This window comes from Pholcus phalangioides, unplaced genomic scaffold (assembly GCF_987345545.1).
Source record: "Pholcus phalangioides strain wild (caught in Gottingen) unplaced genomic scaffold, Ppha-v1.0 ptg000017l_1, whole genome shotgun sequence".
Classification (NCBI taxonomy): Eukaryota; Metazoa; Arthropoda; class Arachnida; order Araneae; family Pholcidae; genus Pholcus; species Pholcus phalangioides.
In genome coordinates, this window is record NW_028301610.1 from 26,580,389 (window position 1) to 26,639,991 (window position 59,603).

The 59,603-nt window shown below is 36.1% G+C and overlaps 1 protein-coding gene across 1 annotated transcript; it reads right to left on the minus strand.

The window, feature by feature from the left end:
• Positions 1 to 213: 213 nt before the first annotated feature.
• On the minus strand, positions 214 to 28,434 carry LOC149072619 (uncharacterized). Its single transcript, XM_089246696.1, has 2 exons — positions 28,126 to 28,434; positions 214 to 5,098 (listed from the first exon to the last, which is right to left on the minus strand). Exons 1-2 carry the CDS (start codon positions 28,205 to 28,207, stop codon positions 3,711 to 3,713), a joined length of 1,470 nt encoding a protein of 489 aa, XP_089102822.1. The 5' UTR covers positions 28,208 to 28,434; the 3' UTR covers positions 214 to 3,710.
• Between the last annotated feature and the right edge of the window lie 31,169 nt (positions 28,435 to 59,603).

Genomic DNA, 59,603 nt, shown 5'->3' on the forward strand with positions numbered 1-59,603 from the left:
TGTTAACTGAAGAAAACTTCAGTCAAAGCAACAACTCATTTTTTAAAATAGCATTAATTGCATTGATACTTCTCATTCTCGCGTTATTTTGTTAAAATTAATGTAGCTGATATGATGCATAAATGAATTTTTTTAATAGAGCATTTTCTATCAGTGTTAGGTCGTAAAAACCCTAGCCATAGATATTATTTACCAGAACGAGACGCTTTGAAATGTTTTTTCCGTGTATCTTTATTTTGCATTGGATGGTAGCATACATATGTACTTGACAAACAAACATGGATTGTAATGAAAAGCAAAAATAAATAGTCATTCGTTTTACATGCACATAAACAAATACTTTTTCACCAATAAAATGCTAAACACAGGTTTTGTGTACGCTAGACAAGTAAACACGATAGGATTTGATCTCATAGAACTACATTCCTGTATGTCTTCATCTTTGTATAGTGACTTTTTAGTACAGTATGCACTTCATTTTCGATTAGTTTCAATGTGCGAGGATTACAAACTCTGTGCGTGTTGTTAATTAACCATATTAAGTACTTTGCTTTTTCTTTTGCTATAAATTAATTTACTGAAATTTGAAAATGCGTATGCGTGATAAATAGAGCACAAAACCGTTGTACAGAAATATTAAAGCACTGTCTGGAAACAAATTACAATAATTTGTAAAATTTAGCACCAAAAAAGAAAATCGTATATACAGGGTGTTCCATGAATTTATACGAGTTTAAAAAATAAAAAAAATCTGTAAATTGACGTAGGCTACCGGGTTGCGGTTTGCACCTTGAGGGTGCGATTATAGTGCACGCGGGTTTCCAGAATCGGAAACACGAGTGCACTATAATCACACCGTTAGACTTGTCGAAGAGTCAGATTTTTTTCGACGCAAGAAAATAATTAGTTTACATTCTTGCCGATAGGTGGCTCTATTTGGCATCACATTAACAAAAATACATATGAAACCTTAAGATTACCTATACAGCAGGCATTTTGTTTTCACTTAAGAATGTTCACCAAATGTGCTTTGCTTCCAGTGTCAACATCACAGTCACTCAAAGAGACATAGTAATGCAACAAAGCCGTGATTCAATTCGTATTCATTATTACATAGGAAGAATTTGTCCATAAGCTAATTGTTGATTCCCATCGTCTTTTAAACGGATTGAATTTGCTTATTATCAGGAAACAAAACTATGCAGCAATACCTATCGGTAGGAATTTATACAAACTTTCTTCTTGTGTCAGAAAAAATTCGACCCTTTGACAAGTCTAAGGGCTCAAACTGCAACGCTGTATGTCAATTTGTTGATTTTTTAAAATCCATCCAAATTTATATGACACCCTGTATATAAAAACATACCAGCTTCTATGGTGTTTCGTCTAAAGACTCCACGGAATCATTTCAGAATTTTGGCACGACATGGAAAAATACCACATTATTACATTAAAAGAGAGGTCATGGAATAACAATTTGCCATTGTAATATATACATAATCAGAAAAGAACATGGACGTTCGATACGAATTGATAAGAAACCAAGAATTCTAGCTTAATTCAGCAAGAATCTCCACACAAAATTATTATTATTTTATTTTGTCCCGTAATTATCTAAATTATGAAGCTGAATATTTACTTTGATGATCATGTTCATTATTATTACTCATAAAAAAAGGGAAGAAAAGGAATTTGCTGATTGTGTGGGATCACAGCCGATTCTGAGATTAATTAGACTAATTGAATTTGTTAGTGGATGCGGGGTGATTTATTTTTTTCAGGGAGGGTTATTACATTGTTGAGTCAAATTGGTAATTGAATATTTTACATTCCCCTTTAAATTACAAATGGATGTTAGAAAATTGAATTTTTTAACTCACAAATTTGTGATCCTTCAACGGAATAAGACTAAAATGGATGCCAAGAGGTGATTCAATTCTAGAGAGAAGATCTCTCTCAAGATTTTTATTCTAATCTTTCAAATAAAATCGGTGGGTTCTTTTGAAATTTTTTAAACAGATGCATGACTTCACAGTCTAAATAAATAAATCTATTTGTACATTCCGATATTCTCAACATAACATTCGATATATATCGAACGATGATATGCTTTTTTGTACTCAAGTCCTGATGTCTGTAAGTTTTCTTGCTGATGTACAGGGTGTTTGTAGTTAAACCGATAGTACTCAGTGCCATCCGTAGCTCGATCTATCAATCGGAATAACACCAAACTTCATAAGGGGTGGACTAATGACGATGTGGGATGATAGTGTATTCTGAGAAAAGAAATTAATTCCAAATGTCACTGATAGGAGAAAAATGTGGTACTATTGTAGTGTGAAAAGAAGTTTCAAAAAACAGACGGATGAATAACAAAGTCGAAATTGCAGGAAATATCACGTTTTTTATTCATCACATTCACTTTCCCGGCGAGGACATCTACCAACTTCTATGCGACCGCCGTTCTCGTGGATCACATATTGCATCCTCTGCACTAAACTCTCTACGGCCAAACAAAACATGTCACAAGGAATGTTCATCACTGTCTATGATATGCTGCACTTCAAGGTAGTCACGTTTGGAATACCCATACATTAGACTTGATATATCCAGGGCTGTCTTAACGCATGGGCCCACCCGGCCACTTCAAGAGAAGAGCGGTCTCAGAAAAACGAGAACTAGTTAAATTTTTTGAGAATTTTCCAGGTAGGGCCTCAGAAAAATCACTTGGCCCGGGAGCCCATGATGTTCTTAAGACGACCCTGGATAGCCAAAAGCCACATGAAGGTAGATCCGGAGAACGAGTCGGCCACTCAACCGGAAATTTGCAACAAATGACCCTATCGTTTGTTCAGACTGTGAAAAACATTTCTTGTGACATGTTTCGTTTGTGTGTATGGTCAAATAGAATGTTGTACAGAGGATGCGAAGTGTTGTCCACAAGAACGGTGATCACATTGAAGATGGTCGATGTTCTCGCCGGGAAAGTGAATGTTAATAATAAAGCGTTATGTTCTATTGCAATTTCGTCTTTCTTATTCATTTATCTGTTCTTTGTAACTCCTTTTTATATTGCACAATGGCACATTTTTCCTTAAAGGAGACATTTGGAACTAAAATTTTTTCGGAGAACAATTTTTTCCATGTCGTGATAAGTATCCCCACGATGTTTCGTGTCATTCCGGTTGTTAGTTCGAGCTAAAGTTGGCTCTTAGTACTGTCAGTTTAGTTACGAACACCCTGTATTGTATAGTCACGTGGATTCCTATAAACACGGTCTCGTAAAAAATTCTCAAATGATATTCAGCCATTTCACCAATGTTAGAGGGCAAGAAAGAGTATTAGCATGAATGATGATTATAGGAAGTACTGTAATTGTTTTTGTATGGGGGAGAAAAAGAAATATCTTATATTTGAGAGAAAAATCTACCATTCTAATGGAAGGTACATTCGTTTTGGTATCAGTATACATCCAAGATGCGAATTTTTAACCGTGATAATCATGGAAGTGCGATATGGTATACAACTGCTCGGTATATGGGATAAGTGTTGTGAAAGAGCAGTTTATGTTGGTTTCTGGTTATATTATCAACAACGACGTGGAAGTTAAGGAAAGAAGTTTTTTTTTAAATCCCAGTGTGTCATTACATATCAAATATTGGTCGTTCATTTCGCACGAGGTTTGAACAGTAGGATACAATTACATGTCTTTAAGCAATAGAGTCAGGGATCACGGTGTAAGCTGTGGCAGGATGGCTCCGAGCGTCGAAAGGTACATTATCGGGAATGGCGGTGTACCGAACAGAAGGTGGATCTCGAAGGAGTAAAGCTTCTTTGGGGAAATAGACACATTTTCTCATGCACCAGATACTGCCAACCAAGCCGAATATAGACAAGGATGTTCCGAAGAATATGACCGAGCCAAAAACACTCGTGTGCTGATGCCATGGATTGTGCTTTGCTGGTATCGCGGCGGTGATAGGCATTTCTTCATCTACTTCAGGGTGATCGAGTTCTGATTGTAGTGCTGATAATAAGGAATGTTTATTTATAACTGTGTGAGCTGCTATGAAGATGGCTCTAGGAGTTGATCCAGTTGTGGAACTGCTTTGTGGAGGAGGGATATTGGTACCTGCGGCGGTTGTGTTATTCACGGACGTAGGTGTAGTTATTGGTGCTATTAACGATGGCGAAGGAGTTGAGAAACTTAGCTTCATGTCTTGATTCGAAATACACTTACTCGTACTTGAACTGTATTGAGCAGTACATTTTTCAGTTCTAACCAAGAAGCAGATCTTTTCTTCTTCGACCCACGTTGTAAGGATGTCTCTTATATCGGGGAAGATGGAGTTTCTTGTAGAGTTTTTATAACATTTCCAACGTTGTTCTGTGAAATTGAAATTCCAGACGTGCTCAGAATTTTTATCACTTACACTCCATAGCCATAAATCATCAGCTTCAGCCCACGTTATGAGCTGGTGTTGTAGGTTCGGCCATGAATCTCCTTTATCTCTCTTGTTAAGCAGATTCCAACCCCCTCCAGATAAATTCGCAATTAGCATGTGACTGCAATTACCATGCTGCTCAGCGAGTACAAATCGACCATCTTGTAGAAGCCATGATTTTTTAGTTCCGTTGTGCACCTCATTTAGCACAGAATCGTTCTGTAAAGATAGAGAGTCGTGAAGCTTCGCCCAACGTGCTTCTTCGTGGTCTAGTTTATATACACTACTCTTTGCCGAATCTGTACCGTAAAGCACTCCAGATACACACCATGTAGAATCTGTATTAACAGAATCGGCCTCGACATCATCAGTGTCGACCTGTTGCCAGTGTTGCCAAGGCAAGTGCAGAATCAATGTCTTAGTAATTCCTTGTAAAGACACATAACGTCGTGGATCTCCACAGGTTACTTTCCATGGCTCGGAGCTACAGGTTCCGTTTGGCAACGGAAGCAGTGACCATGATAGATTAGTAGAATTGAACCACCAAATGTTCCCATCACCAATGCCCCAAAGGTTCTTCTGTACATCCATATAAGCAGACAAAGATCGAAGCTCACACGGAGTTTCTGAGAACAGATCTTCTGTGGATGGCTCTAGAAGAAAAAAAAAAGAAAAAAAATTCTATTACACTAAAACGAATAAGTCATCAAATAACCTGTACTTTACGTAATTCATAGTCATTAGCCAGTTGTCTTAAAAATCTCGTATGTAGGGCACTAGGAATGTTTTGAGACTCAATATAAAACAGCTAGACCGAAAACGACAGCTTTTATTAAAGAAACGTTAGTTGTCTATAATCAAGAACATCAGGTGAGAGATTCCTTGTAGCTGTGAGCAGTCGTTCTTCGCCGATAAAGTGAAGTATCGTATTATGAGATTTTGTGCTGTGACTTTTCATGTGGACTGAGCGCAGATGATTGTTAAGCAGAAATTCCCCCATCTCAGAAAATAATTGTCCACGTTTAGTTATCATTCTCAGACGATATACAAGTAATTTGAGAAAATATATTTTTCGACTGAAAATTATTTTCACTCGGTTAAGCCCTCTCTCACCAGTCACTAAAACTGACATTGTTACTGTCGGAATGTACTATAAGGCACAAAAGGTGTTTGACATACAGGCAGATATATTTTTTGACATTCCTCCCACCAGCTCTGCCTGTAGGCATACTACAACACCAATAGTATGTGAAAACGTTTATGCAGAGTATGGGTGTCTTATTTCCTTTTAGAGCAGCAGAAGGCACGCAGAGTCAAATTTCATCAAAAATTCTGAAGATGTTTGAAAATGGAATTATCTAAAATATTAAAAGTGTTGAAACAAGGAATGAAACGTCTCCTCTTCATTTCGGCATTTTCACAAATGACTCAAAGTGCGGGTGTTTGAAGATAAAGCAATGAAAGTCACTGCTAGAAAATCTAGGTATGTAAAGAAAAGAATTTCTGTTTTTTTTCGTATTATTTGCGCTAAACCAGCGGTTCTTAACCTTTTTTTGGAGCCCTTTTCAGTATATAATTTCTATGGCGGAGCCCTGTTTGACTCGAGGAGCCCTTTTTTGTACTTAATTTTTATGGCAGAACCTTGTAGGCATCTCTTATTTACTTATCTATCAAATTTACTGATTCATTTTATTTTCCTCGAGCCACCGCGGAGCCCCTGGGAGGTGGAACACGGAGTACCGGTTGAGAACCGCTGCGCTAAACAGTATTGTGAAGCGGGTTGCAATGGAAAAACAAAAGACAGCGACAGCAAAGTGGTTTATCAATTATTGTTCACCTATCATGCTTAAAGCATAGGCGGAGATAGACGTCAAAGGTCTGAGGGTGGCGGCAGGATGATGAAGATGTCAATTCATATACATGCATATACATTAGATCAGTCGGCTCATACATTGACGCTGGGGGGGGGGGAAGCAATGCTTCCCCATGCCCCCTCCCCATCCGCATCTCCGCCCATGGATTAGAGCACTCAAAAAATTTTGGTCAAATCAGCACATTGCAATGCCTCTTCTCGCAGAACAAAAGAGCATATGAGAAATCAAAGCTTAGGATATTTGATAATCCTTCCCATGAAATGAGGGGTTCACAACCATAACAGACCAAGAGCATTTTTTACAAAAAAAAAGTGATAATTAGCTCAGGAGACCAGCAACGTCTGTTCTGTTCACTGCCATAGTGAGCTAAGTTCGTAGTTCACCTACTTTCTCAGGGGTGGCGTTTATTTTCACAGCTGGTGAAGTAATACATAAAACTTTCACAGTCATACTGAACCAAGTCCATTCTGGATCAGAATTTTGATTGCCTCGTTGCTATTTTTCATTATATTACAGTAGAACCTCCCTTAACGGACACTCCCCGTTAACGGACACTTTTCGAATCCCCGGTCCCGTGGAAAAGGGATAGCAGACAGTAAAATTAGACAAACTAATTTTTTTTCCAAACTCTAATTTGTGAATTTTTGTTCATAAATTGAGAATTTATCGTACTCAATGGTGATTATTTATAATCGCAAGCTCGTATTGGTAAATATGATAATCCGTCAATTAATTATTTGATTAACTGAACATAACTATGGTCCAGGATGCTGATTCCGAATGGTAATGTTGGTTTTGTTTGCACATCAACATGTGCTTGTGAAGAAAGCCAACATAACCGATAATGTTGTTATGAACGTTCATTTCTTCTTCTTCACACTTATTTTAATTCAATTTTTATTGAAAAATATGAGTAATGCACGTACCCTGCACGTAGAAAAATAATTAATGGGTTTAATGAAGAGAAGAAAGGTTATAAATTTTTCCATAATTATCAGACTTTATTTGGGAATCATGCATAATCACCGGCAAAAGTGATAAATGTAGTGAGATTTAATGAAACTTTCTTTATATATCGAGATGGTTGATGGTTATGCATAACCACCAGTGTATCACTTTTACACGCAGTTAGAAATTAGGAACCGATTCGACCGAAGCCAAGCAGCGTATAAATGTGAAAGTCGTATAAACGAGGTTCTACCGTTTATTGTACCTCCCCAATCGCGGACACTCCCCGTTAGCGGACAAAAGTTTTGGTCCCATGGGTGTCGGTTATAGAGAGGTTCTACTGCAATAATTTTCAAGCCAAAATGAGTTGTGATTTTGAGTCTTCTGGAGAGGAATATGTTCCTGATTCATCATATGAATCATCGGATGATAATATCGCCAACGGTAGGTACCTAATATTGCCACTTAGCTGGGGACGTGTTTATAGATGTCTGAATAAGGACTGCATCACATCAGCCACTTCAGACTCTACAAGTAGACATACTCCTGGACACAAAATTGACATTACAGACATTATTGATCACATAAAGTCATTTCCAGTCTATCAAAGCCACTATATTCCAGGAAAGATAATCCTAATAGAAAGTACCCTGATCTTTCGATTCGGAAGATATATGACATTTATGTAGAGGAATGTGTGTAGCAAAGAATAAGATATCCGTGAAAGGGAAATTCTATTACAAAATCTTCAGCACGAAATTTAATTGGCACTTTAAATCAGCAAGTACAGATACATGTAAATTATGCGATGGCATATCCATATAGCTTTTAACAGAGAATGAGAAATCACTAGAAAAAGTCTTGAAACTAAACGAGAGCTCCACTTGCGGAAAGCACAACGGGCTAGAGAAAAAATGAAAACGGATAAGGATAAAGAGGATAAAACCTCGAGTGATACTTACTGCTGTACATTCGACCAAAAAGCACTTTCTTTTCCTAAAGCTTTCAACATCCGTAGCTTATTATAAGCGCAATCTATATGTTTATAACTTTGGGGTACATTCCTTCAATGATAATGTTGGATACATGTACGTTTGGGATGCAATGGAAAGGGCGAAGCGGTTCTGAAGACATTTCTAGCATTGTTGTGAGACACCTGAGAGAGAAAGCCTCTAAATATAAGGAACTAATTCTATATTCCGATGCATGTGGTGGCCAAAACCGGAACATCAAAATATTTCTTACACTGTTGAAACTAGTCAATAGTACAGACATAGAGCAGCACAGTCAATTGAGCTCAAATTCCTGGTGATTGGAAGGGAATAATTAAGAATGCAAAGAGGAGATGTCCAAAAGTGGATCAATGCATTTAGGTAGACGCACCGATCCTGAATATTACCAACTAGGTAATGAAACGTTACAGCAATTGGATACATGCGTGGATTTAGGTATTGCAATGAGCCGCATTCTGGATTTCACTGATCATTATCATGGCATAGTCTGCAAAACTAATAGAATTTCATATATGTTATGTATGGCATACCGTAAGTGTGATGCGCATACGTTGTCATATGCTTTCTGTGTTTACGTTCGCCCGACTCTGGAGTTCTGTTTGCAAGTATGGAGCCCTTACAAAATCAAGGACATAAAGCTCCTCCAAAAGCCACAGAGGTCGTTTACTAAACGAATACCTGGCATGAGCGGTCTATCTTATTGCCAGAGACTTCAATTTCTGGGTTTACACTCGCTGGAATGGCGTAGAATCGCTGCAGATCTGAAGATGTGCTACAAACTAGTCCACCAAATTGTTTATCTACCATCGAGAGAACCTTTCTTTGAGATCATAGACAGGCGAGTTAACCTACGTAGGCATCGCTTCCAAATAAGAATACCAACGGCTAGAAGGGATTGTTTTTTCCACGGATATAGATGCCGTGTGGCGAGAATATGGAACAGTCTTCCATCGGAACTTGCATGTGCCTCCTACGCAAGATTTGCTTCCGCTATTGAGGATTTCGACCTGACTCCGTCTGCGAAGTGCTTCCCGTTCTGACTATTATTATTATTTTTTTTTCTTCCAGTATTAGTGCATTTCATGCCTTCTGGGGGTTATTGTAAATAAATAAATAAAAAAAAATTTTGATTTACAGAAGTTAAAAATTATGGCTTTGTTTCTACCACAGCTTTGAAAGAAGCTGTCACTAACAGAAAGAAGGACACTTTCTGTTGGTTGACTTCAGTTGGTTCAATATCAGATGGCTACGAGTTGTGAGAGGTTGTCCCTTCATGTGAGTTCAAAGAAACACTCAATGAAAGGATCTACCTTTTCGAAAAATAAATTTGGAAGGTAAGCAGGTTCTGGACGAAAGTTGCTTTCTTTGTCTCATGTAAGTCAAAATGCATTGTACGCGGACCATAGTAAGATCACATTGGCCAAAAAGAAAGATATCATGGATCTTCTTCCATACATTCCACCTATACATCATGTACATTTCAGAATCTTCCAGTGGAGGCAAATACTAGGCTCCAAGCTACTTCGTTTAGAATTGACGAAGATGATAATATTTTGTACAGTGATTGATTTACGACAAATGGTAGAATTTTTTATTCATTGTAATTGATTTGTAGTTTAAATATACCTAAAGAAAATATTTCAAAATCAAGAATTTTTCATAATATAATATAATTTTTCATAATAAAATGTCCTTCACTTATACATTGTAGCATCATATTTTTTCACGTAGAAGCTTCAATCCCCAACCATAGTGGACCAAGTCCTCATTATTAAAGAAAGACAATAAACTTACAACAAAAATACTGATTTGTAAAAGCAGGGCATTAAAAAATATTTTAAACTAAACTTTGACATATTTAATTCCTTTACATCACTTGAACTGAATTAATTATCTATCAAAAACTTTAAGGCGTTATCATTCATAATAAAGATAAATGGACTTGGTCTACTTATGGCTGTGAACCCCTCAAATATCCTTTCTGAAATTGCTTGTACAATCTAAAAATGATGACTTGATGTGAACAATAACTTTCTAAGCCAAGAGACATTTCTACCAAAAAAATCATCTCCGCCCAAACAACGTGAGATGATCTTTTGTAGCGCAAAATATCACGACACTCCCTTCCACCCCGACACCTTGTTTTTTGAATTTTACTGACGAAGAATGACTACTTAATCATACATGCATTTCGTACACATTCCTCGAAGAACAATGACAGCTCCCAGCTGCAAACCACCTGGTGTTTGTGATCGTAGAAAACTCAAGTTCTCACCAAAATAACGACTATCATCTCAGTCTAGCTGTCCATATAAATCCATCCCGACTTCGACCTGTATAAATTCTTCAAGGCACTATCACAATAACGTAAAATTTCAAGTCTGTAGACTCTTCAAAAGTGACTTTTTCAAGATTCAATAATCAGCCAACTGTGCATTTTGAAAAAAATTCAAATGTCTTTTTAGAGTTAACGACTGCCGTATAACTATCACAATACATTATTTTAAAAACGAAATTTAAAAAAAAAATCCCTTCAGAATGATACATCTTTCGACAAAATTAATTTTCAAAAGAATTTCTGAAGTTGAAAATTTATGTTTTTTTTGAAAAATGTCTCATCTTCTCCACTGGGACAAAGACAAGTAGACAGAGACAAAGAGAGAGAGAGAGAGGAAAAGAAAGGCAAAATGGGTTTAATCGATTTTTAGGTTCGAAACAACAGTAACAATCTCTCAACATGTTTTCCCTTTTAAGGAGAGAAGTAAACATGTCTTCCAACTGGAACTTCTTTCCCATGTACTTCACGAACAAACGATCTCCCTGTTCTGGTTCTTTCGGGATTTGGATCCATACTGAATAATTTATTCAGACAAGTTACTGAACTTGAAGTTTTTCCAATGTACGGTAATTAGTAGTGGTTACAACAAAGGGAACATAAGATGACACTTGTCTGGTACGCTTGGGAATTCACGTATCGCAAACGAGAATTCATTCCTTTTTCTTCTATCCCGGACATTTTTAGCCATTTGTCAATATTTTGAAGAACGCTCGGCAGCGCAAAGTCATTGAAATTTTGTCACCGTCGTTGTTGGATTCGATACTTGCCAAAAGCCACCAAAAAAGAGAAGATGCAATGCATAACTGCGAAGCTTAAACTTTTGATGATTTAGAATTCATTATCTTCAAAAAAAAAAAAAAAACTATAGGACAAGATATAGAAATTCTTCTCTGTCAAGCTATACTATCATAATCGTTTCTCCCGATCTTCAAACTCGGTTGGTTATGGATAGGGTGGAATAATAGCCTGTGTTTCACAGCTCGAATAAACGTTATACTTAGGGAATATACGAGACTATCAAATATTTGTTAAAAAAAATCAAATTCATCCATGCACTGGATTCTTAAAATGATCTCTAAAGTAGGTTCCTTTCCTTTTTTTAAGAGCTAATGCATTTCGAAGGTATTAGCTCTACTCAAAGACCGTTTGCTTTTAGTATTTGGCATATTTTCTTTTTATGGCTCCTAAAAATCCCTTTCCATCATTTTTAACAACTTCCATTTCCTTGGAGTGTGTGTAATGGAAATATTTCTTTATATATATATTCCATCACTTTCATTTCTTTTCTCTCTTTCTGTGCATTTCTAGGTAAAAAAAAGAGAAATAAAATCCACTCCTCGTAAATCCATCAGCTCGAAAAACACCGTAGAAACACTTCTCAAAACTTTAAATCGAAATTTGACTTGGCGCAGAATTTGGCGGCTATTTCCCTCTCTTTGAGGGGAAAAAAAAAATTGATACAGTATCTCTATAACGTATCTTTCAAAAGGGAACGTCGACTAGTTTCAAAGACAATTTAATGGCATCAAATCTGCGCAGAAATTGAAGTATACGAACGATTCTTGCTGATTTCTTGTACAATCAGAGCAGCCCTTAGGGACATGTGACAAGTGCGGTCTTCTACTACTGTGAGTGAGGCGAATCCCGTTATAACGAACGCCAAGAGATCGGAGAAATCACTTCGTTAAAACGAAATTTCGTTATAAAGGAATTCCAGGTTACCTAGTATTGTTCCTATGTAAATTTATTTGGGGGATTAGAAAAGTGTTCGTTAAAACGAGATTTTCGCTACAACGGTATTCGTTAAAACTGGATTCGACTGTGCACATTTTTTTGTAGAAAACAAGGTGTCTGATTTCTTCAACTGATTTCATTCTGGAATTTTCATCAATTCTGGAAATTATTTCTCTCATAAATTCTGAATTTCAATCCATTCTGAAATCACCTCTCTTTATTTCTGCATTTTCATCGATTTTGGAATTTTCCTCTCTCATTAATTATGTATTTTCATTAATTCTGAGATTTTTTTCTCATTAATTCTGAATTTTGATCAATTCTCGGATATTTTCTTTGATTAAACCTGAATTTTCATTGGTGCTAGAATTATTTATATATCTTTCAATATTTCTCATTTTCAATTCATCAATTTTAAAACATCGTTATGCCCTAATTAGTTTTGAAACATAATTTCTTTCATCAATTTGAAATTTTCTTCCGTTCTCAATTTTCATTGATTCAAAATTTGCTTAATTTACATTTACATGTGTCTTTTTTTTTTTTTTTTGAGTGGATATTTTCCGGCATTCCTGAATATTCTGTGATAACGCGTCAGTCTATGGATGCCGATTCCCCTCCCCCACACAAAATATATGAAATTGGTTTTTAGGGCCCCCCCTCGAAATTATTGACGCGTGCGTCTGATAAAGGCGGCCCTGTGTACAATGTTAGTATCAATGATTTTTTTTCGTCTTCTTATGAAACATGCGAATCATGAATTCTAACAAACATCACGTGAACATCAAACTGCATGATATTCACCATGTCCAGCGATCAATGGAGAAAAACGTGAGGATGTGATATTCCCTATATAAAAATATACTAAATCAGAATAAAATTTATATATTTCTATGGAATTTCGACCAGATTCCAATACTTTACGTGATTCTTGCTATTTGCGATGTAATAAAATTCGAAAATGGAGATCAGGAAAACGTTGGCAAAACTCCATATTGAAATATTCATGACTCTCTCTCCATATATATATAGACGTTATTCACTTGGAATAACTGATAGTTATTGAAATGGAACTAGAGAGTGCTCAATAGACGATGGATGGGTGGACGATGGTCAGTTTCATTTTTTTCCTTTCTTACGTGATACTCTTTTCTACTGTAGGAATTTGAAGGCTCTCCATCTTTTCCAGACACAAAAGCTTCGAGAGAGGCCCTATGAGCGGGCAAAATGCCAGAAATGCAAATTAACCACGAGCGAGATAAATTGTTGCTTTCTTTCCTGATCGAACCAAACGCCAATATATTTAGAGAAGAAGGAAGAGGAATAGGAGAAGCATTTTGTGTAAGAACACAATCCCAATATTTTATCCTAGAATGTCGAATCATTTTTCTTTAACGTTCTTCCTACTTTTGAACACGTTGTCCCAAAATCAATTTTTCCTCTCTTTCTCTCATGGCAGGACATTATATCCTTAAGATACTGCAACGTATATTACGTGGAATTTTTTTTGCTTTCTATATTTTTCAATCTAGCATCAAAATTTCAATCGAATGATCATAACCTATTCTTGGATAGGATGAGAAAAACCTTACTTCCCCGAAAATTGTTTTCATTTTCCCCATAGAAAATTGCGTTATGATCTGTAACCTCGGAAGGAAAAGATTGCCCGACTGTCGTTTGTTTTGAAATTCATTTGCCGTGTGTCGAAAAATCCATAACTGCCTGAGATATTGTAGAGAATTAGAAACGTGTTTTTCATATCAAAATTTCTTATTTTGGTTTCTTTATTACTTTGAGATGTGAGAATAATGATGTTCATTGACCTAGGTTGTTTCAAGCATGTTTGTATTAACTCTTGATATTATTGGCGATTCCAAATTTATTCTTTTCGAGACCATGAAGCATTTGCTGCTGATGGACCAAGAACAGATTTAGTGCTAGCATTTTTTTAATTCTGCTCAGGAAAATATAAATTTTTTGGGGGGGGGGAATCACTCCTGATAGAGCCCTGAAATCTCAGAAAATAGTGGAAACGCTCTTAAAGAAATATACAAACATCCCCCATGGGCTTTACTCGAGGATTGTTCAATAGATTCGATAAATAGCTGTGATTTCCTTCACGTTGTGAAGGCTTTATGATGTCGCGAACATTTCATTTCCAATCCATCAGAAAGTCTTTCTGAAAATTCAATAGAAATCTACAAAATGGAAAATCAAACTCAAAGGAAATTCTCGAAGGAAGGAAAAAAATAAGGTAAATTTGTATCGATTTTTAGGGGTTACGTGAAGAATGCTTTAGAAAATATCTTCAAATTTGGTTCCTCGGCAATATCATATTTGATACCTTTAATGTATCTGCAGTTACAGAATCGATATCCGGCTCCGTTCTTTCTTCCTATGTATTTATAAATATTATACTTCTTTTAAACCTTGAACAAGTTAGTCAATACCAGAAGCTTTTGATTTAAATCAATTGTATGCTGATTGAATAGTGACGTAGTACTGTATTTATTTAGGGTAGAATTATGAATATTACATCGACATTTTTTGGTGAACGCTCCAAAACGTTAAAAAATAAATACGTTAACATTACTTATTAAGTTTTCCACCATGTGCAAAATATCAATGGAAGCACAAATTCGTTTCGTTCTCAGAAAACTTGAATCGAAGGAACTCTGTAAATTAACCCTTTTAATTTTCCATCTCACTTTATCAAATTTTAATCAACGTCAACATTCTTTTGTGACGTTGATGTAGACATCAAAACTTAACTAGACGTATCGGTAGCAACTGCGGCAGACATTATCTATGAAAATATTTATCAGAGGGGAATTTTCTTCTTTCGCCAATTCAAATGTTATACGCATCCTAATATTCGGAATGATTTTCTCTGGCATCATTCGAGTAACAAGGTGCACCAATTTGATTCCCAGAAGAAGCTATATAAAAAGAAAGTTTGCTTGTATATAACACTAGCGGCTGCTGTCACCTTGAAGGTGACACCTTTACGAATCAATATACCTTACTCGGTGACTGTGCCGCTACCAGAAACTCGTTTTCCGAAACACTGTGCGGTACATTTCACACGGATTTGAGAATGAGAAATATTTCCACGAGGATGGGTCTTGGTAAAAAAAAGAGAGCGTTGTTCTTAGATCTCATTGATCTTTTGAAGACTGTAGAGGTGTTTGATAGTGTTATTGCCGATAATAGAAACATAGCGTTTTTAGCGTAATCTTAAAACAAATTATACCAGAATCAGAGGCGGATTTGTTTCTTTGCAAACTGTGGGATATTCAAATTTTGATGCCTTTTCCAGTTATATTTTTATGTTCTTGTCCACCATTTTCTAAAATTTGTTGCCCTGGGCTATAGCACGCTTAGCTTCCTTTGTAAATATGTTTGACCACAGTAGAATACTCTATAAATAATTCACCTCGCCCGATGAAAGCACGCATATCTCATTTTTAGTTGGAAACCATCAGTATGGTATGTTTCTTTTATTAATATAAGCTTATAAAACATGTTAAAACATTTGGAGAACACTGCTGCCCACAAATTTCGAAGAGGTTTTTGAAATTTGTTTAGAAGACAAATTACGAGCTTTTTCCGTGGGTTATAAAAAATAAGGGGATTTTTTATCGTGAAAATATCTCTGCACTTGATACTTTTCTAGCTCACGTCGTCCTGGAACAGAAATAGTGCAATTTATCGATCACTCTATTTCTTTTCTAAACACTATGTGATCTTTGGCTGTTCATAATGTTAAAAATTCATTAAAAGAAGATGGTTTGATGATATTCAGGGTACAAGCACACTGCGGAAGAGGTTCCGCACAACATTTCGGAAAACGAGTTCCACGAATTTTTCTGGCAGTAGCACAATCATATGACAAATTATGTCACTTGAGAAAGAAATCACTATGACGGCCATAGGAGCCATATGAGTTGGAGTACAAACATAATTTTTTTTAGTCCAATGGTGAGAATTAACTTTTCGCACCCATCTCCGTGAATGATAGCGTACCCAAAGATGATAATTTGCATCAGTTGCCACTAAACGTCTGGTTACGTTTCAACTTCTACACCACGGCGTAAAAAACAAATGAATGCTGTACTGTCGTCACGAAATGAGCCGTGAAAGTTCGCTTACTTCATTACCAGACTAATTATCCGTTTAAATTTAATTAGTCCAGCTCGTGCATGGTGGGTAAATTAAAAAAAACATAAAAAAACTTTCCGACTTATTTCCACACACACGCTCCTATATTTCAACTTGAAAAACAAAAAGTCATCTTTCAAGAACTTTTCGTGTTATCCAGCTATCCAGTTAACCACGAACACCATCATTTTTCTTCAGTATCACGAATATGTAAAAAAATAAGAAAGTAAATGACTCGTAAGAAAATGTAGTTTTCTAAAAGTCTTTCAAAAAGTTCATCGCTAACTTTATTCCCTCCATTCTTAAAAGTGGACGACTTATTTCGCCGGCGTGCGCTTTCTTCCCAAGAGGTTGCCACGGACAACAAAGAAAAAGAAACTCCAGGAAAGAGATGTGGATATATTTTTCTCACCACCTGATCCACATGGTCACCATGACAACAAAGAAAACGCCATTGCACACACATATGCTCACACAACTGGTGAATTCATGCTAGGAACAGCAGCATAAGGCGAATCTAGAGAGAACGAATAAAAAAAAAAATGGAAGACAAACAAGAAGCCTCAAATAGCAACGCTGAGCTGATGCCACTCACTGGAAAAGAAAAAGGAAACTAAACAAAATAAAAACATGAACTAAAGGGAGAAATGGAAGAAAAAACAAGAACGAAAATGGCGGAACAACAAAAAAAAAAAGGAATCAGCAAAAGCAAAGGAACATTTGTTTCCAAACGTGTACTTTTCCCTCCCAAACTGAATTTTCAATCAAGTCGATCCTTGCCTTTTTTATTATTATTTTTGGTTTTGCAAATGTGGCAACACTTGTTTCTCTCTTTGTGTTTTTCCCTCTCAAAAAAAAAAATAAAAATCTCTGCTTGGTAAGTATCGAATGTATAAAAAAAAGATGTTAAACAGAAATTCTTTCGCTAAACAAACTCCGGAAAAAATATTTTAATGACGTTTGTGTTCGTTTTTCCTCTTTTTTTTATTTCAGGGAGTTGATATTCGTTTTTATTTTTAGGTTCGGTTTTTATGAGAGGAGGAAGAAAAACGACAACAAAAAGTTTTAATGCATTCGGTACCGAATGTCTAGTAGTTATTTTCTTTATATGGTTTTCGTAACTGGAAAAAAAAATATAAATAAATGTGAATGGAGTCAAACCAATCAACATAAAAATATTTCCAGCTTTTAGTTTGATTTCCTAGTACGTAATTTATATTGGGGAAGAAGAGGAAGAAAAATAATAATAAGCAGATAACAACCATGTTCTTTTTTCGGATGTTATTGACGTGAATAAAATATACAGTAGAAGAACCCGATCGTTTTCTTACTGGATGATGCTGATATGGGCTAACTCGATCGTGCTCTGTCGTCTGTGCGAATGCTCTTATCTTAGAGCCCATCAAGATAATAATAATAATAATATGTGGTTTTCCATATTATTGTTATCTGATGAACATTCCAGGTTTACTATCTTTATGTACTAAGAAGAAGAAAAACAAGGATTAGTTGATAACAGCCGTGCTCTTTTCCGGATGTTATTGACGTATAAGGGAATAAAATATCGTAGAACATTGGCTCTTAACCATTTATGTTCCACGGATTCTTTGTGACTATAAGATCATGTTCATGGACCTCATGTGCCAATAAAATGAATGCCACCGGTCACTTAACAAAAAAATAATCAGCGTACAGCCATGTAAAATCAACGAGTTAATTGTTTTCTCCTCCAAGCTCACGGATCTTCTAAAATCACCCTGGTTAAGAACCACTGCTGTAGTCAGTGGTTAAGAATCACTGCTATAACGATAAGTCCGATCGTTTTGTTACTGGATGCTGCTGATATGGACTAACTCGATCGTGAATTGTCATTTGTTGCCCATCAAGATAATAATAATAAGTGGTTATCCATATTATTGCTATCTGATAAGCATCCGTAGTTTACCATTTTTATATGATAAGGCATGGTGGCTAAATGTCCAATTTTTATAAGACTGTTCCGGTTTTTTTGCTAACAAATGCACTGTCCCAAAAAATGCTTACGAGATGCTTGTTTGTGCCGCTTTTTCTTCGCATCGAATTATTTTTTTAATATTTAGTTGGCAGAACTGATTTATTATTAAATTTGAAAGAATTGAGCAGTGTCATCTACATGGACGCAAGTTAATATTGAATACGCATCTTGCACATCAATTATGGTACAGAACTGCCAGCTTGGTACCCAAACTTAACACTCATCGGCATTAATGGAATGTCGTTGGATTTGTTTTAATAATATACATCCGCACAAATTATTAACTTCTATTTGTAACACGCACGTTAAGAAATATTAGTGTTTAAATTGTGACCTGCTTTCGTGATTCTACAATATGGCCAGTCTGATAAACAAACTCGAAAATATATTCACTAGCACACAGGTAGCGTTGAACGCGTCTTAGAAAGTTCAATCCATGGATATCACTATGACTTTAGCCCATACTATATACTTCTTGAACAGTAATTAAACTCCTAAACTTTCAAGATATTTATATTGTATAACATGAACTAGGCGATGGGAAATATTAGTTCCCATCTCAAAAGAAAACCGAAACATACTGTAAAAATAAAATAGGCCAACATGACATTGTGCTGTTTTTAAATGGGTTAGAAAAGACAATTGTGGCATGGTACATTCTGGCTTACAATAAAAATCGCTGCAGGTTTTGTTTGCATAACAATGTTCAACCATAATATGCACCTACTTCAACAGATTGTTAATGTTTAATATGCCAAAATACTTGCCGTAATAAAGCCGCGGTTTATTTAGCTTTAAAAGTTAATTTTTGGTTCAAAGAAAACGATAATTCAAATACACGGCTTGTTCAATAACTATTTTTCTGACATACTGATTTCCAGGGATTCTACATAATTTTTGCGAACATTGTTTTACGCCTTTGTTTTAAAAACAGACAACAAATCAAGGAAACTGATCATTTCTGGATATTATGTTGAGGTGAACTCGGAAGGAAAAGTCATATTCATATAGAAACGTCTTCTCCACTTGTCAATACAAGATTCATCGAAAGACTGGTTATTTGTGGAGATGAAGATTACAAGGAAGAAAATTAGTCTTTCGATGAATCTTGTATTGACAAGTGGAGAGGACGTTTCTATATGCATATGGCCATCTGGTTGGCCTTTGTCATTCACGAGCTATTAGTTGATTGTTGACGCCGTCCATGTACGGTGCCTTTCAACATATATATACACCCTAAGGTTGAAATATTCAATCTGCTTCCATAGCTTAGATGGTAGAGCACTCGTCCGGCAAGCGAGAGACCGGGGTTCGTGTCCCCGTGGGGGCAGTGATGAATTTTCTTCCTTGTAATCTTCATCTCCACAAATAACCAGTCCTTCGATGAATCTTGTAAAGTCATATTGTCTAATTCGGGGACGGTGACCTTTCAGTTAGATATTCCTTGGAATATGGACTGAGTCACCGTTTGGTTAGGATGTCTCCACTGGGACTCGAACCCAGGCCCTCTTGCATACCGGGAAAGCATGCTACCATCTACACCACTGGAGAGACATGACCCTGCCTTCCTTATTTCAGTGGCGTGAGGCAGGAGTAGCCTCTCTTAACTTCAGGAAATAGTCCCCAGGTGGGACGGTAGAGAAAGATAGATATAACCCAGACGCTCTTGTCCGGTATGCAAGAGGGCCTGGCCCGAGTCCAGGCGGAGACAAGATGACTTTTCTTTCCGAATTCACGTCAGCATAATATATAAAAAATATCTGTTTCCTTGCTATCTTGAGTTGAGAAAAAAGCCGTCTATTTCTCAAAGACAACAAATAATTTTCTACTTCAAGATAAAGTCTAATATTTGTGATTAGAGTTCAATTGTGTTACAAAAATTCTCAAAAGGTAAAATTGAATGTACAAAATTTAGTTTCATTCAAATATTAGTATTTTTTTACTTCTTAAATGAAAAATGAGTGCAGCTGAAACGATGCTGTCGTGGAAAAAAGCCACTACGTTTCTACGAAAACTTTTTTTCGAAGGCTATTCTTTTGGATGTGGCCTATACATCGCAATATAGTTTATATGTTGGAAATTACGGTATTTTTTTTTTCATTTACAGTGATTTTTCATACGACCAATATAGAAGTAACGCAATAATATCTCGATTATATCGTAAGTTTGCGATTCGACACTGAACTGAACAAGCCGTATAAGTGCCAGGCTGTATCACCGATAAACAATATTAGCCATTGCCCAGCAAGTCGACTCTGTAATACCCTACGATAGTGGTTCTCAAAGTGTGCGTCGCCAACCTGTGACCGGGGCGTCGCGAAGAGTTGGGTTAGTGATTTATGCCTGTGTGTGTGTGTGTGTGCTCAGAGCTTTGAAGTGATTTTTTTTCTATTCTGGGGAGCCGCGGGTAAACGATAATAAGGTCAAGGGAGCAACGGGTGGAAAAAGTATGAGAACCAATTTGTTAGGATGACCTGTTGCTTATCAATGGATTTCGGGACATGTTCCGGTTTTTCAGTCGTATGGTATGGTGATCTTATACTGAGATGATGTTTAGGAGACTTAAAAATAATCACGTTTTATGTCGTCTGTAGACAATTGTTATGTAAAAAGGCAATAACATTTTATGTCATCTGCAGACAGTTGTTACATAAAAGGGTAACAGCATTATATCGTCTGCAGACTGTTGTTAGATTAAAACGTATTGAGATTATATCGTAATATTAATCGTATATATTAATTAAATAATCAAATATTAATATCGTATATATTAATTAAATAATAATATCGTATATATTAATTAAATAATTAAATATTAATATCGTATATATTAATTAATTAAGTATGTCGTTACATAAAATATAGAAATAACGCTATAATATTTCTATTTCTTGTAAGTTTACGATTCGACACTGAACTGAGAACAAGTCGTACAATTGCTAGGCTGTATCGTGGATAGGCGATATTAGCCGTTGGCCAGCAATTCGACACTGTAATGCCCTACGAGAAAATTCGTTAGGATGGCCCGTTTATTTATATCAATGAATTAAGGGATATGTCCTGTTTTTCAGTCGCATGATCTGGCCACCTCATACTCATATGAGGTTTAGGAGTCTTAAAGATAACGACGGTTTATGTCGTCTGTAGACAATTGTTATATAAAAAGGCAATAAAGTTTTGTATCATCTGCAGACTATTGTTATATAAAAAGGCAATAAACTATTGTACCATCTGCAGACTATTGTTACATAAAAAGTAATAATGTCAGTCTGTTCTACGGTGTTATATAAATAAGATAATCAAGTGCTGTGGCGATAGACCAGGGGCTGTGTACAGTTAGTAAATTGATGTCACAGGCACGATGTTTTATATAAACAAAATCAAGTGATGTCTTCCATACACTGCACTGCTGCTACTTCTGGCTAATCGCTCTGTGCTGTGGATATTTATATTATAATATAGATATAGATAAACACCGTCTTTGTTATTATCTTAGTGCCAGGCTGTCGTCTGCATTATCCTCTTATATTACTGTCGTTTATTGTCTGATTTAATGGCCATGGGAATGCTATTCCTTTTTTCCCGAGTAGTTTTTATTTAGGTTCCCGTAAACGACCTCGTAATAATTCACCAGCGGTGCATTTTGCGTCAGCGAAATTTTCACATGAACGACCCTTGAATTTCCGTTCCATAACTGATTGCGTAAGGAAAAAAAGTAAATTCTGTTTTATAAGAAAACAGTTTTTTCCAGTGAAGTCAATCCCCGGTAGCACCATATCGATTTATATCCGCGAAGGAGACATCTTTATCATCTTCATCATATCAGTAATTTATCTATCGCCACCGGCGAAAAGACACACAGTATCTCATTCATTTTTTTTTATTTCATTTTCTGGAATTCATGACCCTCTTCCCTCAAGCGACTTCCGTTTCCCAATTCGTCATTAAACAATCCGCCACCGCCACCGATGCGTTCGTTTGTTCTTATATAAAGAACGATTTGATGAAGACTTGTGGAATGGTCATGTGTTCCGGAATCGCGGATCATCGAGGACTTATGCCTGATAGATTGATTTTTGAAGGCATGAATGAGTAGTGTTGCGTGTTATTACAGGAATCTTCCCTCTGTTCTTTCCTCGGGCGAACCTTTCGGATGTTTGTGGTGGAAGAGAGAGAAAGAGGAAAGTTGATGGTGTCATGACAAATAGCCTAGCTGACTGTTTCTGGCAGTCGTTACAACGTTCCAGTAATCTGCTGTTGGGATCTGTGCAAGGAAAACGGCGCCCCGGGGTTCAGTAATGATGACCCTCAGGTCATGCTTGTCGTTATCCGTCATTTATGCAAAGCAGGAGGAAGCTTCGCAATTATCGTAGCTCTCTGGAATGATTCAGGTAAATGTTCGTTTGTGAGGAACGCTATGCATAAAATATTATTGACAACAGCGTGCAAACTTTCTTGAATAATACAGTTTATTTCCAAAAGGATTGCCATCAGAATTTTGTTGAATGTGAGAGTGGATTCACCAGGTACGAGAAAATGTCATATTTCACATATGCTAGGCAGGAAAACTAAAAATTCAGTTACATGGTACGTAGAATATTATAATACGAATTCTACGTAATCAGACGTCTGGAAATCAAGTTTTCTGAATAAATAAAAGGGGCGGAATCAGGCGTTCTCTCTCTCTTTGATATAAATAGCGTAGGGTTATTTCAGACTATTGAATTCTATTAAAAATTATTTATTCACCAAAAACGAGTCGTAGTATATTCGATAATAATTCCCGAAGCAGGGAATGGACCGTCAAGTACGTATTCAATGATAAATTTGGATCGACTTCAATACGAAACTGGATAGCACGCACTAAAGAAATCACACAATGGGGATTCTTCACTTGGAAACTCTTTGGATCGAAGTTTCTTGCCGATTTTTCAAATGCGACATGGACAAAATAAAAGTTCTGTTAAAGTACTTTAGAATTGAAGTATTTCATCGTGTTCTCACAGTAAATGTACTCAAAACTACGTAGCTGGTATAAGAATTGATCGGCTTTCAAATGCAGGAGAGGACTTCTAATGCAGATAAACGAAGAGAGAGAGCACAAAAATTAAACAGTGAAAGAAGCTATAAATAACAACACAATAAGCATGAACCGAAAGTGAAAAGATAGGGAAGTGAATACTCTTTCATAGAATTCCAATCAAGTATGACAGTTCCAATTTTTTTTCGCCTGTGAAATGAATTAATGGACACAAAAAACAAAACAGAAATTCCTGAATGAAAACTTTTCGAAAACAAAATCGAAAATTAAAGGGGGGGGGGAACTTTTTTTCATAGATCAGGAAGTAAAGGTCATTAGAGCTAATCACCCCCAATCACAGACTCATTTGCTTTGGTAAGCCTAATGGGAGAAAATTAACAGCAGTGGCCCCCGTAATTAAAAATTCATCAGTCTTCAGAGAAGTCAAAGACACGCCAGAGCTCTTTGCTACCAGGGATTCCAGTGAAAGAGAGATCGAAAAGGGTGAGGAAATAATAGTGATGATAACAACGAGTGATGACGACTGACGACGTTATTATAGTCATTTTCTATTTACAGAAAAATTAATCAAAAAGTACAGTGAAACGCGGTTGTAACGACATTGAAGATTTTCACGAAATTTTGTCGTTACAACAGAGGTAGACGTTTTCAAAACCAAAATACAGGGTGTTCCAGAAGTCCTGACATGATTTGAAAAAATATTTTGAAAAAGCTATTGAAGATAGGGACAAACAGCTTAAAGCTGTTTAGCAGCTGTTCAAATTTCTGTTCAAAAAAGCTGTTAAAATTTCTGCTCAAAAAAGCTGTTAAAATTTTTGTAACAGAAATTTGCTGTTCAAATTTGAAAGAAAAGGTTTCAAAGTTTTTTTTTTTTTTTTTTCAATCATTACAAAATTTTTACATGCACACTTGACGGATGATTCTTTCTGAATCCCCCTGGGGTGATTGGAAAGAACTTAAAAAAGTTGTTACGAGGGGAATTTTAAATTGATAGGGCGATTCAGAAAAAATTTTACGATTTTAGAATGATACATTTTTCAAAACTAACGGCACAGAATGATAAGTAATACATAAATACAAAGGGAGAAAATGTCCAAATTTTTCTTACAAATGTTCGCTATAATTTCTTTTAGTCACTCTTATAATCATACGCGCTTAACCTATGGCCTGCGGGCCAAATGTGGTCCTCGGGGTCACCTGATGAGGTCCGTTACCTCGAACCTAATGTTGTAAAAAATTAACTAAGTGGCACATTTTTCCAGATCACTTAAGTGACCCGCGGTGCATTTCCATATCACTTAATTAAGTGTCCCGCGACATGTTGTCAATGAAGTGGCCCGAACCCTCCTAAAGGTTGAACACCCTTAATTATGATGTTAAGGCGATATAAAAAATGTTGCAAAACACGTTGCAAATAATGTCAAATGCAAAAATTGTCTGTCTCCATAGCCTCTCGCATGAAAAAGTGGAATTTCAGTCGTTTTAGCTTATTATAAGGCTTCGGTGCATGTAAATTTGTGCAATTTATATGGATTGTAACACATTAGTTTCCTCAACAAGCTCCAAACGCCTTAGGAAGACGCTGAACAGTGACTACCGCCTGACGTCATAAAAACGAAATAACACAGAAGACCTTCACATAGCTAGCCATTTCACTTCAAAAAGGCTTCATAAACATACTAACATCATTGATTGTTAATAATCTGAAAAACTTTTAGACATTTTTCCTTTTATATTCATGCATCACTTCTTGTATGAGTTTTAAATTTTAAAAGATATATCTTCTTGCAATTCGGTAATTCTTTCTGAACCATGTGTGAAAAAATATATTACAAATACTTTTCTTCAGTTAAAAAGCATGAGAAATGCAAAATTTAAGAAACAATTAGAATGGGGTGGAAAATTATGAAAAAAGACAAGAAAAAACTTCAGATTATTCACGTGAAACCCTAAAAATGCTGTTGTTTTTTGTTCGGTGAGATAATGCTTGCAGTGAAGTATATAATAATTTTTCCAAGCTGAAATGTCTCATTTCATTTTGAATATAACTAAAAAGAGTTTTCCTACTACCACTAAAAATTTATATTTTCTATTTAAAAAGGTACTTATAATTGTAATTATTATCATTTTTCTAATCTAAATAAAACAAAAAATACTGAAAAAACTGAAAACAATAAAAGACAATAGGACAATAAATTTTAGAACACCACAGAAAAAGCTAGATAACAAACGCATTCATATTAGCATTCATTATTAACGTCGTTGCATTTTTTAAAGACATTCTAAGTAGGGGAAAGTATATATAATACAGTAACAAAAACAATTTTAAAAATAAACTTAAAATTGAATATGTCCATATTTATTCACATAGTTTAAACACAAAAAAGTATCAAATTCAAGCATGAAGATATATGTGCGTCACCTATACAGATGTCCATAGGCGTATGCAAAATTTTCTCAAGGAGGGGGGGGGGGTAATTTTTTTCTGTAAAATAACACTATAATCTCGGCTTGGAGGGGTTAGAACCCCAAAACTCCCCCCTTTGCGTACGCCAATGCAGATGTCATCATAGGGTTCGAGAGCATTCTACTAGCTTTTAGCTACTGCTCTCTTCCCTCTCCCAGCTTTCTTCATCATATTATAAATTAACTGTTCTACCCGTGTTTATTCACAAATATAACTTTTTCTTTCTCTCTTTGTATTTTCTTTCAAATATTGTAAAATATGCCATTCAATTGTAAACTTTAGTTTGCATAGTTCTATCGTAATTGACTGCGGGGACAAATAAATTATGTTACGTTATGTTTTTCCAGTATTATAGATACTAACTAAACAAGAATTAGCGGAAATTCCATGAATGTTATCATATTACATTAAAATGCAATTACCTTATCTATGAAAATAAACCACCCAAAAGGGGATTAAGGCGACTGACTACCTTCAAATGGCGAATTTTGTGGAAATTTTCGAATTTTTTTTTTATTAAGGTATCAGATCACGTTGAAAACGTCATTTTTGGAAGAAAATATCGATTTTTTTTATTTTTCAGTTTTTTTTATGAAAGCCTGGTTTGTCGCGATTCCAAAAAAACCCCCCTTGTATTGCTTATATGACGCTTTGAACCGAAGTTACGTCCACTTTAGTGTGGCGTTTTTATATACAAGTAATCGGTGAATAAAATCTTCAAACGCGTTTTACGAAGAATGCTATTTTTGACATTTTACTTGAGTTTTAAACATGATTTCTAGAAATCTATTCATTGTATCATTACGAAATTATAATATAATATATTGCTATATATTGTTGAGGTTATGAACCAAAATATAAGATCTATCACATATATTTGTCTAATTGATTGCGTTTTATAGATGATATGTAGGATGCGATTTAAAAAAAATATTCACACGTACGTTAACAGATTTGAGTAACTTAGGAGCATACCATAAAATCTCTTGCATTTTGGTTTATAACCTGCACCATTACTATCTGAATGTACTGTGAAAATAACAAAACAATCCATTCATGGAATGTTTCGCAATCGTGTTTCGAATATTACACGAATTTTGCTCAAAATTTGACATAAAAATGACTTTTTTCATAGAAAACGACATAGGTAGTACTAAATTTATTATTGTTTTCACCATTTTGGGACACTTTCTATCAAAAACTGTTATTCAAGTTCACTCCAGTACCAATTTATAGAAAAGTGCTTTAGGACGTAGTCGGATACCTTAATGTATTTGAAAAAAATTTTGTTCACTGAATCCAAAACCATTTTATTCCTTTACGTGCAAGGAGTAGAAAAAAAGTTATGGCTGAGTCAATTCATTTGGAGCAATGGTTCGAAGGCACCAAATTATTTTTAATCGTGTTTGATGAACATTCGCGTTTTTGCATGGGAAACCTGATTTCTCAATAAGTACGCAAGATATTATAACGAAATTTTTTAACAGTCTTTCAAATAATACTAGCTGTGCAATGAACTAAGATCTTGATTATAAGTTCAGAATTTAATATTTCACAGCTGTTTAAATATGAAATATTGGATTTTTTTTCTCGAAATTCTCATTTACCGTTTGCACAGAAAATTGACATATTTCAGAAAATAATCAGTGTACCTTAAATTTCTAGTTCATGGCACAGACAACTGTCATAGCAACGTGCTGTATCAAAATTAAATGAATATATACAGTAGTTTTATTGTACAATGTCTGTCGTAAGTACAAAAATAGAGCTAATTTTTCAAGGACATAATGTGTAACATCAATATTTCAAAAAAAAGTCATAATATCTCAAAATTTTTATTGGATTTCTTTATTTTTATACTGAATTTATTATAAAACCACACGTTTTGTAAAAAACTGAAAAAAAGTGCCCCCAACGTTAATCAGTTGCCTTAAAATTACTGTGTATATATATTTTTTTTAAAGAAAATGACATTTTTTTTGCCAAAAAAAAGAAACTGACGCGAACGGTCGTAGCAAAGACATTATCGCCATTATCGTAACATCTGTTCAAAAGACAGAAGAAATAAATAAATAAACATGGAATCATACCTTCGTCAGCATTCAGTTCAGCGCAGACGGATAAAGATACCATCATCGCAAAAGTGATGACGATCTTTTTCCACAAATCCATGTTTTTCTGATGAGTGTATATTGTTGTTTGTTTTTTTTCCCCCTGCTCTTGGAGATTGGAAATTTTCTCAAGAGTTAATGACTCGGAAATGATAACATCCAAGTGCACGTTGGAAGAGATAAAAAGAGAGAGATTTGAGAGAGAGAGGAGAGAGAGAATTGAGTGGATCCTGAATCTGCCGGGATTCCTGGAGAAATGAGGATCCGGAATCTCCGGTAAAAGAGCTTTGCCTGTTTTCTCCCTTGCCTACATCAATGATGCGAAAGTATGTTTGGCGATGTTACACTAAAGTAACATTTCGCCAAAAGATGAAGCGATGACGGCGTTCCGGGAAAATACATGCTTTCCTGGGACGGGGTTATCCTACAATTTTCGGAAGGGATAACTACTGATATGCGGTGGATGTCGCTTACAACGTTTTTCGATAACCATCATGACAAAACGTTATATGCGGGAAAACACTTTAAACCCTTTAAGTACAAGCTTTTTTGGCAACAAATTTGGACGACATGCACTTGAAATATAGAGATAACGTTATAACGGTATTTACACATGAAAGTAAGATGAGAAAAACTGGCTTTTTCCCGTAATTATTTTCCTTTATGAGCAACCCCCTCCCGATATATATGTCATACCAGTGTTTTGCAACTTTCTTTAGATCACGGCCCCCCTTTGGGCAATATTTCCTTCCCGTGGTCCCCCGTCTTTTATTTCACGGTGATTCCACCAGACAGACAATATGATCTTTTTGTGTGTCAGTGTGTGTCTGGCGACCTTTTTTTGCCCTTGCACCGGGCAATTTCTAGCTGGATTTAGAGGGGAATGTCCATAGTAGAAACGGTATCCTACTGTTCTGGCACTTACAGTGGCCTCTCCTAAGACGAAATTCATCGTGGTTGCAGCCCTGAAAGCACTAAGTTTGGATTTTCAGTGTAACCAAATTTTTCAGTGTAACCAAATGATGCAACGAATTTCAGATTTTTCAACAGACATTTTACACGTCCCGTATTCCACTTAAAAGTTGCAAACAACGAATAAAATTTTGCGTACTACTAGAACATACTTTACCGCTTCCAAAACGATTTCGATTATGCAAATTAGACTGAAAAGACACTATCATTTCCGGCAAGAACTTTGTTCCCTACCTAATACATAAGGTCGATCTAGATAAGTGGTCCTTAACCTTTTTCCTTCCCGCACCCCCAGTGCAATGCAACTTACCTCCTCGCACCCCCTTGGATAATGCGTTTTTTATCTGTTAGCAAATTAAATTTGTCTGTGATTAATTACATAAATCATCTATTAATTACTTTCTATGAATTTTACTTATTATTTAATGCCCTTATCGGCTATGGCTAATATTTAATTTTTGCTTGATTTTTTTTTTAAATTAATTCAAAACGAAACTAAAAAAAATGCGACTATTTTTTAACATATATATAGTTATGTACTTATTTATTCCAGCTACAACAACTATAAGTTAATGTTTCTTTGACATTTTATTAAATTTTTTGACGTTTTTCATGAGTCACGTGTGCTAACGACAGTATCAAATCTAAGCGCCACATACTAATATTAATAACACGAGGCACACTAATGTAAATAAACCGCAGAATAATTTAGGTAAATAATAGTATTTTTTCTCAACGTACGATCGTCAATCGAAAAAGAAACTTTTACATCACAAATTTCGTGTGATACATTTCTCTAAGCAAAACTAAGAGATGAGGTGTTGAAATATTGATAGGATTCATATTTTTTTAAAGAATTGAAAAATTCAATCTTTATCATCATTTCAATATTCCTGAAAAATCAGCCAACATGTTGCAATTTCTTTTCCATCTCGCACCCCCAAAAATGCTCTTCCACACCCCTGTGCGTGCATCCCCGGTTAAGAATCATTGATCTAGATCCTGTGGACCAGGCATGGATCCAAAGGGATAGGAGAGATCACCCCTCCCGAAGACCATATTTACATGAAAAAAGTTGGTCTGTCCCTCAAAAAACAAGACGATTTAACGATCTTGCACAATGCATCGTGATACCGTCCTTCCTGCAATATCATCTTAGATCCACGCCTACCCTGGGCTAGAGCTAAATGAGTTTCTTTCTTGTGGAGTTCCTATGGAGGGTCCATGCAGGGACCCAACGTCATGGGTCCTTGGGTAAACTGATGTTCTGAGGCCTCCATTCTTAGATGGAAACAGCAGCTTACATATTTGATTATTATCTCACGAAGATTATGAAACTGGATCTCACCACACTTCACTCGAAAACTTTAGTTCTTAGTAGAGGATTTTTTTTCCACACCTCTCTGTGGCCCCTTAATCATCCCTTCGTGGCTACCCTTTCATCTGATTTTTACATATTGCCCTCTTAGAATACCGCAGGACAACAAGGAGGTCATATTTCTCCAGGTTGAGAGAACCACTGTGTTTTACCACCTTTTTTTAATCGTCAAACCATAGCGAAAAAAAGATAAAAAGAACAGATTGATTATTTCTTTAAAACAGGAGTAACCAATGAAGAATCCCGAAAGAAGGGGAAGTGAGAGCTCGAATGTATTTCTTCCATTTACAGACGATTATTATTATTGTTGTTATTATTATTACGGTGATCATTAAGAGGTTAAACGCGAAATCTCGACGATTATTATCAGCATAGGGAAAAATTTGGGACCATGAAAGTAAGTCGTAGTATGCGGAAATACATTGTAAGTGGGAACGTCATAAGCGAGATCCATTGTAAAGTAGACTAAGAATGCCTAGCAACAATTAAGTTCATTTATTGTATTAAACAATAAACAATTTTTTATGATTGATAGTTTTTTCAATCATATTATGATGTAAATTAGAAGGACAAAATATCCAACGCGATGGAGTCACTTGGCGACTTGCATTCCAGTCAAAATAAACATTTGTAGCGCGACTCCATAATATTTCTTCATATTTTCGCGGGCAAGTTTGTACGATGGGGTGACCACGTGTTGGATTTAACTTTTATTTATAAAAGAAATGTTCCCTGATGTAGGCCCCTATAATCTTTCACGCCGACTGGAATGCGTGTAATGTAAATCTAAGTCAGACACACGTGCGTGTGGGAGGACAAGGGCCTCCTCACTTGGGGATACTGTTGTCTTACGACTAATAGGAGACTCGGTATATATCCAGAGGATCCAACACGTATATTTCAATGGAGCTCCTCACACGAGGATATTGGCGTATTGGCAGCGAAATATCCTAAGCGACGGAGTCACTTGGTGATTTGCATGCTAGTCGAATACAACAAAAGTAACGCGACTCTTGAAATATTCCTTCTTATTTTCATCGGTTGAGATTGTAAGAGAGGTGCGCGATGCTGAATTTTTTAACAAGATAAACAGTTATATAATATATAACTTTTATTTTCTGCAGAAATGTCCTCTAATGCAACCCTAACCTCAAATCCTTCTCGAATGGAATGCGGGAAATATATATGGTCACGCACACACGTGTGTAGGAGTGAGTATATGGGAAAACCCCGTATCCCTCCAAGATAAACACAGTTATATTTTTTTCGGTCGGTAAGTTAGTAGTATAGTCAGCTCTTAAAAGGAAATAAAGTTTCTTTATGTTACAGAACTACAACTCCTTACAAATATTGGATGTTTACAACATGAATTTCACTTGCCTTAATTAAGGATTGTTAGTAGTCACACTCATCAGGGCTGACAGGTACGCAGCTGATATATTAATTCCAAGTAAGTCTGTCATAATTCCGTATAATGTAAGAAATCCAATTCCCGTTGGCCGTAACGAATAGTGTACGATGAATGTTATTTTCAATGTATGGATGTATCCATAATTTTTGTCTCTATTTATCCTTTTTTGTGGAAATAATAGAGTAGGATGATATAACTATTTATAATTATAATAAATTATCAACTTCATCGCTGCTAGAATAGCTAAAAATTTTATTTTTTTTTCTTATTTCCCGATTCATAATTTACAGGGAGATGAGGAGGTGAACTAAACACTGCGTCGTTTTTACTCATTTTCCTGGATTTTCCTTTTTATTTTTAATAATGCCGTCTGAGGGAGAACGGACAACTCGACACGTACAAGCCAACTCAACTATCCAGTTGAGGCTACTCGAGTTCGATTTGAGTATCCCGTTTGAGGAGGCCCTTAGTTGCACAGACTTCCGACGTTCCTCTGAACGTTAGTGCTTCGCGATGAACTTTTCACCAGAAAAGTGCTCCGTGACTTAAAAAGTTTTCGAACCACTGTTTTACAGATTCAAGAAGATGGGATTTGCTGTAGATTCCATTAGGCTCCCTGCAAACTTACGGGCAGGAAACTACGACGTTGCTTAGTTATTGTTACTCTACAGCTTCAAGAAGATGGATTTGCTGTAGATTCCGTTGGGTTCCTTGCAAACTTACAGGGCTAGACACTACAATATTGCTTAGTTGTTGTTGCTCTCTAGATTCAAGAAGATGGATTTACTGCAGATTCCGTTGGGATTCCTGCAGGGGGTAGACACTACGATGTTGCTTTACACCAGGCCTCGGCAACCTATGACCCGGGGGTCATCGAGTGATCTATTTCATAATTTCAAGTGACCCACTTGAGTTCTGAAAATAAAGTATATATTCGGGTATATAAAGTCTATACCCCCGAAACGCCTTAATACATACATTTTGGTTGATATTAACCCGCAGCCAAAAAAGTTTGCCGACCCCTGCTTTGCACCATAGTTTCCCAAACTTTTTGTTTCATCACACCCTTCTTTACATTTTTTTTCCTCTCATCACCCCCAACTTAAACCAACCCACAGGATACTGTATGAAACAAATAGCTTCTACCGCTCCAGGACCGTTCCATCTTTTGGGAAAATACTACTCTACACCAGGACTGGACAAATACCATGCGCCAGGTCACCATTGCGATTAAAAAATTGGGATTGGTGCTTAAAATTTTCTAAATGTCGTTGCTACATTAGGGTTAGGACAACACAAAATTTTTTGAATTCGTGTCAGCCTATCTATCAATATGGAAAGGGGTTGCTATCCTGGAAAAGTTGAAATATTTTTTGACCCGTTTTCTCTGAAAAAAAATTTTGGCTCCTGAAAATTTATTCTGGCACCTAGATTTTATTGCAATTTTTGTTAAGCCCTGCTCTACGCATTCAGAAACATGGAAATGCTGTAGAAAATTACGACTCGTTACAAAATGGTACGTCTACGATTATCTACAGAATATAAACATTTAGTATGCTCTTAATCCTAAGTGACAACGAATATGTAACCAAGAAGGAGTTCAGGAAATCCAGTAAGGCACCGTAGCTATGGGTTGCTCCAAGGCACCTATAAAGGAGAGTGGGCTCGTCGTACATATTGGAGCAAAGAACATGTTTGCCGCTCCAAGTGGTCTCGAAAATCATTAAGAAGAAGCAGGATAGGGAAGCAATTGGCTACAGCGATAATTCTGAAGTCGCATTTTTGCTCATTTGCTCAAAGATGACGGATGAGTCACCCTGGTATATACAGCAGATATCGGTTGCTCCAAGCTTATGACACATCCCTGCTGAGCATTATTAGAAAACAAATGATTCCTATTAGCGACGACTAAATAAAATAAATTATTACTAGGAAGAGGAATTAGCAATTTGCTTCGTAACGATACGTGCTCAAACTCAACAACATAACGACTTCAAACACGATAACTGACTTCAAACGGGGAATTTCATTACATCCTACTCATTATGAATTAATTATTAAATTAAATAATGAATTAATACTTCGAAAATTAAGCTACACACCAAATATTTTTCATAAAAATTTAATTGAACTCGCTCTAAATCTTAAAAATCCACGACTCGGAACTTAATTTTTATAATGAAAGGACAGTAAAATTGATGAAAACCGAAAGGAAAAACTGCACTTGATTTAATTATGATATTAAAAAAAAATGTCTAAATTTAAAGTTTCATAATTTAAATCCTTTAAAATTCAATTTGAAAAGAAACAAACTGTTGCTCGTTTTTATAATATTTACGAGAATAAATCGGAAAAAAATGGTATATATATTAATCACATGGATGAGTTTCTAGTTGCGTGAAGTAACTTATTGTTCCATTATTAAACAGCTAATTGCTCATCGCTAATTATTCTCGTCCTTCTTTTTTCTCGTTTGACTGTTGTGAACCGAGAATTCCATTAGTTTTTCTTTCTTCTTTAGTTAATAAGCTAATAATAATAATAATACTTTTTAAAAAAAAAAAATCCAATAAGCGGAAACTCTTGCTAACAAGATAAGCGATATCTTTTGACGGAGGAAAAATCATCGTCCAACCTTTACGATCGAATAATTAGTTTTACTTAAGCGACGGGAAAGAAAATGGTGGAATTGTATTAGCTGATACATATATTTTTTTGGTTGACATTGGGTGATCTTGTTGAATAAATAATTTATTCATCGATTTGTATGTTTATACGAGGAAAGTTACGAAGCCAAATTCCAAAATTTTTATGGGTGGAAACTGATTTTTGTGGTCTATTAATTTTTTAAATAAAGAAATGCCTGTGATGTGTACACACGACTTTGTCAAGTGCTGTTTGTTCCTTATGCATATATAGTAACTATGTAACTCGTATTATTTTATTATAAGTAATTCCCGTAATTTAGTCAATCCCGACATGTTTTTCTAAAAATTTTCTTTCCCGTATTTCGAACGAATCCTACTTAGATCTTAATCGTTTACTGGAATCACGGATGAAACTACTTTCCCGTGTCAATGATTATGATGATTATGACTAAAAATATAAATATTCATCTTATATGACTGTCATATTTAACGTTTTTTTCCATGAACTAAATTTTAATACACTGCGATTTGCACGCACAGTAGCGTTTCATTTCCCACCACTTGAAAATTTTCCAGTGATTTTAACCACAATTGGCAGTTTTCTTTACCCTTGGAATCAATTTTGGCGACAAATGGAGATTTCCCGTATTTTTCTCGAAGAAATATGGTCAATCTTCTTATGCATAGAATGACCATATGACTAATATATTACCTGATATTCCCTTAGTTTTTGTATTTAGTTCAACTATCTGTTTTCGCTAGTCTGTTTTCAACTTAACGAAGTTTAATTTATAATATTTACTGAATGAGAGATGAAGATATTCTACATAACTTTAAATTACATCACGATAATTAGACTATAAATATAAATATTAATTTCACATGCTTCTTGCGTTCAACGTTATTTCGTGAAATATATTTTGATTCACCGCGATTTAATGTGGTTCCTGATTTACCACCTTTTGCAGTAAGTATCTATCAAAAACAAAAAAGATGCTACTGCCAGCAAAGTATGGGACTCCAGACATCACTTTGCCAGGGAAAGGGGGGCTCCTGATGTTCAGATGCCTTACATGGAACCCCCTCTTCCCCCAAAGACGAAAGATCACTTAACTCTACCGATTGATTGACCTTATTTATAAAATTTTTGTCCGGTATAAATTTACTCAAAAAAGTCTCAATTCTGGATGAGAGTGGGGGACGACGACGACGACAAAAAATATGATCGAAAGGGGGCCATGAACATCAGAGCCGCCTTTACGGGATGTGCGACAGGTGCTGCCACACCGGGCCCTGCGTTTAAGGTGATTAATTGCTGGATAAAGCACTGATGATGAAGTTGTTTTACCTCAGCCACGAATAGCCGGCTGAAGCTTTACGAACATTTCGAACACAGAAGAGAATGAAGAAGGGTTCAGGTCCAATCACTTCTGCCGGACTGGTGGTGTCCAGCACTCTCTATCGACAACAATTTGAACTAAACTTTTCTTTGAACAAGCTAAATTGTGTTTCATGTTATACAAGTTTTATCATCTCAAACCTATCGTGAGTAAAACCTTTATACTAACCAACTACTACTCAATGTTTCATTCTCATTTACTGTATGGTCTATCAGTCTGGGGAAGTGATTATATATATAATGTTACTTCTATTTTGTCTCTACAAAAAAAAAATTATCAGGCCATTGACATCTGATTATAACACTCCATCAAACGAACTCTCTTCCATCAACTCCAGATCTTACCTCTACGTTGTTTATATTTTTATAGATCAGTAATTATAATCAAGAAAAATCAATTCACTTTACCCTCAAACTCATCCCGCACATCCGCTCGCCTTAATTCCACCTATCCACTACCTTTAGTTCAGAAAACTATACTCAAAAAACATTTCAGTTTTCTCATTCCAAAATTTTATAATACCCTTCCCATTGAGATTTAAGAGGCAACTACATTTTTTCGAGTTTAAAAAAAATCTCAAGTTCCCATCTTTTTCAAATTCCAGGCATTGAGATCCACTTTCAATTTCATCCTCAGACTTTTTCTCTTAAACATAATTTTCATTTTTTCCCCTCTGCTTTATCAACTCAATGAATTAAATAAAAAAAAAAGGAAAAAAAAATGTTGTTGAATAACGTATCCAACTTTTTGTTCAGAAAAATTTAGACAATTTCAAATGCATTGCATTGGTACGGATGTACATTATTGTATTCTGCATATGTTGATTCATGTTCTCATATCGCATAAGCGTCACAACACCTTCAACCCCGTTACATGTTTATTATTCACACAAATACAAATACAAAAACAACGCCACAACAGGCAAAATGCCCAACCAGGTGGCTGATAAAAAGATGCCCATAAAAATATGGATGTCATATATTTCAAAAATACAGCAACCGAATTAAAAATGCAATTAACACGAATTATAAACAATATATACACATGATAACATGTGTATGGGCGTAACAACGCCCATAAAGAATACTTATGGTTGTCTTATTCTAAGTATGGATAGTTTCTCGATTTACCCCAACATGTTTATCGTATTTCTTTTTAAACGTGTGAATTGTGTTACAATTTACTACCTCCGGGGGTAAGCTATTCCATTTATTAACAACCCTATTAGAGAAAAATTCCCTACGACACCATAACCTTGCATTGTCCCTCACCAATCGATACTGGTGTCCCCTTGTAAAAGCAGTCGATTGGCGGTGTACTAAAAGTTCATGGTCCATCCTATCCATCCCATTGAAAATTTTGAACACTTCGATCATATCTCCTCGACACCTGCGTTCATCCAATGTAAACATATTCATAAAATGAAGTCTTTCTTTATAACGCAAGCCCTGTGTGCCAATAAGGACACGCGTAGCTCTTCTCTGCACCCCTCCAACCAAGTCTATGTCCCTCTGTAGGTATGATTAAGATCCAAAACCTTACAGCATACTCCAGTCCAAGACGAACTAAGCCTCGAAAAAGCGGAAGAATGACTTTAGGAGAACGCGAAGAGACCTTTTTGAAAATGAGACCAAGCATTCTATTCGCTTTTTTGACCACCGCTGAACAATGTTCAGAAAACCTAAGTCGCTTGTCAATGAGAATTCCCAAATCGGTGACCCTAGGTGCATCCGGGATAGTGACACCATTCAACTCGTAAGAGAACCGTGGGTTGTTCGAACCAAAATGAGCGACCATGCACTTATCAACGCTAAACGTCATGCTCCATTCATTTGCCCATGCTGCAATCCTGTTTAATTTGGTCTGGAGCAACTCCCTATCGCTTTCATTACCGATTATCCCCATTAGCTTCACATCATCTGCGAATTTGCTAGTAATCCCATCGATACCCTGATCGAGTTTATCGATAAAAAGTGAAAAAAATATGGGCCAAGGACACTTCCCTGAGGAACTCCACTTGTGACGTCTGTCCAACCAGAGAATTCCCCGTTCACCATAACTCGTTACGACCTATCTCTTAACTACGATTCTATCCAATTCAGCAAGTTGCCCCCAATTCCAATCTCGTGTAAACGCTTCAAGAGTTTGCCATGTTGTACCCTATCGAATGCCTTCTGGAAATCAAGGTAAACAACGTCCTGGTGCTTTGCTTGCACATACATGTCTTAGAAGATTTAGGACTTCCACGTCTTCTACTTGAATATCGTTGAGGGTTTTATTACCCCATGCAACACCCGTATATCGAATATCATTATCTCCATTAAAAACCGACGCGAAAAAGTCATTGAAAGCACTACACATGCCTACATTGCTCTCTACCCTAGAGCCTCCTATCGAGAGGGGGCCAACTGTTCCCTTACATCCATTATTGACGTATCGAAAAAATGATTTTGGGTCAGAGCCAATCTTATCTGCCAACCTAGATTCAACTTCCTTTTTACTATCCCTTATCGCTTTCTTCAACAGTCTTCTTTTATCAGTAAACAATGATAGATCACCTCGTACACTTTTATATTCTCTGAATGCTCTTTTCTTTTCAAGATAAAGGTTCCGCACGCTATCCATGAACCATAGAGGGTGTGATGTACAAACACGCTTTTTTCGAACAAAGGGTATGACGTCATGCAAAACAGAGGACAGCTTCGTACTAAATTCTTCCCATTGACTTACCACCCCCTACTGATTCCAGTTGTATATATGTGTATCTTGCCACCACCTATTGTTATACTAAATTCAATTACATTCTCTCTTTCCTTTGTTTTATTTTCTTTTGTTTTTTGTTGTTTATTTTTCATTTATCTTTATAATACATATTTTTACTTTTGTTTCATTAATTATAATTTTTCTATCTATTTGTTAAAAATTCTAACTTATTGTAGTAATCTTAACATACACAAACATTTTGATTGTAACAACCAGTATTGGACTAATGTCTCCTTGGTTGTTTCGTACTTGTATATGAATGATGTTTCATTTTTTTTTTTTTGTAATTATTTGGAATAAGTTTGAAACTTGAAATTTCTTTGTACCAAAAAGAAATCCTCCCTTCCTGGGAATAACTTTTTCGGTAACCACATTCAAATGTACCAATTCCTTCAATTTTTTATAAGTTTTTAAACCATTTACGAATTTATGGGACACCCTGTATACTCCATCCTATGAAATAGCTAAACCATCAACGTGTCACCAATAAACCAAACTTTACGGACGCTCCCCCGAAATTGAAAAGTCACAAATCAGACGAATGGACTGGTCACTTCATAGTGGACACTCGACTAATTATCCGATCTGCTATGAAATGCAGCCTGTCACAGGACTCGTTGTTACGTCAATCCCATGTGAGGGAAGGCTCCATCCGCTGGATGAACACATTCGTGTCACAAACGATCACGTAAACACAACAGCATTGCGTAAGATAATGATCGCATCAACGTTAAGTGGGTCGTATCAGAACCTAGTTAAACTTGAACATTAGCATAATTTAGTGCTTTTGGAAATGAAATTGAGACTATTAATTCCCCCTTCAGCACCATCTCTCGGGTCAAATTTCAGAACTATTTTGCTCATGGAAATCGAAATTTTAGGTCTTTTAAAAATATAGGCATATAATTAGCGTTACCGTATGTGACCCGTGTTTTCCGGGACAATACCGACTTTTTTTTCATAAAAATGTCCCATCTTTTCTCATATTTCCAACTAAGACTACTTAAATTTTAAGGTGTCTGCATTGTCTTCAGGGTACTTTTTTTTTAAAAACAGATAACTTTTTTGAATAAAACGATAAACGATTGTGGTTTTGGTTTGGATATGCTATAAAATTAAGAAAATAAATGTTATTTCATGAATATTTCGGTGGAAAAATTTTTATTGCTAATTTTATGTGTGAAAAATTCGTATATTTTCAGTACTTCTACTAGACATTATACACTGAAAACTACTACTTGTATCAACATGTTCTTCACACAGGTTATATTCTCTGCAATGAAGAAAAAGTTTCAGACTACTGTAAAAACTTTTTGAGATATGATTGTTTACGTAAAAAAATAAACATTTTTCGTTAACCTTTTTACGATCACGAGCGTAATATTACGTTCATACACCAGTGAAACAAACCCAAACAAGTTCTCTTGCTTTCTTTCCTCTCTCTCCACCATCGCGAAGCTTTACACCAACCCCATTATCCTCTTTAACGGGAGTTGTTTTTCCTTTCCCTCCTTTCTTTATAATGTATCTTTCAACTATATACATGTAAGAGAGAAAGAGAACACGTAGGGTGAGGGTGAAAAGAGGACTGTGAGAGAAAAACTCTCTTATCTATATTACCTATTATACTTTTTCCTTTTATATATTTTTCTTTCCCCCTTCTTCCTTTTTTAACGTGCGGTTAAGTAAGGACAAGGCTACCATATTTATTGCCGATTCGTTAAATAGCGGTAACCTAAATTTCTTGCCAAAACTTTGAGAGCGAAGTGGTTAAAAGTACTTGATATTCTCAATTCAAAATCAGAAAGCGACAAACATATCGCTTAGTTTCTATCTATGCACAGTCACCATCTATCTATGCCAGTCAGAGCGGTTTGAAATACAGTGAGAAAGTTTCATAGAAATATTTTCAAAAATGTTTGAGAAATCAAGTTTTTCGTGAAGTGAAAAAAAAACAGCAGAAAACACAAATCTTCAGAAAATGCATTGAAAGATCCAATTTTCAGACTAAGAGCATTAAATTCGTTTTACTTAATTGGAAATAACTTTGCCTCTAGTCATTGAAGAGATGGAAATGAAACAGTTTTGGATTCTAGAATAACTGCATTTAAAAAATGCACAATGAAAAAAATGCAAATGCACACATAAAAACGATTTCAAATTTTTTTGTGAAATTCGTCATTTGAAGGCAAGCAGTCGTCTTAATTGTTTACTGAAATCAAGGGCTAAAAATTATTTTCCCAACTTGATGGAAAAATCATGATATAATTATAACTAAAAACAAATATTTTTTTTATCTTTCATATAATCAGGGGTGGCTCGAGCTTACCTGCCACCTGGGTGCGAAGCCTTATACGTTGCCCCTAAAGGCGACCCTGGCGGGAGGCTAATAGGGCTTTAATCTAGGGAACCTTGAGAATAAACCTGTTTTTTTTTTTCAAAAGAAGGCCGCTCACCATAAAACCAGCAAAATGTTCGTGAACATACATCCCGCTTTTGTAGCAGATTTTTCTGCTTTTTGGTCCAGAATTATTTTATTGTTCTTAATAATGCCAGATAACTTAATCCTCAAAACAACGCTTATTTTGGTGAGCCATCATCACTTATCTTGTAAAGATGATATATAACGAGGCTATTTTTATTGAAAAATTGATTTTTCAAAGGTGTTTCTGGTACTCCAGGGACCGGACAAGTGAGAATCCGAATTTTTCTTTGCTGTCATTTGACCGTTCTAGAAAAAATACTAGGTGAGGGAACCATAATGCACACTTGCCCCTTTTGATAGAGTACAGGGGCAGCTCTTGTGCCATGCCGCAATGGGTTGCATGTTCAAGAGGGGCGATTAATCCGAGGTGAATGGGTAGAAGTTTCATTGGCCAAAAAAAAATTAAAGAAAACTATATCTGTCCGCTCTGGAGGGGCGCCGAATCCAAGATGAAAGGGAAAGAAAAGAATTTTTTTTTGTTAGGAATTGTTGGGATAAGTTGTGAGGTAAGGGCATGGTCCTCACAAGGGTAGGGCTGACAGGGCTCCAGCCAAGGGGCCCGAGACTCTATCCTTTTATCCTTTTTTCTTTTTCACACTATAAATTAACTGTAGAAGGGGCCCCGCATGAAAAACCTACCTTGGAGGCTCGTGAAGGATTCCAGACTAAGGGCCCCGACGCAGGGTGTAGGGGTTATGGGGGACGGAATAGGCAGGAGCAGGGCCGTAACTAAGATTTTTGCCGCCCCCCAACTTTAAAATTCGATAATTTTATAACGGTGTTCTTTGTTCCCATCTAAAATTTCCACCCCCTAAATTTTGACGTCCGGGGGACAGTTGCCCCCCCCCCCTAGTTACGGCTCTGGGCAAGAGGCATAACAAGTAAGTCCTACGCGGATAGAGATTTTGTCTCGAGGCGCCCCTGATAGATTACATTCTTGTTTCTAGTATTGCGGTCCCTAGTCCTGGCTATTCCTTCAAGTTTTCTCAACATCTCCGTTGTCGAAGTATGACTCAAAAGCGTGATGTCATGTGAATTTTTACTGTGTGAAATTTTTTAAAATTTTGGAGTCTTAACTAAAGTCTACGCTGCTACCACCCGGGTGCACAGCACCTCTTGCAACCTCGTCAAATGGACTTCAATATTGTTTCACAACCCATTAGGAGACACATTTTCACCGAGAAATATTTATATCGTTTCACAAAAACTTAATTGCAATTAATATTTAAAATATTAAATATCGATTAAGACCAGCTAAAATTGTAAAATACGAAAATAAATTCAAAGAAAATTAATTAATGTTCACGTATAATGTACCATATATCGGTACAGAATGAAGACTATTTAAACTGGATTGACATACAAGGTAAAAACAACTGAATGAAAGATTGAACTCGTGAAATTACGAATCACATAAGATTACGGCCAAACATGGCAGCTTTGCTTCTAGCAGTCACGTGACTAATACTGGGCACCCGGCCAGAAGAATGCGTGAACGAACTTGTTCCCTCTACTTCTATACCTTCTCTACGATTTTTTTCAGTCATGAGGGGTAGCTTTGCTTACATTTGGCATCATTTTTGGCGAAAATTTGGTGATTTCCCAGATTCCGTATCAAGGAAACAGGGTCAGTCTAAGTATGTCTCATTGAAAATATGGGAAGAAGTTGGACATTTTTATATAGGAAAAAGTTGGGATGGTCGAGGAGGTGGGACACGAAATCCAAGGTGAAAAGGGAAAAAATATTTTCTTAACCAAAAAATGAGAGAAAATGATTTCTGTCAGCTCCAGGAGCGGTGCCAAATCCGAGATGAAAGGAGGGAATTTTTTTTTATAAACCAAAAAAATTCGGGAAAGTGATTTCTGTCAGCTCTAACAGGGGTACTAAATACGAGGTTAAAGGGCGAAACAAAGATTTTATTAACCAAAAAATAAATTGGGAGTAGGTGGACAGGGTGCCAAAAATAGGATCCGCAAGGGGAAGAGATTTCGTCTCGAGCCGTCCGTGTTGCAGCAGCATCAGTTTTGTCGGTTCTAGCCGAAATGAACGGATTAGTTTTTGGCTACAAAACATAGAGGGTATAAGCATTGGTCAAGGCCAGGAACAAAGTTCGACTTAATTTTAACCCTTAACCATGACGTAAATCTCCGTTTCTGGCCGTCCCATATTAAAATTTTCCTCACCAAAATATTTGTTATGTTACCGCATTTTATAATTTACTGCATTCTATCTTTGCACTATTGGATTTTCTGGTTTCTGAAAATAGATTTCACTGATGAACAAAGAGAAAATCTTCATCTGCCGACTAAACGGAACGCGTTACAGAAGAAGCTAAATCAATTCACTTCGGATATCACGGAAGAAGGGCAGTGTAAAAGTTCATTCCAGACTGGTAGTTTCATGTTAAGTTCAATGGTAACCTCCGTCTGAGCCGAGGTATCTGTGGGTGCTTCCAAACCCCTAGAATGAATTCATAGCCTGAATTCTCTTGCATAAAGCTCAAGCTCAGTACCTACGAGATTAAAAGATTGACGGTTATGTTCTGGAGAAGTGCTGCTTCACCGCCAGAGTAGAAATGAGAAATTTTTCTTGTTGTACGTGTTTTTAAGCTTCGCTTTTCTGACACTCTGAGTAGATTGCCACCATAGGTTGCACTGTAAATATTGTTTGTCTTCATGGGTAGTATTATCATCCCCCTCTAATTTAATTTTTAAACAGTTTACGAACACCCTGTATATCTGTGGTGTACCGAAAGGATTCAGACAAAAGAGAATTAATGATTTTGCCACCTTTGGACTATACAAGTTTTTTGTCACCCTTCTCCCATTTTACTTTGATTTTCTTGCCCACTCATTCTTCAAATTTGCCACCCTGGGCCCACTTATGCCCCCTCCTCTGTCTCTACGTCCCTCTTTTGGTCACTCATATATCTGCACACTATCTTGGTCACTCCCATGCTACATAGTTTCTAGGTCACTCTTTTGATCATTCACCTGCTTGCACACGCTCTAGGTCACTCTTTCGGTTGCTCACTGAGCTGGTCCCGCGTTCTCTAGGTCATTATTTTGAATATTCTCATGCTTGCACACGCTCTAGGTAACTCGTTTGGCCACTCACTGACCTAGTCCCTTCTCTGACATAGGCAGAAGCGGTTTTATGGTTTTATCACCAGTGGACTATACTAAATTTGCCAACCTTCTCCTATTCCACTAATGTTCTTACCCAATGATTCCGCAAATTTGCCAACCTGGGCTATAGCTCGCTAAGCTCACCCCCCCCCACACCACTTCTGTAAATACGCCTTTATTTCAGACACTGAAAACACAGTTTCAGACGGAGACGGAAATACATCTTTAAAGCAATTAGTATCGGTTATTCTTCGACTGAATCCAGAAAAGGCAATAAATTTCTAAGGTGAAAAACAAACTTTGTCGCTATATTCCGATGTTAGAGTATGTTTATCATAAATCTCGCTAGATTCAGACAAGCAATGTTTAAACGAGGGAGTGAGAGAAAAAGAGCACAAAAAAAAATCTCATCTACTACAGTGAACCATTGGTGATTCATCATTCATCCACTGACCATGGGAAGAGAAAAAGCGCGACGAATGGTGTCTCGCATGTTGCGCAAGATTCGAAGATTCGTTAATGTTTAGAATGTGGATGATGATGATGATGATGAGTATTTGATGTAGCAGAGCAGTTAACGGCTAGAAAGTAGACGCAACCTGTGCTCAACGGCCATTCTGAGGTTGGCGGTCATTGCGTGAACTCTCCGAATTCTTTGGCAAAGATGATGAAGCTCACTACATTCAATATCAGCGACTTGCCGCTGCATATACACCAAATGATAATCGATAAATTAGATGTCAAAAGCCATGTCGCACTCAGCTCGACATGCAGAGATATGAAAAACATCGCGGATCACGATAGTATGTGGAACTCGAAATTAAAAATGGGTAAGTTGCAAGTAAATTCACGTCCAGCTTGAGTCCATAAAGTGATTAATTAATTAGTTCAGTTTATTTATCTGTTTCTAAATTTCCTGTCTGGTTTTTTTTAGACTTTAACCTCGATATCCCACATAGTGACTCTGCCAAACAGGTGTACCAAAGTAAGTATCTAATTTCAACGGCAGTCATTTTGATCGTCGAACTGATTTTCTATTAGCACTAAATTTTATTTAGTGTCATCTGACTAAATTTAATTCCATATTTTCTTTCAGTCTTTCATAAATATGATTCCTTACGTGGGTATTGGAAGGCCCGAAGGCCGCATAACGGGATGTTGGAAGTGAGGGTAAATACATAAATTTATTAACTGTTAAAGAATATTTAATTGTGAAAATTATTTTTAAAGTATTTATCATTGATTGTATGTTTAAAATTCATAATTATAAATTTAGTTTAGCGATAATGCCACCATATTGACAAATATCGGGTTTCAAGTAAGTTTTATTAAATTTATATTAAATTCCCGAAGTGTTTGAAAAGAGAAAATTTATGTCAATATGTTAGATGTACTGTGAAATATCCGTCATTTGCTTTATTTATCGTTAAAATGCTCTTTAATTTAAGTGAAAATGTTTTTTATTGCCTCAGCGTCATTTTAAAAAGTTTTTAACGGAAAAAGAAATATTTGGCGCATTTCTACGTGGTTTTGATACTCGCCACTGATCGAGAGAATTTGCCAAATATTTAGGAAACTTTGCTCGCGTGAAAGAAGGAGAAAACCGGTTTTTATTCTTCGCAAAGAGGTTGCCGAATGGCGTTGAGAGCCAGTTCGTCGCCAAGCTAGATAAATACGTTGTAGCCTATATAAAATTAAATATTCAATATTTAGCAGCTGGAATTTCGATTTTTTTTTTCAAATAAAATTTTATTTTGTTTATATATATATACATGTATACCTCTCATTATATATATATATACGCAAAGGTTTTTCTTAACGTTAAATATGCATATACAATAGACTTCTGATTATTCGGAACTCGCGGAACCATGTGTATGTCGTATAATCGATATCATCGGATACGAAGGGAATATGTTATCTATGGACTTTCTTTGAAGTGATAGTATTACCCCGTTATAACGAATTTCAAGAAACCAGAAATTTTCAGAGAGCTTCCGATATGAGATGGGACAAAAAATTTCGTTCGTTATAAACTGCTTTCGCTATAGTGGGGTTTCACTGTCCTAAAAAATATAAAGCCGAACCTCGCTATTGTGAATAGGTTTATAACGGCCGTCGGATATAGCGAACGAAATTTTAATCCTATCATCAAGATATTTTTTTTATTACATCGGATTTATGCTGTATGCCTCCTCTAGGGGCGAGACAGTAATACATGATTGAATAACATCGGATTTAGCAAACCATATTTTCGGTTCTTAAAGTTCGTTATAATGGGGTTTGACAGTAAATGATTATAACTATTATACAAGCATAAATAAAAATGAAATTTTAAGAAATAACACAAATTGGAGAAAAAATCAGCAATTATCTTTTTATCGAGTATTTTTTCGGGAAAAAAGGATTTTTTTTGGCAATTTTCTTCAGATTTTCTCACCATTCGAAGCATCTCGGATAACAGATTGTCCCGGATAATCGGGAGTCTCTTTATCAGCAATCGAACCAAATTTTATTTGCGTTTACTTCCATTATTACGTAAATTAAATTTTTATACAGGATGCAGAGGTAACAGGGCGTATGGCATTTTACCGGCAATTAACTTACCGTTGATTCCAGAGGCGTACTTCCAATTAGAAAACGTTTCCAAATAACGTAGTACTCAGATATGTCATTCATGTTGCAAGGGGTTGCATAGTTATTAAAATAAAAATTTTAACTTTGTATACGGGCACCCTGTGCTCAAGAACCCAATCAAAATTACACAAAGTTTTTGCCCAGTCTCGTCTGATGCCAACAAAAAAAAATTCTGCATTTCCAAGTGCAATACTCGTTGAGATATTCGTGTTCGAAAAACGGAGGAAAGTTGGGGAAAACAGCATTAAAAATGCGGATATAAACCGTTTTATCAGTACCATTTAACGCTGTTTTTCCCCCAACTTTCCTCCCTGTGTGAGAAAGTTTGAAGAAAATTGACAAAAAAATAACATTTTTCCGAAAAAATACTAAATAAAAAGATAATTGCTGATTTTTTCTCAAAGTTGTGTTATTTCTTAAAATTTCATTTTTATTTATGCTTGTATATTTACCCACGTTTAAAAATCCGCGTTCCTAAGTGCAATATTCACTGTGATATTCGTATTCGAAAAAGAAGGAAGGTTGGGTGAATACATTAAATAAGGTCGCGATAGCACAGGTCGATAAGATACTCGCCTAAAGTACCAAAGAATGTTAAGAGGTGTCGCGAGTTCGATCAGCACCTTCTAGAGACAGAAGGCCTCCGCACTCAGCCTGTGACATGAGCAAGTAGTCCATTTTCCCTCAGAATATTCAGGGAAAAAAAATTCCCTGCTCGTGATAGCATCATCGTTGTGAGGAAAAGAAATGATCGGGCTCACATCACTGGCGATTTGTATCCCCCACATCCAATCACTATGCGGTATTCGTGAGCCAATCAGGAAGATTCTACGCCAAAATAAGAAGAAACGAAATAGGATGCTGTGTTTCAAAATGTGGCAAACTTGCTAGGTAGTCTGAATGACGTTTATGGCAAACAGTGCAGAGGCCTTCTATCTCTAGGAGGCGTTGGTTCGATACCCGGTTCGTCCTTGTCAGAAAACTTTCCTGACACAGGGGTACAACAGAAACGGCGACATATGACCACAGAAAAAATTGCTACCGCAGGGAGTTCCCCATCGAGAGGTTAGCGCACCAACCTCTTGATGAGTATAAAAAAACAAGCCTGCCGTTCGGATTCGGCAATAAATTGTAGGGCCCGGTCTAATTAGCCCTCGTGTGCAGAAAATGACCGTGGTGCGACAAAAATGATCGAATACATTAAATAAAATTAACAAGCATTTAAATGTGGATAAACCGTTACCCAACTTTACTCCGTCTTTCGAATTCTAATATCTCGGTGAATATTGCACTTGGAAACGTGGAATTTTTTTTAGTTGGAATCAGGAGAGACAGGGCAATAAGTTTCTAATTGGGTGTTTGAGCACATGGGGATGGTATAAAAAGTTAATTTTTTATTTTAATAATTATACCATGCCTTGCAACATGAATGACATATCTGAGTACTATACGTTATTTGGATACTTTTTCTAATTGGGAGTATGCCCCTAGGATAGGGCGGTTTGCCAGTAAAACATATGTGCCAGGGCACCCTGGTACCTATGCACCCTGTGTATTTATTGTGAATATTTAGCAATGTACATCTATAAATTATTATCCATCTATAAATCATTATGAGCATGGGCGGAGATACGGGGGGGGGCGTGGGGGGCATTGCCCCCCAGCATAAAAGGTGGAGTCGACTGCTCTAATGTATAAATGTATATATGAATTGTGTGCGTGATATCATCATCATTGTGCACCCCAGCACTAATGACCGTGCTCCCAAAGACTTACAAGTCTATCTCCGCCTATGGTTATGAGATGTCGAGTTTAGCGATTGCACTGCCATATTTATTACGATCTAATTTTAAATAATTCCCAAGATTTGATTTTTTAAATAATTAAAAAAGCAATCATTTAAGCAAATTTGAAATATTTTATTTATTAGATATTTTGTTAAATGCCTGTCACTTGCTTTAAGGGGCTTCATACCCTTTAACGTTTTCATAAATCCTAAAAACAAATGCAATAATAGAAATACCATTTAAAATATAATTTAAACCATTGTTGTATTTCAAATTTGTTACGCATGTTGTTGATTGAAAATGATATGCTACGATAACACAATTTTTTACACACCTCTAATATTATTGTTTTGTTTAGCAAAAAACAAAAAACCTAGCGCACATAATATAACACGATATCAATGTAATTGTATAAAAGTTGATTTGAAGTGAAGAAAATTGTTCAGTTCATAAAATGAGGCAAAAGATTTAGATCTCACACTGACACAATCTTATTTTAAATTAAATTTAATATGAAAATTTTAAAAACAAAAAAAATATTAAATAAAATTTGTTAAAAAATTAAAAAAAATGAAATAATTAAAAAAATAAAAATATTTAAAAAAATGAAATAATTAAAAAAATAAAAATATTAAAAAAAATGAAATAATTAAAAAAATAAAAATATTAAAAAAAATGAAATAATTAAAAAAATAAAAATATTAAATAAAATTTGTTTTAAAAATTAAAAAATATTAAATAAAAAATTAAATTAAAAATTAAAAATTAAAATTAAAAATTAAAATTAAAAATTAAAATTAAAAATTAAAATAAAAATTAAAAATTAAAATAAAAATTAAAATTAAAAATTGGTAATTAAAAATTGAAACAAAAATTAAATATTTTTGAATTTATCTCAAATATTTTGCCTCATTTTATGAACCGAATAGTACTTTATTCAGATACAAAATACATTTCAAATACATTGATCTCATGCTAGTTTATCACATGTGCTCAAATACAATAGTTAATAATGAATTTTTTTTCTTGATGTTTGAAAATTTGCAAAGAAATAAGTACATATTGGGGTAAAATAAGTATTGTACAATACGTAAAGCAATTCAGATTGGACGAGAAGTCCTGAACACCTTTTAAAAATTAATGACAAATCAGCCAATTGGCATAAAAAGGTACGGTTTACACTAGAATACTTATCATATCCTAGAGTTCTTTTTGTTTGATAAATGAAAAAAAAAATTTAATTTCACTCACAGGTGGCGCTGTAAAACGAGAAACTCGACATAACACAGAGAATGCAACAAAAACTGATAATATCTATGACAACTTGGCGTTGAATAAAACTATCACATTTCAATATGAGCGCTTGTTTCAGCTCTGGCGGCTACATTGTGGTGAAAAGAACGCTCATGTTGAAATATTCTAGCTCTCTGCAACGCAAATTGTCATAAACATTATTTTTAATGGTATTTCTATCAGGGAAAATATTTTTTAAAGCTTTTGATCATGTTCACATTGTGTAACAAGATAACCATTTAACTTAGGGCCTCTGTTATAAACTAACGTCGTTTGAAGGGGGCAAAGAGGACAATGGGGCATTTTATTTTATAGCTTGGCGAGTTCCTAAACATGTCACCATTTTCTTAAACTACATAATCACCGAAAAGAGAAGTGCAGTTAATCCGTCATTTTTCCTAAGGGGCTGTTCAAGTATTACGTCATCATCGATGGGGGGTCCGATTTGCTGACTTTTGATGACAAGGGGGGGGGTTTGGATAATGTTTACGTCATCAACCACCCTTTATGAAAATATGAGTTATGATTCAGAGGGGCAGAGCTGATGACGAAATTTTGCTGACGGGGGGGGGGAGGTCAAAAATGGCTAAAAATTTGCTTACGTAATACTTGAACGGCCCCTAAGGTGGATTTTGTATGTTTTCAGGAATCCATTGGTATTTATTGGGCTCCTAATTATATAATTTTTCATTTTTCTGATAGTATCAGAACAAAAAGTTGATCGGGTCAGAACTGAGAATAAATGGGGAAGACTTACACTCTCTAAAAAGACGCCCACTTTTCGAAATAGACACTGAGGGCGTCCACTGCGTCACCACTGGTGGAGTATGTAGAGAAGCCATAATAAATATCGTGAGTACTTTTTTTTCCCCTCTTTCACTGTAATACTAATCATAAAACATTCTTTTCTCAATATGAAGTAGGGTACGAATATTCGGTTGGTATTCGGTATCCGCGGCCCTTTTGCTGAATAATCAGTTCACCGAATGTTGTTTAGGTATTCTCCCCTAACAACGCATTGAAGGAAATTTTCTTTTACAAAGACGGATGTAAATTGGTGCGCTGTTAGCATTTTTTCATTGAAAAAATACATCAACGCATCAGTTTAGTTAATTAGAGTGGATCTTTTAATTAGCTAAAATTGTTAATTAGGGGTAAAATTTACAGTTTTCCTGGATTTTAACGTTTCTTAAAAACAAATAAAATCATGCTTAGCAAAAGTAAAATAATTTTTACCTTGAATCTTATTCCCAATTCCCTCAATTTAGGGGCGATTTTATAAATCTTCGAACACTTAAAATTTCAGCGCCTCTAAAAAAAATGACACCAACAAGGAATCAACTCTTTCTGGAGCAATGCTTTTTGAGCAGCCGGGCCACGGCCGGGAGCAGGCCCTGTTAAACCAGCGCCCCAATAAATTTTACGAGGGGGCTGAGCTCCCAATAATGAATTAATGAATATACAATACAACGTTCCACTCCCTCGCCTGCAAAAGGGCTTGAGCCCGTATATACAGGACAAATGGTAACTTTCATCCCCGTCAATGTTTTTTTCATTTCGGCAATTCTGACTTATTAGAAAATTTAATTTATCGCAAATCGATCAAACCGTCTTAATTAAATTTTATAGAATAATTACACATAGTGTGCAAAAATACGAAGTTTTCATTCGCAATTAAATTTATTTGTGCTGACATCGACGAAACACTTATTAATTAGCATTTCATTAATAATTTAGTGTAAAATATATTTTACGATCAAATTTTAAATTTAATATTAGGTAGAAAAAAAGGTAATGCCATAAAAGAATTTGTCTATGTTGTAACTCACCATAACAGTCAGCTGAAGAGCAGAAAATTGCTCAATTTCGGGCGGAACGCTACTGTCGGTATATTCACGATTGTGTAACTTGAAAAATTTCAAAATTTTGAGCACGTGATTTTTCTACTTTAAAATTTGAAAAATTTCCACTATTTTTAAACAAAAATTCAGATTTGTGAACCAATCATTCGAACAAATGAAAAATACGACACTGGAATAAAATCAAAACGAAAACTCTCGCAACGTAATTCACTGCTCTCTTGCAAACACACACGTGCGCGCGCTTAGTAGTTATGTGCACCTTGATGACCGATTCAAAACACAATATTTTCTGTATACAGCAGGTGCTTCACTGATTAGTCGCTGACATTTGCCACGCATATGTAAAGTACCAACTTCATTCATTTCTGAGAACAGGTGAATACGTTTTCCATCGTTGTAATAGGACTGCTGAAGGTTTTTACCGCTGGTCAAAGATAGCGGGTCCAAAGGTCGCGAAGGTTGGTTTTCTATTGCCCGGAAATTCCCAATCATTCACAATTATTCCCCTTTGAAGTTATGCGGCCTGGTCACTGTGGTGAGTAGCACAAATGTTTTTCCGGTCTCTAAGAAATTCTACAGATACCTAGTTTTCTCATGACATTATCGTCTTCATCTATGATGCCTATAATGGCAAACACTGAACATGTAAACAACAGTTGTCAGCAGAGAGCCCTGAAGCAGTAGGATATTATCGGGAAAGAGGGGCGGACAGTAGAGAAAAACATTATTTTCCCCCCGCTGTATTGTTCGGGTTTCACGACGACGAATACTCAAAATTGCAAAAAGAAAAGAAGTTGAAAGAAGTTGAAACAGAAAAGCTGTTACTTGCACGAACCATCTAGGAAGCTCCTGCGAATCAAGTTTGGGTTGGCATGGGTTGTTTAACCCATGGGTTAAAAACCTCTATTTCAAGTCAACCATCTGTTGAAGGAAATATGAACAGTGATGAAGCTTCGTACAACAACATTTGGGTGTGGCACAAAACTTTGTTTTATATTATACATGCTCAACCTATGGCCAGAGGCGAATTTATGGTTTTTTCCGCTTGTGGCCTACACAAATTTTGCCTCTCTTCTCCCATTTTTGCCTAATTTTCTTGACCACTCATTCCTTGAATTTGCCGCTTTGCGATACAGCCCACTAAACCTTCGACATTGGTGAATGCGTCTCCAGGTCTCTCTTTTGGTCGCTCACTAACCTTATCCTGCTCTCTCCAAATCACTGCTTACACACTCTCCAGGTCAATCTTTTGGGCACTCCCTTACATACTCTCTGGATTAGTGTTCCCAATATTTGGTCAGCGGACCCCTGGGGGTCCGTGAGTACTTTGAAAGGGGTTCATGGGATCATTTTCATTTACCACCATCGCAATGAATGACACATTTTGTACCATGAAATTTTAATTTATTCAACTTTTATGATATGCAAATTACAAAAAAAACAACTACGATACATTTGCATATTATGGGAGAGTGGTGTCGAAATTAGTTTTATGACGCTACAGGGAGTCCGCGGAGCATTGATCTCTACTACAGGGGGTCCTCGACATCAAAAAGTTTAGGAAACACTGCTCTAGATGATTCTTTTGGCCACTCCCATGCTCACGATTCACTTTTGGTTGCGCACTTACCTGGTTTGCGTTTTTTTCCCCTCCTCGTTCTTTCTGTACTCCTGTTTAGTGATCCTCCCTCCACATATAATGCATCTTCCTCTGTATGTACGAGATAAAGGGAACACGTAGAGAAGGGGTGAGAAAGAGAGGTTGAGGTCGAAAAACTTATCTAATTATCTCCTGTAATGTTTTTCCCTATATTTTTTTTCCTTTCCTCCCATTTCTTTCTTTCCCATTCTTTCTTTTCCTAACCTACGAACAAGCAAACCATTTTTTTTTCCAGAATTATCGCCGATATACATCTTCTTCAAATAGAGATCGTCCAAATATGTTGCTAAAAGTCTGCACGTGAAGGGTTAATACACTAGCTTATAATATTATATAAGCTGCACTTAAACTAACCTCATACCAGAAATTTATTTTGAATGAACTGTAACTGTAGGAAAATTGAAAGTATTGTTAACCCTTTCAGGGTACATGCTTTTGGCAACAAATTTGGAAGTTCTCTATTTGAAGTATATCAGCGACAATTCTAAAAAAAACTGTTTCTTTGTTCGCAGGTTAGAAAAAGGAAGAAGGGGAAGAAAGAAACAGAAGGATGGAAGAAAAAATATCAGGGGAAAAACACATTACAGTAGATAAAAGAGTACTCGTTTGCTCTCAACCTTTCTTTTTCTCTCATATACAGTAAAAAAATAAAGATTGTGGGGGGATCACTATACAGAAGTATAGAAAGAACGGGGGGGGGGGAAACTCGTGTTAATAGGGTTACAATAGAGCTTCGCGATGATGAGAAAAGTGGTAAAAACTGTACACTCACAAAACCAGGGAGAACTGAAATGAATTTCTTCCACTGGCTTTTGGATGAGATATGTCCTCCGTGATCGTTAAGGGGTTAACCTCTTCCTTGGCAACAAGTGAGACTATGTATGTGTCTCAGGAAAATTTTGTTTATACTACACAGAGAAACAGGAACATTATTCACAAAATGTGCATCACGTGTGATGTTGAAAGTTCCACTCTAGGTATAAAATGGCTTTATTTCACTTATTTCAGGAAAATCCATTAAATATGAGCTATTGCTGCATGAATGGATCTCATGGACCTGTAAGTAATCTTGAAGTGTTTTTTTTTAGTGGACAAAACTATGCTAATAGGCTTTGTATTTTGTTGGTTTTTTTTGGATAAAGAAAATCATTTGAAAATGATACATCCTGTGTGTGATTTTGTTTTGAAATTTTATGATAATTTTTTTTATTGTTTTGATAAACTCAAGGCAGTAGTATGCTGGTTTCCAGAGCTTCGTATTGGTGTTTGCGAAACTATAGTCCAAAGCAGACGAGAGCAGTATGAAGAATTGGAGTAAGGTCTTTTATTGAAAACATAAAAATTTAAAATTAGCATATGATTTTATTATGAATTCCTTGCACAAAAAAAATTGATCGGTTTTTGACTTGGAATTTGAATATACTTGGTGTAATGTGCAATGTTTCTTGGAACCTTTATATAACATAACAGCTGTGTGTGTGTGCAATTCGTCGTAGCATGGACTGGACAATGTAACCGATGAAGAAGGCATCAGCTACTGTCGTATTAAGGAATTATATAGCCAGATTGTGTGCATGTCGTTCTTGATTTATTGAACTGGATCCACACCAGCAGAATTTGGCAGAATAATGCAGCGAGAAAACCGGTTTTGAGGTGTGGCTAGAAAAGCGTGGTCATTTTATATAAACGGTAAGATAATAATTTTTAACTGCGTAGCCGCACTACAAAACCGGTTTTTGTGCTGAGAAGTAAAATTCCTTAGAGTTCTGCTGGCGTGGAACTGGCTTTATGCGTTGGATTGTAAATTTAGCCGATTGACAAAGCAGGTATTTTTTTAGTAATGCCAATTGGCGTTCAGCTGCATTGACGTTGGCCTCATTTTACAATACGCTGTCCACGTTTAGCCGTATTGTAAAGTGGCAACAGCCTTGGTAAGCAACAGCTAACAGCCTTTAGTAAGTCTAACTGTGAAGCGGGCGAATAATGTTAAGTGCATAGAGCCTATTAGCTGTGAAGGAAAAATATAAACTAAACATTAAAACATAAATATTACATCATAAGAATAGAACTTTATTGGGATGAGCGTAGGAGGTATAGGTATACAAATACAACGCCACAACAGGCAAAATGCCTAACAAGGTGGCTGAGAAAAAGATACCCACAACAAAAATATGGATGTCATATATTTCAAAAATGCAGCAACACAAATTAAAATTACAATTACAAACAATATATATACATGATAAAATATTATACAACGCCCATTATATTGTAGCTATGAATAAAATATGCCCATTTTTTGCTCACCGCAAGCTTAACATAGTCGACGCTCGATATAACGACCCCCTTCGTCCCGAGGAAAATGGACGTTATATTGGGAGGGTCGTGATATCGAAAGAAAAACATATGATAGTCGTTATATGAAAACGTTTGGGACTTACCCTACCGGTCGTTGTAATGGAATGGTCGCTAGAACGTGGGTTCGTTATAACGAGCGTCGACTGTATCAATATTTGGTTCTGCATGCACGTGAAAACGAAAGTAACCTCAGGGCTCCAACTACAGGAATTGCAATAAAATTTACATTTCTAGCTGTGTATTTTCTATAAGTTTTGTAACTTTTCTTATTGTAAAGCAGGTAATAGTTGGTCCCACAGTAATGTAAACGAGGAAAATCACTCAATCCGGCTGACCTATTCAGCCTCTCTGTAAACCGGCTGAACGTCAGTTCAGTTTTATTAGAAAGAGTGCCGTTTGTAAAAAAAATTTCCCGCTTTAATAGTTTGTTTAGTTTCACAATTCCACTGCTACGTACATACAGTGAATGAGTTATGAGAAAAGCACTGCAGTTTCCAATGGGATAATCTGGCACATAGTCTGGTGACCAAGACCGGATTTGACTGGAAGGGACTCTAGGCAGAGCAGGTCCAATGATTAGGGTTAAAGGTAACTGATTTGTCAGAGTATGTTGCTCACATTATGGACCTCCAAATTATGTGTTCCTGGGAAACCTCAGTTGTCCAAGCGGATATCAGGTCCAGCTACAGATAATCTGTCTATTCACGGTATCTTGGACACCTAAAGTTACAACACACATCCACAAATTCGTGAGTTGACTAATTTCATGTCCGGGGATTTGGTATATTATAATGTAGTGGTTCTCAACCTGGGGCCATATGGTCCCCTTGTGGTCCTGGAACATTCTGGGTGGGGGGCACAGGTGAAAGTCAAGCTGAAGGATTGCTATGATGGGTGTTTTAGGGAGCCAACTGAGAGTCGTGAAAAAATTCAGATATGGAGTAATAGAGATTTCAGTTGGAATCAAATATAATGGGAAAAAGGTTGATTGTATTTTCAGAGTATCCAGCAGAATCACCTACAGGCAGTGCCGTCTTAATGTATGGGCCCATCCGGGCATGATCCAGAGGGGCCCTCATGATAGTGAGAGCTGATTACAATTTTTGATAGTAAGTATGTAAACTACACCAGGCAGAGTTATTTCTAGCCGGTTATCAGCCCCTCAGAGGTTAGTTAAACACTGTTATAACGTAAAAAAATTCTTATTCAACAGCATTTGAACTTTTGCCTCGTTCTCATGTGTTTTGATTTTCCTCTTGTTTTCCTCAGATACAAGATCAGGTGCAAGAAAGTTGCCGATATTCCACAAGATGGTAACGTTACAAATCTCGGACTGCATTTGATGTATTCTAGGGATACGTCCATCGTTATGGAAAGGAAAACCCCAGAAGAATTGACGATCTACAAGCCATTAACTGTGAGTACGATTGTTGTACGTGCCCATACATGCCCCATTGTTTGCTTTAACAATTAACCTTTTTTTATATTTTTGAATTAAATTTAGAAAAAATGGTCGTTAGTGTTTCATACGTTCTTCATTTTAATTAATGCAACTTCTTAATTCATTTAAATTAACTATTTAATTACAATAATTACTAATTACGCTTACGTGAAACCTTATCTTATAAGAGATAATAAGATAAACCTTATCTTATTATCTCTGCTTCCACCCCTACTGCTATAAATGCAGTTTCTCGCCTCATAGCATAGCTAACTGGAACTTACTCCCTTCCACTGCTGTTGAATGATTCGCCCACGCTCTTTATATTTTCGAAAAGAACATCATTTCTGTCACCATCAATCGCATTCTCATGTGTAGGCCTCGGTCAACATTATTGTGTAAATAAATAAATGACGTATATCCGAGTTCCACACGTTATTTTGGATACTTTTTTCTAACTGGAAGTAAGCTTCTCTAGGATCAACGGTTCGTCAGTAAAATGTGGTAAGGGGAATTATGTTTTTTGCAGTAAGCAAAACAAGGTTCTTGAGTTTTAACTGTGAAATTATAAAAACTAAGAAAAAAATGAAAATTATTCGCCTCTAGAAGGGACTCGGAAGTGTACCCGTAACTAGGGAAAAGCAGTGTATTTGATCCAGGGTGCCAAATTTACACTTTTTTTACATCTAGAATCATCGGGGGAAAGGGGGCAAAAAAACATATGTTGAGTAGCTGAAATGAATTTTTGTTTCTAGTTTTGTGCCGGAGGAACCCAGAACATTGAATCGCACAGTGAGGGGGGCAAATAATTACTAATAATTAATGGCTTGCACTAATTATTAAATTACTTCTTTCATTAAGTCTGAATTTTTACTAATTCTGGGATTATTTCTTTCATTAATTCTAAATTTTCATCAATTCTGGAATTCCTTTTCTCATTAGTTTTGGATTTTCACTGATTTTCGAATCACTTCTTTCATTAACTCTGAATTCGAGTTAATGAAAGAAGTGAGGTGTAATTCCATAATGAAGGGGAGTTAGGTGTAATTCCATAATGAAGGGCAGTTAGGGGTGATTCCATAATGAAGGGGAGTTAGGTGTAATTCCATAATGAAGGGCAGTTAGGGGTGATTCCATAATGAAGGGGAGTTAGGTGTGATTCCATAATGAAGGAGAGTTAGGTGTGATTCCACATTGAAGTAGAGTTATATGTGATTCCATAATGAAGGGAAGTTACGTGTGATCCCATAATGGGGGAGGGATAAGACTCATTCCAGAATGGAGGAGAAATATAGGTGATTCCATAATGGAGAAGAAATAAATGTGATTCCATAATGAAGGGGAGTTATGTGTGATTCCATAAAGGGGGAGAGATACGACTGATTCCAAAATGAAGGAGAAATAAATGTGATTCCGTAAAGGGGGAGAGATACGACTGATTCCAAAATGAAGGAGAAATAAATGTGATTCCATAATGAAGGGAAATGTGATTCCATAATCAAGGGGAATGTGATTCCATAATGAAGGGGAATGTGATTCCATAATGAAGGGGAGTTAGGTGTGATTCCATAATGAAGGAGAGTTAGGTGTGATTCCACATTGAAGTAGAGTTATATGTGATTCCATAATGAAGGGAAGTTACGTGTGATCCCATAATGGGGGAGGGATAAGACTCATTCCAGAATGGAGGAGAAATATAGGTGATTCCATAATGGAGGAGAAATAAATGTGATTCCATAATGAAGGGGAGTTATGTGTGATTCCATAATGAAGGGGAGTTATGTGTGATTCCATAAAGGGGGAGAGATACGACTGATTCCAAAATGAAGGAGAAATAAATGTGATTCCATGATGAAGGGAAATGTGATTCCATAATCAAGGGGAATGTGATTCCATAATCAAGGGGAATGTGATTCCATAATGAAGGGGAGTTAATTTCCATAATGAAGGGGAGGCATTTTCCTTTCAATGACAATAAACATCAAAATACAACAGTAATATTGGTTCTCCTAATTTGTATTATTTCAGATTTCAAGGGTTGCCTCTGTCACTTATGGCGCAGCTTGTTACATGGTCATTTCCGAGAATCAAGATGGTGATTTTGTCATAAGGGCCAAAATACGGTAAAGAGCCAACTTTTTACTCGACAAATATAATTTTTATTTAATTACAGTCATTTTAATACAGGGTGTTCTATAAGTCCTAACTCGGCCTTCATCTCATTAACCGTTCA

Bases quoted from the DNA above. Each gene is read 5' to 3' on its own strand.
- LOC149072619 (XM_089246696.1), bottom strand. From the start codon at position 28,207: ATGGATTTGTGGAAAAAGATCGTCATCACTTTTGCGATGATGGTATCT. The intron at 5,099-28,125 runs GTATGATTCCAT...TTTTTCTTCTAG, and splicing joins TGAACTGAATGCTGACGAAG to AGCCATCCACAGAAGATCTG.